The 72,089-nt window shown below is 32.3% G+C and overlaps 2 long non-coding RNA genes across 2 annotated transcripts; both read right to left on the bottom strand.

The window, feature by feature from the left end:
* Window positions 1-49,092: 49,092 nt before the first annotated feature.
* LOC140441292 (uncharacterized) lies at window positions 49,093-51,979 on the bottom strand. Its single transcript, XR_011950979.1, has 2 exons — window positions 51,843-51,979; window positions 49,093-49,256 (listed from the first exon to the last, which is right to left on the bottom strand). It is a non-coding gene; the product is annotated as an uncharacterized lncRNA (long non-coding RNA).
* Window positions 51,980-61,812: 9,833 nt separating this feature from the next.
* On the bottom strand, window positions 61,813-69,381 carry LOC140441290 (uncharacterized). The gene is made up of 2 exons (XR_011950977.1): window positions 69,211-69,381; window positions 61,813-62,018 (listed from the first exon to the last, which is right to left on the bottom strand). It is a non-coding gene; the product is annotated as an uncharacterized lncRNA (long non-coding RNA).
* Between the last annotated feature and the right edge of the window lie 2,708 nt (window positions 69,382-72,089).

Genomic DNA, 72,089 nt, shown 5'->3' with positions numbered 1-72,089 from the left:
AGTAATGTTAAAGAAAACCGTTGTAAGAAATTACAACCAATGTTTGAAGGTCCATATACAATTGAAAATCAGAATGGACTAAATAGTTATGTGTTAATAGATGCAGAGAACAGACTAAGAGGCATATTTCATATCAACGACATTTTTCAATATCATGAAGAGATTGAATAATGATTTCTATACCTTTAACACAAATATAATAACACTAATAACTTACTGATAGATCCATTTCATAGATAGATGGTAGATTTCTTTGTTGTGAATAAATTTGACATCATACTTGTTGAATTTTGTACATATGGAAATTGTTTGGTACCCTAAAAATCATAATTTGGGGTTAGATACTATAATTGCTATAAAAATGTCTTTCTAATATAATAAAGTGAAAAAACTTACCAATTTATATTGATGAAAGTTATTTTGAATGGAAATAATTCCTAGATTTTGTCTATAAATAAACAGAACACAATATCCATTATATTTTTAATTAAGGTTATATTTTATTCTCTCCATTTGACATGACAGTTTGACCATAGAATAGCCGAACTGTGCTCCGTTGTTCTCTGTTTTGACATAGACAGCGAACAGGGATGTATTTAACACATTTTAAATAAAAAAAAAATTGATTTATTAAATTTAATAAGGTATGAGAAAATTAATATTTAAAAAAATAATAAGTAAATTATTTATTTTAAATATTATTTTGGGGTATTGATACGATTAGGGTTTATAGAAAATAATTTATAAGTTATATACTACATAATATTAGATATAAAAAAGTATTTGATTATTTTAAATAAGTTATATACTAGAGAATTTAATAAAAATATATTTATGTGAGGGCATTTTTAATAAATTAGCATATAATAATTGTAAAAAGTTGTATTTTAGTAGTTTTAATGTTGTAAATAGATTTGAGTGAGCCATGTGCTTAGGCAACCAACTATACAGTGGATTGACAGATAGAAATTAATCATAATACGAATATAAGTGAGGTTATAATAATAATGTTGGTTTGAGGTGTTTAATTTATATATATTTGATGATTTAAATGTTTATTCTGATCTGAAAAGCCTAAATGTCAACAAAATTATCAATGGAACATTAACGAATTCTTCAGAGTGCAGAGTGTGACCATTGTTTACAGTCGAACATTCTCGAAATAATGATTATGGCGGTGGATCGAACAGATATTTTTTTCGAGAACATCTATATAGAAGTGATAGAACAAATTGGAACATGATTTCTTACCAGATGGTTCTGGAAGATTGAAAAGATATAAATACCCGTGATTTGGATTCAAGATGGCAGTTTTTAGTTAGAAGTCAAGCAGTTTATTATGAAAGTTAGTAGAAGATAGACACAATTAATTAGTGAAGTCAATTGTTCACAGTTTTAGTAAATCAGTCAAGCAGTTTTATAAGAAATATGAAAGTTAGTTGGAGATAGTCCAATTGTTTAATATAGTGAGTTAAATGAAGATTAAAAATTATGCATATAATTTAATGCACATTTATAATTATACACAAATAATTATTGAAGATTAAAAAAAGTATATTGGAAGAAATTAAATTATATTATGGTTGGAGATTAGTATAAATCAACTTATAATAAGTGGATATTGGTATATTGAAAAGAAGAATAAATATAAATGCTGTTTGCTGGTTTGGTTGGTGGTGTATAAATGCTGGTGAAGAAAACTATATCTTAAATTGGTAGAAGCTGATAATTGGAAAAAGTAATTTCACAAAAAAACAAGGATAACTGAAGTACAAAGACATTCAGTGGTGATTAGAATCTATATAGTGGAAAACAGTTCATTTAGGCATTCAGTGAAAGAAAGGTACAAAATTTTGTTAATATAATTTAGTTAGTGTTATAACCATTTCAATTTTGAAGATAGTTTGTTTAAATTTAACATTGTCTATAGAATTTAATTAGTTTTATAAGAACATCAATTTAAAGATAGTTTATTTTAAATTTACATTGGCTAGGTTAGATATATATGTGTGTTTCATAATAGTTATAATAAAGATAATTTAAAAAAGTACTTACAAGCTAATTCTTTGAGAACCGCGATAAAAACCCTATATTATTAAAAATACTTATTGCTCATCATTCAAACAAAAAACACATCATAACAATATATATATATATATATATATATATATATATATATATATATATATATATATATATATATATATATATATATATATATATATATATATAAATATATATATATACTTAAGAAAAGTGATCTAACTAATAAGCTTTTTTATAATTAGATTCTAGTTATTGTTTTAGTACGACTAGTCACAAATAAAATCACAGTTACCGATTAAGTACCTTTCTCCCCCATTGGTTGTATTGATCTAATAATTAACAGGTTGATTACACTGTGCAGCAGCATTTTCTGGTCGAACGACCACCCCCTGATAGCCGCATCTGTTGATACCATATAAATAAGATACGTTCATTTCGCCCATAACCATTATGAATTTGATATACGTGTGTCTCTGCATAGCATGGTTTCGTTTCGGTCCGTCGATCGGGATGATAAAGTGATTTTAGGGAATGAGTTTTATATAGGTTTATAATTGTGTTTGAGCTTTATTTTTTTTTGCCAATTTGTTATATATGAAATATTGGTTATTTTTATAGATTGCTAGAATTTCTAAAAATAGTTGCCATAGAACAACAGGCTGGAACTATGGATTGAATTAAAATTATTTATTTAATTAATTACACAGAACTAGTTGAATAACGAATGAAATCTTCTTTTCTTCTTTTTATGTCGACATGACTCTGTCTGTTTTTCAATGTGCCTCCAGTAAGTTGTCGTTCCATCGTTTTCGTGGTCTTCCTACTGATCTTCTTGATATTGGGGAACCGTCTCTTGCCGTCTTTACTACTGTATTTGTTGTCATTCGGCTTATATGATCGCTCCATTCTACTCTTCTATTTCTTACCCAGTCCTTGATCTTCTCCACTTTGCATCTACGTCGTATATCTGTACTTCTAGTTCTGTCCCATAGTGTTTTATCATCAATTTTTCTAAGTGTTTTCATCTCTGCTGTTTCTTACATCCTTTTTGCCCTCTCTGTGTCAGGGGTCCTCTTTCATTTCTTTCCCGATATTTTTATTTTTCCATATTGTTTCATTCAGATAACCTGCGGCTCTGTTTGCTCTATTTACTTGATCTTTCACTTCAGTTTTGAGCTTTTCGTTTGCTTTGATGCAGCATACGTTGTTAATCATCTTCACTTTAAGAGGGTAGTATTGCGTCGCCTGCATAGCAGATTATTTTAAGTTGTTTTTTCAACATATGGTATCCTATTTGAGTTCTTACTTTTTTTATTACTTTATCCATAATCAGATTGAACAATAGAGGACTCAGGTAATCTCTCTGTCTTATCTTATTGCCAGCTTCAATTGGATTAGTTAGTTCTTCTACTACTTTTACTTTTATTGTGTTGTTTTGGTAGATAATTTCGATCGTTTTGAATATTCCTAAAGGTATCTCCCTTGCGTACAATAAGTATATAACCTCCTTTAATTTGACCCAATGAAATGCCTTTTTAATGTCGACGAAACATAGATATACCGGTTTTTGTATTCTAATGATTTATCTTGCACTTGCCTCATTATAAATATAGCGTCGGTACATGATCTTGTTGTTCTTCTGCTAGTATTATAATTTCATTCAGTTTATTTGTTACCACTTTGGTTGTTAATTTTAGTGTTGTGTTTAATAAATTAATTCCTCTGTAATTTTCCGGGTCCGATTTGTCCGATGTTGAAGAAAAGTGTTAAGATGCTTGATCTCCATTCTTGAGGAATTCTGTTTTATTCTATTATTTTTTTGGATTAGTTTTAATAGTTCTTTAGTCCGATCTGGTTGTTCGTAGTTTATGAGTTCGTACGGGATTATGTCCTCTCATGGTGATTTTCTGTTTTTCAATTTCCTTAATGCTTCCTTTCTCTCTTCCTTCTAAATATTTATTTCTTGGTTTGCCGTCACCTCTGGTGTTGGTGGTTTATTTAGCAAATAGGGTTCGAAAGTAGTCTGCCATTGTTTTCTTCTAAATGTGTTTTGTTTTAATTTATTTGTTCATCTCTGTTCTTTGTCCTCTGATCATTCTCCTTATTTCTTTCTGTGTTCCGTAGAAGTTGTTCTTTATCTATTTTAAAAGCTCTGCCAGAGTTCCTTTTTTATTTGTCTAACGAAACGAGTGAAATGAAATGGAAAATATGCACAAAAAATGATAAAAAGTGAATGAAGAAAAGTAAATAAATTACAGAAAATATCTTGAAATTGACGGAAAAACGTCGATTAATTAAATCAAATTAAACGGAATATAGATATCTACAGCGGAGAATTAAAAGAGAGACAAAATTAGCCAAATAAAAATTGGAAAAAGAAGGTGCGACCAAATGAAGGATGTGATATCTAAGTACAAAATGTTTAATGAACATAAAAATGTAAAACAAAACTGCATACCTGTTTAAAAAACAACTTCCCTCTGTACTAGTTGACAATAACAACAAAATCATTGTTAATGAGAATGAAATAAGAAGAGAATGACAACTGTATATATCAGAGTTGTTTTCAAGATGACAGGCAAAAGAGTATTGAATTCTACCAAAATTGTACTGACGGAGGGTCTAGAAATTATGAAATAACCGTTAGAACACACTATAAAAAATGCTAAAATTTGGAAAGCTTGTTGTCCAGATGATACTCCAACTGAGTTGCTCAAGCTAATACATGAAGATAACCTAAAGTAATAATAAAACTTTATATAATGCAATATGTAACCTTGGTGTGATTCACACAGACTAAGTTGGTAACACTTTTTTAACTGTTGGCCATTTTGACAGCTGTCAACCGATTTATGCTAAATTTGATTTGGCATTTCAGCATAAATAGACTTGACGTCTGAACAACTCTTCCAAATTGTACAAATTCATTTTGATAATTGTTGTTTTGTTCGAAATACGAATCGCACACTACGTCTATTTTATGGTCAACGTAATAATCCATCAGGGCAAGTAATTCTATTAACCCTGCAACGATTTTGCATCACGTTTACTCTAAATGATAATATGCATCCACAGACACGTCATATAGTAGGTACGTACAGAAGCAGTTATTGCTGCTGTAGAGCGTAGCATACAGGAAGACCCGAATCAGTCTATATGCCATAGTCACAGCGGTTGGATACGTGTCTGTTGACTTTATGTAAGATTTTGTGAAAAGATCTTGCTTTACGTGCTTACAAAATCCAACTCATGCAAGAATTGCAGGTACATCATCACCTAGCAAGGCGTAGATTCGTAGATTCGGTGAGTGGGTCCAAAACGAGATTGCCGTTGATTCCGATTTTCATAAGCGAATTTTGTTTAGCGATGAAACTCACTTTTGGTTAAATGGCTACGTCAACAAACAAAACTGCCCTATTTAACTGACTGTTTATTGTGCTTTATGGTCTGGTGAAATCATTGGACCGTGCTTTTTCAAAAACGATGCTGGCCAGAACGTTACAGTCAGTGGTGACCGCTATAAAGCCATAAATACTACCTTTTTTATTCCCCAATTAAACAACCATGATGTGCAGGACCTGACGTTTCAATAAGATGGCGCAACATGTCACACAGCTCGTGCCACAATTGAACCATTGAACCATTGAACACTGCTACACTATTGTATGTGGGGATAGGTGGAGGTGCTTGTCTACTCCGATAAGCATGAATCGATTTACCACTTGAAGGACAACATTCGCCGCGTTATTGCCGATATACGCGACAATACGCCGGAAAAAGTGATCGACAATTGGACCCCCACATTAGACTACGTCAAAGCCAGCCATGACGGTCATGTGCCAGAAATCATAATTAAATTATAATGCCAAAAGATTTTGTGTGTGTGTGTGTAGATAGTGGATGGCATTAGAACTTGTCTATTTGCCACAGAATATTTGTATTTTATTTTTTATTATTATTATTAAGGATAGGATAGGGATAAAAACATGGCCACTCGTTTCTTGTCTAGGGACCCATCAAGACATTTTTATTAAGACAAACTAGACTAGGTCACGGGCAGGAGGTATTAACAAATGGGGTAAAACAGAGGTTTGGATTCTAATTACATAATGTTTGTAAACACATATTTATATACACATATATACATATACACATATTTAACCATATATGAGCTAAATATCTATTTTTGCTTCTAAAACAAACTTGATTAAAAGGTTGTATATTTCTTTCTCTTGTTGTGCTAATAAAGTAGGAATGTTAGTTGGTAGACTTACAAACTTTTTCAGTTCTTGGTACAGCATATCTGTATGTGCAGTATATTTTTGACACTCTAAGAAAACGTGATTTATATCGGCTAAAGGTTTTTCTGGACAGTGAGGACAACACGGAGAATCTAAGATACCAATCCTAAACAAATGTGCTGGAAAGCGACCATGATTAAGTTTTAAACGTGATATAATTGATGACTTATATCTATTATAATCCCACGAGTTGATGTAAGGAATGTTCGTCGGTAAAACCGGTTGAAGTTTAAAATAGAGGTTCTCTGATGTAGTTGAAAATTTACTGTACTGAGTTTCCCATCTAACCCTTACATCAGCCTTATATAAATTAATAAGATCTAATGGGTTGCACATGTTTACTTTCAATTCTGAATCAAGTGCTTTTTTAGCTGCGATATCAACTGCCTCATTCCCAGTTATCCCTGAATGACCTCTAACCCAGACTAGTGTAACTCGTACTCCATACTCCTGCAGTTTATATAGACTATTTTTTATAGTTAGAAGAATATTTTTATTATAATGATTAAAAGGAGGGCTTTTAATGGCGTTCAAAACTGAGAGAGAGTCTGTTACAATTACCACAGATAAAGGTAAATTCATCTCGCACCAATCTAAAGCTTTGCTAATAGCTATAGCCTCTGCACTGAAAATCGATAAATAATAAGGGACTTGATATTGCTCAACATGGTTAATATTAGAAACTAAAAATGCACAGCCTGTTTTAAATCTTTTTTTTGATCCATCCGTATAGATGATGATTTTATTCTCTCCTAAATTACAGAGTATAGATTTGAAAATTAATTTTGATAGAAATATATTATCTGGATAGTTTGGAATTATAATGGTTGGTTTAAATATTAAGGCTGCAAAATTGATTTCGTAAATAGGATATTTTTTTTGACTATGTATTAGTTCTTTATGTCTCTCAGTGTCAATAAAAGCATCAGCAAGAGGGGGAGACGTTTTAATTCTCCAATATTTGTTTGTAAGATTCTGGACCACTATATTTGATATTTTTTTGACCATAAATGTACTAAACGTCCTATACTTTATTAGCTGTTTATTAGCTAAGTACTCTCTTCGAAGGCACAAAGGCGGTTCTTGTGCTTCAGCGAGAACTGCAAAATTCGGTGACGACATCATAATTCCTAGACTTATTTTAATTGCCTTATATTGAATTCTGTCTAAGATTAATAAGTTTGATTTGCTAGTTGAGGCATAAATAGTACATCCATAATCTATTATTGAGCGGATGTATGACTTGTAAAAAGTAAGAGATATTTTAACATCTGCACCCCATTTATATTTAGAAACTACACGCAGAAGATTGAGCCCTTTCTCACATTTTTGCTTCACGTGTTTTATGTGGCTGGTCCATAGGAGTTTATTATCTATATGGATGCCAAGATATTTATATTCTTTCACTACGGGTATAGTAAAATCACCTATGGTATACAAATCGGGTGTTTTTAGTCTGTGCCTAGTAAGACACATAACCGCTGTCTTTTGCTGTGAAACACTAAAACCCATAGTATGTAACCAATCACGCATGCAGCAAAAAATATACTCTAAATCTGTAATACATCGTTCATATGAACTATGGATAGTATAGAAACAAATATCATCCGCGTACTGTATAACTTTTATAGTGTCATTCATCAAACTATGCAGCTCTGCTGTGTATACATTAAATAAAAGTGGACTCAATATTGATCCCTGCGGCAAACCGTTATATACTGTTCTTGGCCCGTGGAGTACATTTCTGTGGTCACGAATATAAATTTTTCTGTTTAGAAACAAATTTATTAAGTTATTTGATACCTGTTTGCTGATACCCATTTTACACAATTTTGTTTTTAAAATACTCAAATCAACCACATCATATGCACCTTTTAGATCCACAAATAGGCATAACATGTATTTGTTATCAGATAAGCATATTTGTGCATCTGTAACCATATGGGTCAATGCATCTATCGTACTACGGCCTCTCCGAAATCCATACTGTGTAGTGGGTAGGAGAGAATTGCTTTCAATAAAATGTTCTAGGCGAAACTTAATCATGCGTTCAAAAGTCTTGGTCAGACAAGACATTAACGATATAGGTCGATATGATGAGGGTAATTTTGGATCTTTAGATGGTTTTTTAATTAAACATATAACAATATTTTTTAAATCCTCAGCATAATCTTGTTTTACCCACCAGTTGTTAAAAAATTTTAAAATTATTTGTTTAGCTGAAACTGGAAGATTGTGTAAAATTTTATATGTGAAACCATCCAAACCGGGAGCCGTGCTTCTGGTTTGGTTTAATGCCAAAATTAACTCTGAATAAGTAAAAGTTTTAGACATAGTATCTGAAGTAGAACAAAAATGAAAATTTTTTTGATTGTCTACATTGACATTAGAGACCGAAGGCGGGGCCAGCTGATTCAGAACATCCTCAATTAAATCTTCGTGCAATGGAGGTTTCTTTTGTTTATGATATTTGTTTCTTATAGCTTTTACACAATTCCAAATGTTTGAAAGGGGTGTAGATCTATTGAGTTGATTAAGAAAGGTTATCCAACTATTTTTTTGTTTTAACTTGAAAATGAGTTTAGCCTTTGCTGCGATATTTTGGTAATTCAGATAATTTGTAATATTTCCTTGTCTTCTGAACAATTTAAGTGCGTGGGAGCGACTTTCAGCTATATCAGAACATTCTTTGTCCCACCAATAGGGCCTTGGGACAGAAGGAATGAAAGGTTTTTTAACGGGCATGGATGCAGATGCTGCTGAAGATATAACTTCAAATAATTTTTTTGTTATTTGACAGTTATCTGAATCATTTAGAGAAAATTTGAACTGATTTCATTTTCAATAAATGCTTGAAAGGCTGACCAATCGGCACGACCGTCATTCCACTTGGTTGCCGGATTGATTTCGATAGATATGGGAGCAATTTGAAGCTGAATCTGAATAGGGTAGTGATCAGAACCTAAAGTGTCTTGATATACGGACCAATTTACCAAATCTGCCAAAAAAGGGGAGATAAGAGTTAAATCAACTGCAGAGTGATTACCATTGGGATTAACTCTAGTGGGCGATCCATCATTTAAAGTAATTAGTTCCAAAAAATCTAAAGCTTCTGTTAAATCCTTTCCCCCGCGATCTTCCGGAATAGGGCCCCACCTGTAATGGTGTACATTAAAATCGCCGCAAAAAATTGTACGAGAGATATCAAACTGTACCAATAAGTTTAACCAATCTTTTTTTGTGGCTGCTATGTCTGAAGGTTTGTATACTGAAACGAAAGAAATATTAATATCTGGAATAAATACTGCACATACTTCAATGCCCCTTGAAAAATTTTGAATTATTTCACTTTCTTGGTAGTTAATTGTTTGTAAGATAAATATACCAACTCCGCCATATCCGTCATCACGACACCTTTTAATGAAGTTATATCCCTTAATATTAAAATTACTATTAGACCTAAGCCAAGTTTCGGAAAGTATGATAATATCAACATGGTTTTTATTAAGGTAATTTAACAAATTATTTTTATTAGATGTTATTGATCTACTATTCCACTGCAAAATTACTAATTGGTTTTTAATTGTTTGTTTATTACATTTTTAAAGTTTAATCAGTAAAATAGTTTTTCACTTGAATCTGATTCACTATATGTTTCCATGGCATCATTTGGATCACTTGGAACAAACGCACTTTCTACAAAGTCCCGGATATTAGATTCCATGAGAGTATTTGGTGGTAATTGAAAATTTTTTTGAAATTTATTTATGAAGGAGGTAATTAACATTATAGTTTTCTCTTTATAGTCCATAAATTCTTCTCTGTAGGGGTTAGGTATAATGGGTTTAGGTTTTTGACTAGGTTTAAAAGATTTTTTACAGGCATCGTATCTGGTGTAGGAGAGGTTGGGTGTGTTCGTTTAATTGTTTTAACAGTATTCACTTTAGAAGCTGGTTTTGGTTTTTTAAAAGTACTATTAGATGATGGACTGTCGCCAGAAGTATTCGGTAAAGTTGGAAAATTGTTATCGTTGTTTAAAATAGAGAAACGGTTATTCGTAGCCACCTTCGCATATGATGGATTATTGTATATATTTTCGGCTTCTTTAAAAGAAATGTTTTCAACTGACATAATTTGTTTTATCCCCTTTTGCTTTGCATATACAGGACAAATACGTGAAATTGAGGGGTGGTCGTTATTATTACAATAAATACACAAATTATTTTCTTTACAATCCTCTTTTGTATGACTTGTATCTGTACACTTTTGGCATCTCTCATTTTTTGATTTACATTGTCTAGCTGAGTGGCCATATCTCAGACATTTGAAACACTGTACAACGGGTTGTATGTAAGGTTCAACATGAAAATTGCATAAATTTATTTGTATACATTTTGGAATTTCATTTCCTAAAAATTCTACTATTATCATTTGTCTATTTACCAAAACTACGTTTCCATCAGAGTCTATAATTTTCCTTTTCATACGATTGACACTTGATACCTGTTTGTTTGATTTGATAGCCGTTAATAAATATTCTTCAGAAAAGAAAGTATCTACCATCCTGACAACTCCTTTTTTGTGAGTGTAGAATTTAGGTATAAATGCTATTAACTCATTTTTTAATATAACTTCGTGGTTAACTAAACTATTGGCTATTTCTAAGGTATTAAAAATAACCTTTACCCTATTAACTCCTACCGGTTTAATGTCTATTACATCTTTTTTTAAAATTTCATCTTTAAGTAGAAAGTGCCCTATTTTAATTGGAAAAAGTCTCCCTAAATTTTTATTTTTATGTTCCACAAACACATAAAATGGGCCATTATCTCCTGGTCTATAACTGTTATTCATATCTATTTGCTGAACATACCTGCTATTATCACTATCAGTGTTTTTTTCATCGGACGGCTTATCGCCGCCCGTTTTTTCTGACATCACTTACGCCTTAAAAAACTCTAATATGCTCTCCGTAAATATCAATACCAAAACTAACAACTAATTACACTTCTTATATTTTACAAGAAACAATCACCAGCTAATTCACAAAACTCGAATACGTCCACCCACCTTGACTAACGAATTCGAACTGGAAAAGATTTTCTTTCTAATATAGTGAATTTCATGTCAATTTATAAAAATCATCTTTGTTTTATCGCATTTTAAAGTTCTATACCTCTAAAAACACCCTTTACAATAGGTTCCATTCTGTTACTATTTTTTTTGCTTTTTACTATTTTTAAAGGTTTCGACCCTGGTCTAGTATTTTCTTCTTCTTTTTCCTGAGCTTGTCTTTTTTCATTGATCGCTATTCTTTACTCTTCGTCGCCACTTATTTCGGACTAACGGGTCTTCTTTAACTAAACTTTTCTCTCTCTTAAGTCCTCTGTCACACAGTATCTCCATTTTCTCCTCGATTTTCCTCGCACCCAAAATCAGTTCAATTTTGTTCAAATGCCTTTAAAAATCCATGCGCACTCGTTGGCCGTTTGATTGCAACTGTTTTAAGAAATAATCAAAAGTAGGAAAAAGCAGAGGTTACTACGTAGCACTTTTTAACAAGAATCAACATGGTGATGGGTCCGCAAGTTCCGAGGGTAGCAGCTATGAGTTAAATAAAATGTCCAAATCTCAATTTTGATTTTATTATTTGTACAAGGTCGTAGAAAAAATGTTTTATGCAACACATGCATAAAGTGTTTTTTTCAATCAATCAATATTTCCATTCATTCGTAAAAAAAGTATCACTTTATGCAGTTGTTGCATAAATTATTATAATGAAATCAGTTAAACCAAAAATCAAATCATCCTGATAATAATTTTACGGATTTAATGTTAAACATAGCGATATTATACCTACGTTTTCTATTAAATCTATGTGTATTAGCAATTATATGTTTAAATAGCTTTTTTATCTTCTTCTTTAAATAGGTCATAATTCGTAATACCAACCGTAACATTTTTTATTATTAATAAACATGTAAGCATCAGATGGTAGAAGCAGTTTAACATTTACAATCTGACACGTAATGTCTACATATGTAACTTTTTACAACGATAATTATAGTCAATATGTGCAGAATATAATTAAATCCACAAGAAGCATATGACAAGGAAATCGAATTATTATTAGGTTTAATTAAAAACTGCAGGTAACGATATACATATAACAGATTATATGTACGTACTGATAGTACAGGAACAGATGATTTTAAACGATATAAAAATGTTTTGACATTATTTTAAAAAATAGTGAATAGAAATTACTCAATGTGAATGCATTTCAAGAAAAAACAATGTTGAATACTTGCAAAAATATATTAAATATAAAATGTTTTGACAGGAAGATGTTCGGTTACCTAAAGTAGAATTTCACTATTTGGGAGAGTGATTCATCGCTGCAATAAGCAAAGTGAAGATAGCTGTGATGATCGCCAACGTCCGGAACGGATAGGCACTTTAAGAAGAAGAAGATTCATCGTTTAAACGCTCAATATCCTTAAATTTAAATGTACACAGCGGCCCTTGAAAACTACCCGTTTTCTCAATTGCAATTTGCGTTTTCTCATAAGAAATTACACTATATATAAGTAGGGAGTTGTCGTACAGTGTAGTTAATTCTTGTTCACAAGTAGTAATTATGGTCATACAAAACCTGTATTTATCCACGCAGCGATTATTACCGTCATAAAAATACCAAAAAACATGATTTTTTCAATAGTAAAAATTAAGCACAAAATTGTAATTAAATAAATTTTATTTATATGTTCCGTTTCGTTACATTTTTAAATTAATAAAATAAAAATCGATATTTTAAAACAATATTTTTCAATCGTTTGGCAACTTTGGAATTAGCGACGAAACTCCGTTTCAATTCCGACCCACAGAAAACCGTAAAACTAGTTTTTGTCGATCAAGTGCCCATCAACAATAGTTCATTTACATTGGCGTTTCTGAGGGTAGGGCATGTGTTGCATTATGTGAATATATTTTATGCGATAAGTTTGTGTTATTGATAAAACGTGTTATTGATAACACGAGTGTTATAGTTTGTCGTTTTATAGTAAATTTTTAGTTATATTCTATGATTATTTGGTTTGAGTTTGCTACGCAAAATTCGCAGCACTGGACGCAAAATATGTTATTTGGATGAAACCTGGATTAACGAAGGTCATACAGTTGAAAAGGTTTGGCAAGATTTAAATGTCAAAAGTAAACGCGAAGCATTTATAGAAGGCTGATCTACAGGATTAAAAGCTCCATCAGGAAAGAGACGGCGTTTAATCATCACCCATATAGGAAGTGATACAGGGTTTCTTGATGATGGTTTTCTTAATTTGAGTCGAAAAAAACAGGTAATTATGAAAGAAATTGAAGGGGAGGATTCAAGAATGGCTTACAGAAAAGGGGATTGCATACGAAGAATCAATGCTCAAAATTTAGCTACTTGACATTGCACGGTTAAGGAAAAGTGAATATCTTAAATATGCTGTAGATGAAACTGCAAAAGATTATGGTGTCAAAGCTCTGCGTCTATCACCGTATCATTGCGAACTTAATCCCATTGAACTTATCTGGGCGCAAGTGAAAGGAGAAGTAGCAGACAATAACAAAACGTTCAAATTAAACGAAGTTAAGAAACTTTTGATTCAAGCAATCCTCCATGTAACTCCAGAGAAATGGGCTAAATGTATAGGCCACATAATTTAAAAAGAACATCGTATGTGGGAACTTGACACTCATATCGAAGTTTTACTAGAGCCAATTGTAATTACACCAGGAGGTGAAGATAATGACAGCGATAGCAGCACTGCATCTTCAGATTTAGACAGCGAATAATATTTTCTAATAGTTTAATAAGAACATCAGCATAAAAAATCAAAAACAAAAAAAAAACGAGAAGGACATAGTAAGTGTGTATAGTGTTTGTGTCATTGTATGTCATTATTTACTTGTTTAAAATTCTGTGTATTTGAAAAATCAAAGGATGGATATTGACGAAGAGTTTAATTTAACTCCACCAGAATTTAACTTCTATCACAGAATTTACAGAGGTCCAAGAAGACTTAAATATAAATTTGTCAAAATGCTATACAGCAGATAATCATTTTATCAATATCTTGTTTTAATTTCAGTAATTGCACCATTTCGAATATTAATGTTTACTATAATAAAACTACCACTAAGGAAACTTTGAATAAAGTCAATGAAAGCTGAAAAAATTGTTGTTTATCGTTAAGTAAATAAATATTTAAACTAAGATATCTTTATTTCTAAAAAGTACGGTCGATGGAAAAGTCTTGTAACGAACTCGTGAATTAAAATTGGGATTAACAATCTCGAATATTAACGCGCTCGCTTCGCTCACGCGTTAAAATATCTCAATTGTTAATCGCCCTTATTAATACACTTGTTGGTTAAATAACTATTAAATAATTATTATATCTGCTAAGTTTAAGGATTCCGAAAAACAATGAATTTCTGAAGAAAGTCTTTCCGGGTCAGCTTCATTTTTAACATGAGCATCGCGTTGCGTTTGTTCAGCGAGGTATTTAAAAACTCTTTTATCAAAAAATAGTTCAAATCATTTAATCGGCGACATATCTTTATACATAGAAAAACTGGTCGTTGGAAATTATCGAGACATTGCTTGAATATCGCCTGAAATCCACTTGGCTGATAATTTTTTAAAGAGACGATCGGAAATCCAATCCTTTTCTTCTAGACAAATCGAAATAATATTTTTGTACATTGGACTAATGTTTTCCAAAGTAATCTGAAAGTAAAATAAAAACATATCTCACTTAACTAAAATATTAAAATTTGAACGAATACAAAAAATTAAAATAATTTGAAATGCCATTCAGATTTTGAAGCACCCCCCTTCATCTTTATCTTCCGAATCCCTGTCAGTTTCCACGTTAGAGTCAGGCAGCTCCACAATAATTTGTTACACTGTACACTTTCTGCTGTACCTCATCATCACCCCATATAATATCTAATGCTTCAGAAAGCGAAAAACCTTTTCTAAAACGTTAAAAGTTTGTTATACAATAACGTACCAATAAAACACTAAGCAGTCTCAAAACGCCTACGGATAAAAAATGTAATCACCAACTTTTGGGTTTACTTACTGCACTAGTGTCAAGCCTAGTTAGTTTTATTTTTTTTTAATGTTATGTCTTCCATGACCAATTCATTACTACATCACTATCGTTTTAAAAACAAATAAAAACATAAAAAAAGAGTACTTACGCCTATTGAGTTTCCATTTTTGCATCTAGCGCAATGTAATCTGATAGAAAAATGTCTACCTGACCACCAAACACAAGTGAAACAACCTGCAACCTGCATCAACTGAAAGCCGACTAACTAATTTGCGATACCAAATGGTATCCGTAGGCGCTAATGAGTTAAAAGAATTATAAAATTAATTCCAAAATATTCGAAATAAAAATTTCATTAATAACTGATGTATTCCCATGATGATAAAAGTCCCATTATTTATCTCAGAATAATCCTCACTGGATGCAGGAATATCGTACGCAAAGATAAGAATAAATCAACTGATATTGAGCTGGTATTAAATGAAATACAATTATATCGGTTATTGAGCTAATGAAGAATGTACATATATGTTAATTTATAAAAAAAACGGATAATTGAAAACCTAATTTTAGATACCATAATTATTGAGCACTTTTAAATTGCCCTATTATCACACATATATAATTTCAGTGATTTTTTAGATATAGCTTGTCCGTATTTTCAATAAGGCATTTCCTTCAATTACAATTAAGTCAAAACATCACAAACCCTGGCCTACCAAAGGTATCCGCATATCAACCAAGAATGTGCGTTTACTACTCTACATCAAGAAATGTATTACCAACGTCTTCGTCACTGAATATGTCTCCAAGTACAGTGGCACCTATCTAAAACTTATCAAAACAGCTAAAAAATGTACTATAAAAATCGTCTGGTAAGCTCTAAAAATGTTGCAATAAAAACTTGATGTATAATAAACTATCTTCAAAATAAAACTCAGCTCAAACATTTTCTCTTCTAAACCCTGAAAATTTGAATGAATACTTCATTAATGTTAGTAAAAATATAACAACTATTTTGAAACAAGATCCTATTTCCTATCTCCCCAATTCAAAAAAGGTCTTGAATTCATTATTTATAAGACCAGGTAATAAATCTGAACTGATTCAAACAATCAGTAATATCAAAAGCAAATCTTATTGTAGTACTGATGGACTATCCATAAAAATTTTCTGAAATCTCCCAAAAAATGTGTTGGAATTCCTGGACTCACTAATTAATGATTCCTTTGAAAAAGGTATATTTCCAGAGTGCCTAAAGACAAAAATTATTAGTCCTCTTCAAAAGGGTGGTGAAAAATCGAATGTGTGCAACTATAGACCTATTGCCTTACTACCGGTCCTATCCAAAATTATTGAGAGACTTATAAAAGTCTCTAAAACTTATGTCCTTTCTCGTTGAAAACAACATTTTATCACAAAGTCAGTTGGGCTTTTTATCTAGTAAATATACCAGTAATGCTATGTTTTCTGTACTTCATTAGATCTATAAAGCACTAAACGATAATCTTTATACTGCCACTGTCTTTTTTTTAACTATGCCAAAGCTTTTGATTGTGTAAATCACGATATTTAAATAAAAAAGTTAATTTTTTACGGAATTCGAGGTATTTTTAAATTAGTTCCAATCTTAGTTGATGAATACGAAACAACTAGTTAGAGCAAATAATACTGACTCTAGTTACAAAAGCATTGTATGTGTAGTACCTCAAGGTTCAGTATTGGCTCCTCTATGTTTCCTTATCTTTATAAATGATATCAATAACTTAAAAATCGATGAAAAATTTTTTCTTTCTGCTGATGATATCAGTGTCACCTGGAGGAACTCTAATATTGCAACTGTTCAAGCAACTATAACTTCTGATCTAATTACTCTCATTTTATGTGGATAAGACAGTAGCATTATCCTATAAAGGACCTCTTCAACCATTGCTTCTTAATAACAGCCAGATCAGTATCGTTGATTCTGTAAAATTTCTTGGTATTTTTATAGACAACAATTCTAAATGGTTCCTTCATATCGATTTGTTAAGTAAGAAACTAGCCACAACCTGCTATGCAATAAGATCTGCTTCGAAGGAAATTAATTTAGAACATAATGACAGTATTGAATTTTTATTTCGATGCAGGGCACCCTCAAGCCGCTTATACGTATTTCATTCTCTTTAAGTCTCATCAGAACGACATATGCAAATCAATTTAGAATCTTCCAAAACAACATACTTTTCTTTATTCGAGTCTCATCTTCGATATGGCTTTCCTTTTTGGGGTTCCAGTACAGCTGTCCAATTTAATGTTATTGTTCAATTACAAAAAAGAGCAATACGATATCTTTTTGGTCGCAGTAGAATAACACATTTCAGAAACTACTTTATATATTTTAGAAACTGGTTACTTAATTCGTAAACACCAACATATTTTTTCCAGCAAGACCTAATCATGACTACTCCACCAGAAATTCAACCTTTGATGTGTATTTACCGATCCCGTCCACTGAGTTAGTAAAGAAATCTATATTACATTTGGCAAAAAAATTATAAAACCATCTCCCTTTGCAAGTTAATACTCCAGTCGTCAGAGACGAAAATACCACTGAACCTCTAATAATCATACGAACAAGCTGAATTTTGTCGAAAATGTCAATTTTAGGACGCTAAAAAAGATGTTGAATAATGCAATTTGCAATTTATTTAAACTTTTCAATGGATTGTGTACACATAACCAAACTTATATGGAATCACCCAGTATTTCTTACTAATGTAATTTGTAACATTTTTTGATTGTTTTTTTTTTGATAGTAATTAAGCTGGTTTAGTATAAAACGTAGTTCATTTTCCATTAAAAAAAATTTAGTAATATTTTACAAAATCGGAAATACTGGGTAATTCCATATAAGTTTGGTTGTATGTATTTTATTATCTTTTATTTTGTGATATTGACGATTGATGTAATTTTGGTTAATTTTTTAATTGTTATTGTTATTTTTCTGACATTTTGTAAGTTTTGTCCATAAAATTGTACAATTTTTACTGACAATAAAGCGTATTTCTATTCTATAAACACCTAAAAAAAATTTTTAGTTTTATTAAGTTTTTATGACTTTTTATTTACTATCTACCTGTTATTCTTAATAAAACCAGCTGGCACCAAACCACAAATGCGAACCATATGTGAATTCACAGGTCCATGTGAAGTATACTAACTGCGTATCCATAATGGGTAATGGGGTAGCAAGTATTTGAAATCGGTGGTGTATGACAGCGTTAACAGTTTGAGGTCTCGCTACAATGAACACTCTATACTCCCGAACGTGTCAACACCTCGCCCGACACTCTATTTACCAGATATGAGTAACGGCGCTCTTGGGTTTTCTGCTGAAAATAAATCTCGAAGGAGCTTAAATATTGTAGTCCTTAAAAAAATAATGTAAAAGATGGATATTTCAGTATTAAATAATGTGTAGCAAAAATAAAAATAAAATAAATAAATAATAAAAGAAGGTATTATTAAAACAAACAAAATGTTTGAGTTAGTAGAACTAGTTCAAGTACAAAAAGATTACTATCGTGCACTATGCTATTGACTTTTTATCATAGACTTTTCCTTATCGCTTCACTAGTCATCCAGTGTTGTTTTTATTCATGTTGTTCACCCAAGGCTCTTAAGATCTCCGTTTCTTTTCACTTGAGATCTTCGTCTAATGTTGAGCAAAACATTGTCTGTTTATTTTATCTCTCATCATTTATTGTAAGGTATGGCTGCAAGATTTCCGTTAAGTTTTGTTATTGTCTTTTACTTTGTTTGATTCTATAATTCATTCGAGTATATTTAGAGCTCTAAATTTTTTGAACAGCATTTATTTTTCAATTTAGCGACAAGAGAGAGTACAGATTGGTGTAATATTGGTATAAAAAAATATAAACTAGTGGCCAAAATTCTGAAAACTTTACAAAAATAATTGTTTTTCCAGTAACACTCGTCTCATGATCGACTGGTTCAAAAAGAAAAAATCATTTAACTTGCGACATGGAATGTACAAACACTGTATCAGGCAGGCAATTTGAGAAATGCAGTCGAAGAAATGAAAAGACTTAAGATTAATGTCTTAGTCATGAGTGAAATTAGATGGCCTCGAAACGGAATAACCACATGAGGAACAGGAACAATGATGTATTACTCGGGAAGTATGTCACAGGAACCAAATCATCGTCATAGTATTGCTATTATTATAGACGTATCGATAAACAAATATGTGAGTAATTTCGTCCACATTCCGCAAGATAACTAAGTTGTCATCACCTAAACGTTAACCATATACAAGTTTAAGCACCAACACAAGAATTAGAGGAAATAATGCATAATATAAAAACAAAGACATAAATGTAGTAATAGGGGATTTCAACGCCAAAATAGGGAAAGGCAAATTTTAAAACATAGTAGAAGAATATAGGCTGGGAGAAACATATCCAAGGTAGTTCCTGCAAATAAAAATGGCAAAAAGTTCTCTTTAACAATAAAGGTATCACAATCGTAAGTATCTTTGCTCAAACATTTACAATAATTATAACATAAACTGTATTGTGCCCTATTTAAACACAAATAATATTATCACTAATAGATAATATGGTTCTTGGATATGACATTCTTGTGAGACTGCTACTGCCAAAATTTTTTACAACCTATTAATGACAAAGTGTCTTATATACTTATCGTCTCTTCATTGATGTGTCTCACACTTGCAATTATTTAAAACCAAAATTCCAATGTAAAAAGCTGGAGGCAGTTTGTATCAGGGATCCAGTTAATTAGTGGATCATTTTATATGTTTTAAATCGTTCTTTTTTTGTTGCGACAAATTAAGGATGAATGCTGAATCCGTTACTTACTTTTTTGTATCTGAACGGCTTGCCAGAATGTTTCCAGGTCGAAGACCAGAAAGAACTACTCAAGTATGGTGATGACACCAGCATGATTGTGTTTGCGAGAACGTTGGATTAAGTGATTTGTACAATAACAGGTTTTTAAAAAAATACAAACAGGTTATTCAAAAATTAGTGCGAAATTAATCGTTAATTTGGAAAAGAAGTTTCTTACCTGAACTTCAAATTACACATAGATTTCACATGCTATATCTGCAATAAAGAATGACATACATATTTCATTACTGCACAGATCATTATTCTTTGGAGTTAAGCACCTAAAAGTTTTAGCTGTTTTAACATAAAACTAATTTTAAGTCGTAAACATTCCAATACGTTGATCTTAACAGAAATACTAGGCGTGTTGTGTTTCCTGCGTCCTGCCTGTGATTTGCGATAAGCCAAAGGAAATATCTACAAAAAAAATACACACATCTGCAAAGTTTGCTCACCTGGGTGCCAAATGAATTTCATAATTTTTATAAAAATTTATCCCACTCCGATTAAGTAGATGAGGATTTATAAATTTTTTCCAAAAGAATTTTAGGTGAACAACACTCATGATCCTTTGAGTTTCGTTTTTCGTTAATTTTGTTTACTCATTTTGTTTTACAGGTATGACTTGTTTATTTCATTTAATTAAATAAAAAGAAGTGTTCTTAACTAAATTTTGTTTCATTTATCGTATTATCTTCAGATTATTTATTCACGTGTGTTAATTTACCATTATATTATATCCCGAATATGTTTTCATGCTAAACAGTATCAACTCCATGTTTTTCAAAAAATTAAAGAGCTATAAAAATAACAAATACAGTAGTATATAGTATCATTTATACCTCTTAAATGCTGTTTATCACATATTTGAAGAAAAAGAAATAAAAATTCTATTTAAAATTTACTCTTTATATTTCTTTTAATCTGCTCTCCTGTAAAATTTCAATTTTGTGAGTTAATACAGTTTAGCTCTGAGGTACAGATATGCAATATAACATCACCAAAATATGCGCATTTATATGCATTACTTTTACTGAAAATATGCAGCTATTTTTTCTAAATTTGCCTAAATATGCAAATCCATAATAAAAATGCTATATGCGCATTTATCTGCATTACTTTTACTAAAAATATGCAGCTATTTTTTCTAAATTTGCCTAAATATGCAAATCCGTAATAAAAATACTTAAAAATACATAAATAGTGTGTTCTACATTTACTAACGTTATAGATGAATATTTTAATTTAGGCATTTAACTAATTTGCCAAGTCGTAAGATCTTCAGAAAAGTTGACTTCAAAAATAGATACGTACTACTTTACTACTTAAGAACCCCTTATTTTTTCTAATACATTTCCTAATTTATTTCTAATTTTATTCACTGTATTTCTGGAAATTGTTTGACAAGAAGTTCTTATAACTTATTAGATCTGGTAAACAATTTAAATTAACTTTTATGAATATAAGTTCTTTAGCAATTTGTACTTTGTTACTTACAAGTTTTTGACCTCAGTTACACACTGTGAGTCATTTTAAATATCTAACACAACTTCTTTTATGCCATCAAAATTATTTTCGTACAAAAATGCTGCTTTAATCCGTGTTCCTTATTTTGTAATTAGGACCTCTGGAGGCAAGTGTACACCTGGTAATTTTTTATTATACATTTACACACGTAAAAGTGCTTTCAAAAATACTTTTTTAACGTTTGAAATTCATTTATTAGCTAAATCAAATCGATTTCCAGGAACTTCTGCTACTCTGTTAATGCCATTGTAGAAGACAACTGACATGTACCATATTTGGATAAAATATTTTTAAATTTTGTCCTAACTTTGCCATATATGTTGCGGCATCTGATAAATATAATAAAACTTTTTACTTATTATTATTATATTATTTTTTTTTTGGCAAAAAGAAAGCAGAGTGTTTGATGAATGAAACGGCTTACAGTCATATTGTTTGTTTTCTCCAGTTGTTTTGCAGCTATTAAATACAGTTTTAATGGTTCATCCATACTGACATATCCTGGCATATCGACCACATGTATCTGTACTTTCATCGACGATTACATAAAAGTTGTTATCGCTTAAAAAACTTTTATTTCCTCAATTGCTCCGTCATACAATGCATTCACATTGCCCTTTCTTGGTGGTGACTCTTTAGGAATATTAAAGTATTGAAACGTATATTTTTATTTTTTTTATGTTTTCCGCCAATCGAGCTTTACTGGTCTTTATTAAACAAACATTTTTCTTTTTTTTTATTCATGTTGATCTTGAACATTTTGAAGAAAGATATAAATCGACTGCTGAACTGGTCTTAATGCAATATTTTTTAGCTTCAACTTATGAGGTAGGTATGAGGTTTTTAAATATTACTCGTCTTGAAATGTCTTCTCACGGAAAATCTACAGAAGAAAAAATAAAAGCGAATTTATCAAAAAAAAAAGTATTATTTCCTGAAAAATTTCTTTTGTTAAACAGGATGCTCTTGTTTGTCAGTTCCTCATTTAAGAAATGAAATGTGAAAATAAACCTAACTTACGATTTTGGAATACTTTGCAAAATGCTTTGTCTCTACTTAGCTTTAGAAAACACTTTATCGAAGCACATTTTTAAATGGTAGACCTCTTTAAATTAAATATATACCAAACACTTCAAAAACACTAAACACGATACAACGTTTACTTTTACAATTTTTTGCGGAAAACTGAGAAAATAATTAAACCCTTAAAAGCAGGTAGGTACCTACGACTTGCTACGCTAGTAAAATATTTTTTTCTTGGAAAACTCATAATTATTAATTTCAGGTAGTAACAAGAAAGTTCAGATGTATAATGAGGGTCAGATAATGAGCTCGTTCATATCTAAGTTATAAAATTCTAGAAAAGAGAGGAAAATTTTAAACTTTTATGCAATTTATTTTTATAATATATAAAATAAGTCAGGTTTAGCTTAAATATGCAATGTTGTTTGCAATGAGCAAAAATATTAAATATGCGCATGTATACGCACTTTGCATAATATATATTTCGTTCCTTATATAAGATCGTGTTAGCTTTAAAACGCTGGTCCCTTTGTTTACAATAATCTACCGTCGTCAAAAATTAATAATCAAAAACAATTTATATTAGGAGTGTTATTTTTATTATTAAAAAAAGTGGTAATGTAGGCGGTACTGTAGACTAGCGCCAAGCTTCGTACTATGTTTTCGATATTTTTAAAATTTAAATAATATTTTTAATATTAAATTAAATATTTTTAGTATTTATTTAATATTATTTTATAGATTTTTAATAAAATTGAAAAAGTATACATTCTACATAACTGACTCCCCTCGTCCCATAATTAGACTCTCCCATCTATTTACTGTAACCGTATCTATTTACTGTTTTGTGACGCTACTTCCGTAACACTCGGCTCAGCATTTTAGTATAAAGAAAAACTGCTGCAACGTCAGTATAGAAGCTTCTCTTTAAAAAATTTAATCAAAATTCTGGTTTATTGCTATTAAATATAGTACGTAATATAAACATGCCAGCAGAGAGTAGAAAATAGTTTCATGATGTTTGAGATTATAATATTGCTTGATTCCGTTATAGTGCACATTTTAAATAATATCTGCAATATATAAATTAATAATCACGTACTATAACATGTATACCTCCACCTATTCGGTACTGTTTATTTTGGAAGTTATGAATTAATAGTGTCACTCCAGTTTATTAATAAATATCGTAACAGTACTTTTATTACATCTTTAATTTAAGTTCTACTGTATAATTTATTTGCTACTGAAGCTCTCGTTTCTGACACATCCAACCCATTATTATACTCGGCAGATAGTACTAATTTGCTAAAAAAAACTGCACAAATTGGCTTTTTTCTTTGCATAATGTTTTTACGTAACGATCTTGCTTACACAGATCATTGTGATGTTCACCTACAAATATAATTGTAGATAATAAAAAGGAAATTAGTACAGATGCATATTAATTAAAGAGAACGATGGAAAAAGTCAAGAATTTAAAGTTTAAATGATGATTACAAGAGTATATCTGAGTTCGTACATCAAAATGCAATAAACTACGATTTCGTCGAGCTGATTTAAAATAAATGAAAGAATATACAGCAAATTAGGTTGCTAATAATACATTAGCATCATCATTCTCTTTGTGCTAATTAATATACTACCGTACAAAAGTCGAGCAACATAGTTATTTTTGTTCAAATGAGATTATTTCTGTTTGATTGTATTTATATAATAATAATTTAATATATAATGATAATTTGTTGTGCGCATGTTCCGCGCTTAGCTACTCATTTGTTATTGTTAAGTGGACAAAAAAGGATATAGAAAATCTTCAGCTCTTCATCTTCAGAAAAGTACGAACACAACTCACAAAGACAGAAAAATATCATTCTTGAAATGCAATAGAGAGAACGACACTGCCGTGGTATTTAGGAGGTCGAGGACTTATGGATATAAGTGAGCAATTAGAAAAACAGATTACTAATTTAAGAACTTATTTTCAGGTGCAGGCTAAGACATCTTCTTTACATCGCGCGATTTGTGCAGTAGATGACACAACACCGATCAAACTGAGGAAACTAGAAAGGAGCATATATCTTACTAAGCACGAAAAATAAGCACCTGAATGGGTAAACCTCTGCATGGGCGACATCCCAATGAAATCAGTCAAGACTATGTCGACAGTATAGCGTCGAACTATTGGCTAACATCAGGAAAGATGTTCCCTGAAACAGACGCTTCATTACTTGCCATTCAGGATCAGGTTATACCAACAAAAAATTACCGTAAATATATCATCAAAGACCCTTAAGTCCAAAATGATAAATGCCAATATGGATGTCAAACATAAAAAAACCATCCAACATCTTACGGGAGGCTGCCACTCATTTACTGCAACTGAATACAAGTAACGGCATGATTCAGTAGGGAAAATCTTTCATCAAGAATCAGCTATCAAACTAGGACTTCTATAAGCAAACCATCTCCCATATTATCGATATGTCCCAGAAAGTATGCTTGAAAATGACAATTTCAAGCTATATTGAGACCGCACTGTGCTCACAGACCAAATATGAGCACACAATAGACCAGATCTCGTACTAGTTAATAAACAAATAACACTAATCGACGTGGCGATACCTAACAAGAATATTCTGCTTGTTAAATACAACGAAAAGATCGCCAAGTACAAAGATCTGGAAATACATATAAGGAGACAATGAAGAATGAAAAGTACCCAGACGATACCTTCAATTCTTTGTACTTCTTAAGACATTCCGAAGAACCTCCTAGAAAACATAAAAAAGCTGGGTCTGAATGAATATCTGTATAAGACCATTCAGAAAGCTGTACTACTCTTCGACGACCAGATGTGTACATAAATTTTTGAGTTATACTCCAGCATACCAAGTCACCTACGAAAAGAGTCTTACCAGAGCTCAATCCTTTTTCCCCTTAGAGGTAGTGTGAGCCGTATGACTAAATCTGGATAATAATTTATTCATCCTGAAAGATCATTTACATGATGTAGGATAAGTCGAGTAAAGGATACAAATATTTATAAAAGATCACAATTTCAGAATTAAAGGATAAAAATTGGATCAATTATTTAAATCACCCAGATATTCACTTATGCTGTAGAAACAATTTTGCTATAGAAAAGATTTTAATTTACCTAGAAATTTATTTAAATTTGTTTCAGATTTATTACTGATGGGAAGATGATTTTAATTTTCTTCTGGGCATTTTACTAAAATTATAATTGTTGCGCTTTTAAACAATTTAAAAAATAAATAAATAAAATCAAGATAAATATGTATAAAAATAAAATAAGTAAAACCCACCTACATTTTTTTATTTTATTCTAACATTTTATAGAATTTTATGACAATAAACGTAACCTAAAAATTATTACGAAAAATAAACTGAAGTAACAGTGTAAATAAAAAGTGTAATACACAAAACTTACATTAAATTGATTAATTAAAATGATAATTTTTCGACTGTTCTAACAACCATTCAAATTTCGTCATTTTGTGTCATGTGGAACAATTTCACCCAATCATGTCAACATTAGACTGATAATTGCATTCAGTGCAATTTTCAATCCCTATGACAACACGATCGAGTTTGACAACTTCATCCAAATAAATTTCAAAATGTCACGTTTCGGCAATGAGAATGTTCAAAGTATAAATATTATAAATTTTAATAATTGTACTTTTACTAACTGTACTTTTATTAAATAAATGTTTCGTTATGATTTTTTTTTCGAAAAATTATCCGCCGAATATCCCTCGGACATTGATGAATGCCTCATAATTTCATGACAAATTTCTCAAGCTCGTTGCTCAGTTTTGTTACTCAGCCTTCGGCTTCGTGCTGTTACCAAGGAACGAGCTTTCGATTGTCATGAAATTATCTCGTCTGTTATCAATGTCCTAGGGATATTACTACTGATAATAAAATCAAAATAGTATGTATACTCGGTTCACTAATCCCAGTCTAACTCTTGTAAATTTAGCAGTTATTTTTTTTGTGAAGTTAGTTATATTTTGACAGACTAGAAGTGACGGGAAATTCATAAACAGCCAAGCAAACGTACTCGTAGACAATATTTTTAGGTCTAGGGTTTAAAGTTTTGAAATTATTTTGAAATTGTATAATCGTCTATAGATTTGTATTTAAAAATAGAAAGATTACTATTAAATACAATAGAAAGAAAATAATAAAGAAAATAAAACTCTCAAAATAATTATCGCCAATAAAAATTTATTTATTTACACGATATAATGTATTGATCAAATGAATAAATAATAAAATCATAAAGCAATGTTGGTCTATTTTCAATAAATAATGAATTTAATTTAGAATCATTATTTTGAATTTGAGATATTAATATTGAATAATGTTAAATTTTATTCATTACTTTAAGTGAAATAATTTATCTCAAAATTGCTTACAACAACTTTAAGTTGCCTATATTTGGCGCAACTCAACGACTGTAAATTATCATAACTCTTTTTTATAAAATTTACGTTTTTACAGATAGTAGAAGCTTACTTTCATCATACATACGATAAAGATATATATATATATATATATATATATATATATATATATATATATATATATGGAAAACTTTATGGATTTATTGTAATCTATTAGATTTAAACATTTTTTCACCAATATGGACAACCAATAGAGAGAGTAGAAACATACACCTACCTTGGTACGAACATCAATGAACATTGGGACCATTCCCTAGAAATAAAATATAGAATAGATAAAGCAAGATCTGCATTTCAAAAAATGGCTAAGCTATTCATATGCCACGATTAATCATTATCCATAAGAATCAGGTTACTAAGATGTTATATCTTTCCTATACTGTTGTATGGAGTTGAGTTGTGGACTTTCACAGACGCTACCTGCAAGAAAATTGATTCTTCTGGAATGTGGCTTTATCGTCGAATCCTGAAGCTACCCTATACCGACCACGTTACTAACCAGGACGTTATATTAAGAACGCAAAATGAAAAAGAGTGGTTAACCACAATAAAAAAAGCAAAAATCGAATACCTCGGTCACATCATGAGGAATAGCGAAATATATAGGTTGCTGTAATTAATTCTACAAGGAAAAGTGGAAGGAAAAAGAGGATCAGGAAGGCGAAGGATTTCCTGGCTGAAAAATCTACGTACACTAGCAACACAACAACCACAAATCTTTTCAGAGCAGCAGTTTTTAAAATACAGATTGCCATGATGATCGCCAACATCCGAAACGGATAGGCACTACAAGAAGAAGAAGACGATTTTTTAACATTCTCATTAGATTTTAATATTTTTAATTTTCGATTTTAATATTAAATTATTGCACAAACTTAAATTTTCAAACTTTATTGCAGAGAAAATGTTAACAAATAGTTTTTTTTATTGTAGGGTAGGGGTGGGCACATTTGGACGTGGGGTACATTTGGACAACTTAATTTTACCGCTTTAAAGCATCGTCGTTACCGCGTCAGTGTAGAAATTCAAGTCAAACGTGATATTAATTGGTGAAAAAATTCTGAAAAATTACTGAAGGATTAATGTAAGTATTCACGCTTTGTGTTCATAAGAGTGTAAATATTTTTCTCTTGTAAATAGCCCAGTTTGTTTATTCTTGACTGAAAGAGTATAGTGTATTGGTAACCATAACCTTAAAGTTAATGTATCTTGACAATCCGTTAGACTTTATAAAAATTGATGTAGAAATACAAGGCCTGTGGGGCACATTTGGACAAATCAGGTGGGGCAGATTTGGACTAGTCCAATCATGCCCCATTTCAAGAAAATATATTGTTTGTTAAATATTATTATAAATTTAATAGATTTAAACCAAAACTCCATTGTTAGAATGGAGCGTTAATATAAATGAGCATCATAGATTAAAAAAACTACTCAGTTATGCGCCAAACTTATATTTTTTGTTTTTTACAGAATGGTGCGTAATTATAAACGCAAAACAGATCGAGCCAATATTTCAACAGAAAATTTTGCTATAAATGTGCCATAAATGAAGTAATCGTCCTTGAAAATATTCCCTACTGAAAAATGGTCCCTAATGTCCAAGTTTTCCCCACCCTCCCCTAAATAAATAATGTTGAATATTTTATAATTATTTTTAATTCTAAACATAGGTAAATCTGTCAAAAATAAAAATATTTTACTCTCGAATAAAAATCATATTTTTTAAAACACTTCATATACAACTAATAAAAGTTATATAATATATAACTGTTTATATGGAAAAATAAAACTGCTTTTACTATTTTTCTTACAATTTCATCATATTTTCTCGAATTAAGGCGAAACGAAAAAACTAAATTAGATGTGAAGTGTGAAGTTTGGTAAACGTTACTTTATGTTTAAATGAACTAACACTGTAGAGGTAGAGTCGTATAAAATATTTTGTATAAGAGTATTATGTAACTGTTTTTACTTTTAACGTATAAGTTTGTTAAAATGACGTTTGTTAAACGTCGTTATATGATATTTTATAATAGCATGGATCAAATGAACTAAAACTGTAGAGGTGAAGTCGTATAAAACATTTTGAATTTACAATTTAAAAAAATAATGGTCATTATCGGTTCATAATCCGTTAAGTGGTTTTTGAATATTAGTTTGGACAAACACCGTGACACGAGATTTTTGTATAGATTTACAAGATATATTGACTAGTTTCAAATTTATGTGTATAAGCATGTTTTGTTGTGTTGTTTTATATTTCAAGAGCCAGTTATAAAAAAAATGTTGTGTTTATTTTTATATTATTTATTATTAGTCAATATTATAGTTTTCATCTATAACGCATATTCTAAGGGACGTGGAACATCTTAATCCTCGCCTACATGCTGGTCTAAAATCAGGTCTACAAGCAGCTCCTTCGTCTAAAATAAAAAATACAAGAGTTAGGAGAGGGATTATATAAATATGTAAAGTTTAATAGGCTGAGGAAACGAAGATGAAAAATAATAATAAAGGAAATAAGACAAATAGGTAAGATCATAATTTATATAAAAATAGAGGCTAAACCAAATAGCTTAAGAATAATAAATGCTTATTCTCCCCCATTAATAGCCGGGAACGATGTGAAGAAAAACTTTTATGAACAATTAAAAAGTAAAACCATAAAAATGTTAAAATAAAGTTTAATGTTCCTTGGTGGAATTAATAATGTTAAGCATGGATAGAAGTTTCCAAAAAAGTCTTTAAAAAATACTTAAAAAAAAATTGTGGTCACCATTTGTATCCAGTATAAATAACACAGGATCCGTACGAAACGCCGAGAGGCAGCCGTAAAGCCAGATGCCGTAGCATCACATATAGTAAAAACATCTAGGGCACCAAAGGATAAAGCACACACCATCTTTGTAAAGAGAGAACTTAAAACTTTAAAACATGTAGCCACAGAAACGGAGCATTCCCTTCCCTTCACCAGCGAAGACATATCAAAGGCTCTTAAAGACGTTAAGCCAGCAAAAGCACCAGGATTTGATAATATTCACCCTGAATTTCTAATAAATTGTGGCAAGTATACAAAAGTGTGGCTGGCTCGATTTTTCACAGACATCATGGTAACTGGAAATATTCCACAAGAACTAAAGCGCTCTAAGATAATAGCCATACTAAAGCCAGGCAAACCTGCCGACAACCTAAAAAACTATAGACCAATTGCGCTTCTCTCTGCCATCTACAAACTATTAGAGAGGCTTATATATAATAGAATCCGTACAGAACTGTTCCAGGCGATCCCAGTCGAACAAGCGGGTTTTCGACCAGAACGAAGCTGTGCAGACCAGGTAATGTCACTCACCACCTACATCGAAGCGGGTTTCCAAAGAAGACTTAAAACTTCAGCGGCATTTATTGATCTCTCGGTAGCTTACGATACAGTATAGAGAGAGGGTCTTATATACAAAATTCTCCGTGCAATCCCCTGTAAACCAATAGCACGCCTAATAGATAGCATGCTCAACGACCGAATGTTTCAAGTAGTGATGGGCACAGATATCAGCCTACCAAAGAAACTTAAGAATGACCTACCACAGGGGTCAGTGCTCTCTCCACTACTATTTAGCTTATACCTAGCAGATATGCCGGAAACACAGTCAAGAAAGTTCGGATACGCCGATGACTGGGCCCTCGCTACACGATGCAGAATACTAGAAACGTCTGAAGAAGTTCTGACGGCAGACTTATATATATTGGGCAAATATTCTCGCACGTAGCGACTTCAACCAAATGCATCCAAAACAGAAGTTAGTTGCTTTCACCTGAACAATAAACTTGCTGGAAAGGAACTCAACATACGGTTTGAAAATACCACACTTACCCACAACAAAACACCGAAGTACCTGGGCGTAACACTAGACAGAACGCCATCATTTAAAGAGCATTTAACAAAAACTGCCCAAAAGTTGAGTACAAGAAATAAAATTATACAGAAACTCTGCGGTACCACCTGGGGAGCATCTGTTTCCACTCTCCGCTCTACTGCCTTAGCCCTTGTTTTCTCGAATATTGTGCTCCAGTCTGGCTACACAGTCCGCACGTAAAAAAGGTCGACAATCAGCTGCACAGCACTATGAGGATGATAACTGGTACAATTAAATCAACTCCCACCCAATGGCTTCCAGTATTAAGTCACATCCCACCTCCACATTTACGACGAGTCGACGCACTTACACGTGAATACAAAAAGATCATGAACAATATAAACCTGCCGATCCACCAAGATACCGAGGATGCACGAAATACCCGTCTCCTTTCTAGAAAACCACCAATGAAAACGGCAAGAATGATACATGAGGAGTTCAACATCACGAATGCATGGTCCCAAGAATGGAACGAATGGCAAAATAACATGCCCTGCATTACCCACAAGCCACCAGGTTTTGATCTTCCACGCAAAACATGGTCCACTCTAAATAGGATCCGAACCAGACATGGCAGATGTGCATACATGCTACATAAATGGGGAAAGAACCCGTCTCCTCAATGTGACTGTGGGGAGAACCAAACCATCGACCACATTATTCAAGAGTGTTCCTCAAGATCCTACAATGGTAGCCCTGAAGACTTCCTGTTTGCAACTTCAGAGTCAATTGATTATATAAATACACTTGATGCTTGTTTGTAACTATTTAAAGTTTGTCAAATACCTATATTACTAGTGTTTGTGTATTTGTTCTAAATGTGTTGTAATTGCCATACGATAATTAAATAAATAAACACAGGATCTATATGTCTGAAATGTGGAACAATGTCAAAACAATATCTGGAATACCGGCTTTTAACAAAATTACTCAACTAAAGAAAAATGATACAGTAGTCACAGATAACCTAGAAATAACAGAAGAATTTGCAAATACGCATAAAAATAGATTTAATATAAGTAATTATAACTATAATTTTATCAATTTTAAACAGAACAAAGAACGAAATGTAATTATACCCTTTGTAGATGACACAGATGCTTTAAACTGTAAATTTAATATAATATATGAACACAAAGATGCATTAAACACATTTAAAGAGGCTAGTAAGGGTCCAGATAATATCCCAGTGGTCTTTTTTAAGCATTTACCTGAGAATGCAGACAATCATCTACTTAATATATTTAATATTATTTGGACAGAACAGAAATTTCCGTGGAGAGAATCTATTATAATACCAATATTAAAACCAAAATATTGCAAAAAAGATAAATAAAAAGTAAAATATAATGTACAGACCAATTGCATTAACATGTACTGCATGCAAACTATTAGAAAAAGTTGTCAATCGTCGTCTTCTTGGTCACTTAAAGATCGAAATATTATTATTCCAGAACAAAGTGGTTTCCGACAAAAGAGACCAACTCTAGACAATATTATAGACTTAAAAAGCAGTATACATGAAGCCCTCTCCCCTAATCAAAAATGTGTTGCAATGTTCTTCGATATTGAAAGAGCCTTTAATACAGCCTGGCGCCACTGTATCATCAGATTACTGTAAGACTTAGAAATTAAAGGACACTGCCTTGCATTTGTAAAAATATTCTTACATAAAAGATATATATGCAAGTTCAAGTAAATGGTAACTTGTCAAAAGTGGAATTAGAAAATAGGATTCCTCAGAGATCTGTTATAAGTCCTACGCTATTTATATATGTCAGAAATGATATTCTACGAAATATAAAACTCCCTCATAAGGGCCGATTATATGCTGACGATCTCGTAATATTTGGCCAAAGCAAAAACCAACCTCTCACAAATTGCAGAGAATTTCTTGGTAAATATTGAAAAAATGGTCACAGGAAACTAGATTCATTCTTTGAACAACTAAAACCAAATATATAGTATTCTCTAAAAACAAAGTTAGTGCACCAATTTCATTACATCTATACAAGCAAATGATTATAAGTAGAAATGATTACCCCAACGCAAAGATATTTGTCTCTGGAGAAGAAATCGAACAGGTCAGGAAATTTAAATACTTAAGTTGTTTGCTGAACGAGGGTTGGGACCCCGAGAATGAAATAAAGAGTTGAACAAGCCAGAAATGCTTTTTTGAGGTTTAGTAAGTTTCTGACTGATCGCAAATTGGACTTCAACCTCCGATACAAGATGCTTAAGTGTTACGTGTGGCTTGTTCTCTTGTACGGAATGGAAGCATGGACGTTAAAGGCCAGTTCCATTAACAAACTTGAAGTGTTTGAAATGTGGTGCCTGAGTCGAATGCTTAGAATATCATGGACGGACAGGGTGAGAAATGAGGAAGTACTCAGAAGAGCGGGTTTACAGGATAGGGAACTTTTTAGTTATGTAAAAAGTAAGAAGACTGTATACTTGGGACACATATTACGAGGAAAAAGATATACTTTTCAGCAACTGATACTCGAAGGGAAAATAGAGGGTAGGAGAGGTCTGGGACGTAAAAAAATGTCATGGCTGCGCAATATTCGAGAATGGACAGGAATCCACAGCTATGAAATGCTTCGCAACTAAAAACAGAATTATTTAATCCTGACTATTTAACATCTCACCTGACGCCTACGGTGGACGCCTACGCAGAAATGCACGGCACCTTGAGAAGAATACGAGCAAACACTACAACAACAAGATTAACTGAAATTGTTTGGAGTCACTTTTGACAGAAAGTTTAATTGGAAAGAACAAATCAATAATATAACTTGTAAGTGTTAGACTAAATTTACTAAAAATTTTAGCACACAAAAATTGGAGTTCAGACAGGAGTATACTCGTATTATTAATAATATAGAGAACTATTATAAAATGACAGCTAGACTACTCAGCTATAGCTTATAATTTAGCATCGAAATCAGTACTTAAAAAACTCGACACTATTCACAATACAGCACTCAGAATATGTTTGGGAGCCTTTTGTACAACAGCGATTGAAATTTTACTTTGCGAAGTTAATGAATTCTCGTTAAATGATAGAGCTTTCCTTAGTCTAACGTATGCAACAAAAATTAAGGATAATCCAATAAATCCTGTCTATAGAAATACTTTTACTGATAAATTCCCAAACCTCACAGCAAATCGCCGTTCTGCTAAACCTTTCTATAAAAGAATAAAAGACAATTTGCATCGATTTGAGTTTGCCATAGCTCAATGTATTCCTTACACACCTGATCATAATCCACCTTGGATTCAACGCATACCAGTATATAAGTTTGAACTTACGTCATTTGACAAAAACTCCACTAATAATACCATACCCAGATATACACTGATGGCTCAAAAACAACTGAATGTGTGGAAACATCATATACAGCATCTGACAATGATAACAACATGATATACAGCAACTGTTTCCAAAAAACCTGTTATTAAAAAAAATTAAAACTGTCCTTTATCAGGTTCATCTCAATCATAATGAGATAAATTTCATCAAGACCAATCCTAACATATATGCAGCGGAGACAAGTACCGATACAAGAAACACGAAACAACAAATCAACAATATCGAAATGAAAGTATTACGATCAATAGCGGGCATTTCATTAAGAGACAGACAAACCAACAGAAGTATACGTGAACAATGCAAAATTCAAAGTATTAACAGGTGGATAAAAACAAGAAAATAACTGAAACGAACATGTAAACCGAATGGGACCAGATAGATTTGCGAACATCTGTAAAAACAACAAGCCGTATAGCAGAAGACCCGTTGGAAGGCCGCCAAAAAGGTGGAAAGATAATGTACAGTCAACAACGACTGAAACAGAATAAGAGGCAGACAAACAGGAGTAATCCTAGTCGCGCGAAGAAGAAGAAGAAGACGATTTTATCCCAAATAGGAATAAAAGGTAATGAAATTGCTGATTAAAGTGCTAAAGATGCGATTGTGAGTGATGTTTCCGAAATTGTAAATACATCGGTTTCAAGGGACATAAATCTTATATGGAGTGTGTCAAATTCAAAGTTAAAACCCCGCATAGAGACATGAAATGTGTTACCTACCTCGAAGGGCAAATAATTAATAATAACGTGTCTCAGACTTCGGTCATACTAGGTTAACGCATGATTACTTAATTAAAAAGAGCAAATGGCCGCGGTGTGAAACTTGTAATACCACACTAACAATAAAACACATACTATGTGTATGTCCCCTCTATAATAATCAACAAACAACAAGATGCCAACAACACTTCTAGAAGCCTTAGGTGCAGACTATATTTTCAAAGTACCTCAAAATTTAATAAACCTATGTAATCTATTAATTTGTCGCTAATGGCCATTTGGTCGATGCAATTATGTAAATAAAAAAAATAAATAAATAAAGTATTTACTTATTGATATTTATTTTATGATAATCTACTTACCCAATTGTGCATTAACTGAAGTCAAAGCTGCAAGGGCGAAAAAAATGAAAGTGATAAAGAAAAAGATCTTCATGTTGATGTTTTGCTGTAACTTTCCAAAAGTATATAGTTTAAAAAGACCGTTTGATGTTATTTTATACTCATTGTTTTCTGTTATTTTTTATGGGAAAAACCATAGGTATAGAAAAAGTATGCGGTTATCATATTTACTACAGAAACACTTTGTTGAATAAAGCATTTTGACCTTAATTGGTTTATGCATTAGTATTAATTTTATTACACCGTTTTGCTTATAGTGGGAATATTGGAAATCGATTTATTAACAGGAGCGTATTAAAGTCTAGCTTACAGATATTTATTTGTTTATAATCTACCAGAATTTTTAAAATTTTGTAAGCAAAAAATCAATTCATTAATATAAAAATCAAGAATTTAGTTGATCCAGCTGATAGTAATCTATGACGGCACCTTCTCTGTCACCCGTGTCGGGTTACATATTAAAACATTCGAAAATAAAGACCTTTTAGGAGAGAAGTAGAAATATATTATGCGTCTTTTCCAGAATGGGCGGATGCAAATAGCGTCTGTCATCAGGTTAGGTGCGACTAAACCTAAAACAGTGAAGGCAACCGGAAATCACACTGTTAACTATTTTCCAGAATATTGCGATGGCGAAGAAAATAAAAAATACTAGTCCCGGCAGCCCTTTGGTGGGCAAATTGTGCTTAAAAATTCCCTGGTTTAAAATAGTAACATCCACCGTTTACATAGACACATGGGACGGTAGAAGTGTTTATGCTATGCTTCCGGTAAATTTCAAAATCTTGTTTAGGAGACCAAACGCTTAAAATTGTCAATTATTAATACATACATCAAAATAATCTAGGGGGCACCTATATTAATAGCTTTAAATTAATGTTAGCTGCGAATACAAAATAAATTTATATTATTTTTTTGTTGTCTTTTCGATTATTGTACCAACTTGAACTGTAATGATAAGAATGGCTATGAAAAATTAAACAAAACTTTAATATGTGTTTTTTGTCTATAAGATAAAAAGTAATATTTCTGTATTGGTACTTGATTTTCGATGTCTATGTGGATTTTTATTTACTTTTGTAATTGCCAATAATGGAGAGACATAATTTAAATCGCGAAACGTAGTGGCGTGATGTCGGGATGTTTCAAGCTGGCAGAAGTAAAAGAGGCGTTGCTAAGATAGCTCCTCCACACGAACATATTTGTCATTAATCGTTTGTGGTTAAGATGTAAAGAAACTAGTGATGTTGCTGAATATCATACACACCATTGTAGTATTTGTAAATTTATTGGAATCCCCTCGTATATGTGATAAATTGAAATCCCCATATCATCATCATCATCATCATCATCAGTAGCTCGACAACCCTTTCTGGGTCCTGGCTTGTTCTAGGATTTTCCGCCATTCTGTTCTGTTCCTTGCTTTGTTTTTCCAGTTGGTAATCTTAAGTGTTTTCAGATCTTGTTCCACTTGTTCCATCTATCTAAGTTTGGGTCTTCCCTTTGACCTTCTTCCTACTGGTGTTTCTCTCATAACATGTTTTGGTGTTTCAGTCTCCAACATTCGTTCAACATGGCCCATCCAGCGCAGACGTCCGATCTTTATGGATGTTATGATCTCGGGTTCGTTGTATGCTGTGTACAGTTCAAAGTTATATCTTCTGCGCCATATGTCATTTTCCTTTACCCCCTTATATATGTGTCTAAGAATTTTTCGTTCAAATGTGCCTAATAGGTTTTCATCGCTTTTCGATAGTGTCCATGTCTCTGATTCATATACAAGGACCGGTTTTATCAGGGTTTTGTATATTTTGCATTTGGTGTTTCTTGTGATGTTGTTAGATCTTAGATGTTTAATTAGTCCATTATATGTTTTATTAGCGATATGTATTCTTCTCTTAACTTCTTCACTGACATTGTTATCTGCGGTAACTAGTGAACCTAGGTATGTAAAATTTTTCACGCTTTCGATGTTATAGTCTCCTATTGTCAGATTCTGTAGGTTTCTTTGGCCTGTCGATTTACTGACCTTCATGTATTTGGTTTTTATTTCATTAATGTTTAGGCCACTGTTTTGTGCCGCTCTTTCTATCGCATTAAATGCTTCTATCATCTCTCTTTCGCTTCTGGCTATGATATCAACATCATCTGCAAATGCCAATATTTGTACACTTTTTGTTATTATTGTTCCTCTGGTGTTGACTTTTGACTCCCTAATTATTTTCTCTAATGTGATGTTGAATAGAATACAGGATAGGGCATCTCCCTGTCGTAGGCCCGTTCTCACATGAATTGTATCTGTTAGTTCGTTTTGAATTCGAATTTTGCTTTGTACTTTAAGTGTTTCTTTTATGATATCAATGAGTTGAGTTGGAATATTAAACTCTTTCAGTGCATGAATCAGAAATTATCGATGGATGCTATCATAGGCACTCTCAAAGTCAATGAAAAGATGATGTGTGTCTATATTAAATTCACTAGTCTTTTCCAAGATTTGCCTCAAGACGAAGATCTGATCTATTGTGGACTTCTGCCTGCGGAAACCACATTGATATCACCATATACATGTTTGAAAAATCGAAGAATATTTTTAATGTTTCTCAGTTCCTATCTTACAAGTTAAAATACGCAAAAAGTATTTTTAATTCCTTCTTAGGTCGGCTCGAGTTAATATAAACCACTTTAGAGTTGTTTATTATTTAACAGATGTGTACTTCCTCGGTATTTCTTTTAATGTTTTATTTGAACTGCTTGATATTACGTTTTCTAATAAATGATTTGCGTTTCAACAATCGTTTGTTTATTCTAACTTATGCGATCAATTTTTAAAGATAGTTTCGTCACTTTCGTTGGAGCCGCGGTGAAGAGCGCTGGTCTTCAGCGTTATGACCAAATTTTACGTCAAATTTGAAATGTTCCTCGTTGTTCGTCTTTTTTATGAAGAATATGTAAAATATAGTAGCAGTTTAATGGTTCAGTTACAGTTTTAAGTGAGTTTTGAAATGTTGCCATTGTATCCAGTTGTACCTATTCCTGTTTTTAAGAAGCCAAGTCCAGTTTAGTTTCCAAGGTTTGTGTTCCAGTGACCCAATTTCCTTTTTGTTCAAAGATTCCCAGCCATTGTTGAGTTTTTAAGAAGTCCAGTTTACAGCTCAAGTGTAATTTTTGTGAAACTCAGGTAACTTTTTAGTGCTTGTTTATTTTTTTAAGTCAAGACAAACATTTTTTTATAACAATAATTGCTTTCGTAGCAATTTAAATTTTTGTTTTGTTTTTCAAATTGTAAATTTTAGGTTTTAACTTTAGCTGTCATTTTAACTGTTGTTTTAAATTTATTGTTAATTTATGACAGCTCGCTTTTGTATTTTTGATATTGATTTGTTTTATTTAAAAAAAAAGGTTAACCTCCATGCAATTTTGTAAGTTTTGTAGCAACAGAATTTGTAAACAGATGACACATGTAAGTTTTTTTTGTATTTTTGTATTTTGCGGCTATTTTTATTATATTTTTGTATTGTCTTATTTTTATAACTGTTTGTGGTGACACAAAAATAAATGTTAAATTTTGTTTCTTAACATTTGTTTATTTTTTTTAAACTAACCTTTTTTGAGTCTCATTTGAAAAAGATATGTTTTGCATTTCTGATAATTATTTCCCTAGTTACAACTAAATGTTGTAATGGTTATAATTAGGCAGCTCGAAGTGGCGCCCTTTTTAAAATTACTAGAGGTGTTTCCTGTTTCTTTTTGTTTTGTTTGTCCCAGAGATTCATGACCTTTTGTTTCATATTTTTGTAGTTGCCCCAATCCGACCCCTTTGTCATTTACGTACCCACGACCCCAGCTCTCCTAACAAACCCTGAGTGCCGTTCGCACAAGTAACGATTATTTTGCTTGTCCTATCTCCACCCCCAGTAATTTCTATCCCCAATCTTCTACCCCTTATAGTAATACCCCATGTAGTAGGCATAAATACTATCGTTACACCATACAAGAATAACCAAGCAGATTGAATACCGTTTTATTAGGTAGCAGGCTTTGTAAGATCGCACTGTAACGTCATAAGAATTAGAAATGAGGCAATGATGTAAGAGACCCATCAGGTGTTTATAATTGGTCAAACTATTAAAAATAGACTGCATGAAGTAGGGTTAAATGCTCGAGGACCTGCTAGAGTGAGTGCCTGTGTTATCCAGAGGAAATCGCGCTCATCGAGTTCAGTGGACACAAGAACACGCAAATTGAGTTAGACGTGAGTGGACCGCTACTTTGTTTACAGATGAGTCGATTTGGATCTGCACCAGATATAAGACGAACGAGAATTTGGAGACGACCTAATAATGCCGAACAATTTGGCCACCGTGCAGAAAGTTCATAGATAGCAAGGCGGCAGTATAATGGTATGGGGTGGCATCACTATTGGTGGAAGAACCAATCTCGTTTATCTGGAAAGGATTCTTAATGCAACAGACTACCGCGATATTATTCTCGAGAATATTGTTGTACCCTTTGCATAACAAGCTGGTCCCCAATTTCAATAAATGCACAACAATGCGCGTCCGCATACTACCAGGGTTGTGTGAACACTCCTTGAAGATAATAAAATTGAGGTTTTACCATGGCCTGTACAATCACCAGATTAAAACTTAATTGAGCATGTATGGGACATATTGAGCAAACGCCTTTTACAACAAAATATTGCATTCAATATAAAACAGCTTGGGGACCTTTCAATGGACTGGAACAGCATACCGCAAGAAGACATTGACCATCTGATCATGAGTTTGCATTGCAGATGTAAGACCGTAATCAACAATCGTAAAGGTTATACATTATACAAAGCAAAAGACTACTTTGTTGGGAGTTGATGGGAAACAAATTAGTTTTTTATCTTTTTTTGTTACCATCTTTTGATGTATGAAGTTAGTTCTCTTTTAATTTTATTGAGAGCTATTGCGATAATTATAGGAAAAATGTTTATTTTATATTCGGGACACTTGTATATAACTTTTTATTAATAATTATTTAGCTCAGAAACATCCAGACACAAAAATAGTATATCATATTATGGTAGGAATGATATCGGCGACTCACAGCATAAGAACTTAACTTTGTCCTAATAAACGACAGAATAATGCTCTTTCAGCTACGCACCACTCTGTTTAAAATTAACCAATACAGGTATATGCATGCGGTTATACATTGATACGTGATTGGTATTAATGCAGATCTATTGATGTTTAGAGTAGCAAGTTCAAAAATAAAAATAACCGTTGTAAAACACCAAAAAAGATTCTTAATCTTTTTACCTCTCTCAGATTGATAATCTAAACATTTTGGAGTCTGTTTAAAATAACCAATTTGCTCTGTCGTTTTATCTTGGTACCGCCTAGATATTTGAGCAAGAAACAAATATGAACATTTTCACTTAAATTGGTTAAAAATGAATGCTGAAAAGAAAATGATTTTGGAAGACTCATGTCACATGCTAAATAAAACAAAAAGAGATAAAAAAAGAATAGAATGGATCAGACAGAAAACCAAGGTCACAGATGCAATCTACAGAATTAAATATTTAAAATGGCAGAGAGCTGGACATTTAGTTAGAAGAACTGACAATAGATGGTCGACTAGAATTACACTGTGGTATCCAAGAGGCGTCAAGAGACCAAGAAGACGTCCAAATTTAAGATGGGACTTGGCATAAGGAAACAAGCTCGCACAGAAAATTTGACACAGAAAAGCGAATATTAAATAATCGTAGACAGAAATGAACGACTACTATAGAATGATAATACATTATATATATATACAATATATATATATATATATATATATATATATATATATATTGTATATACTGTATTTTAATATTTACATTTGTATTCCTTATACACCTTTGATTGCTTTAGTTAAGTGTTTTTGATAGTATTTACACTTTAAATAAAAAATCTGTGGCTTTTCATATTTATTTATTTATTTAAACATTTTTTTCGTGTTTTTTTGATGGTTTCAAAGTCAGAATAATATGGGCTTATTTTAACTTTTCATCTTTAACACATTCTTTAAGGAATCCGCAACATCTTAATCCAGGGTTACATGTGGGTCTCAATCCAGGTGTGCAGGGAGCTCCTTCCTCTAAAATAAAAAATACAAGATTAAGTCAAGGAATATTATAAGTAATTACAATTTAATTTACTCAATAAATGTAGAACAAGGTCAGAATTAATGTAATGGAAATAAGACAAATAAGTGGTAGAATAATTTATATAAAAATACAGACCAAACCAAACACAATAAAAATAGTAAATGCTTATACTACATAGAAGCAGAGGTTGAAAACGTAAACAAAAACTTTCCTAAACAATCTAAAAGTAAAATTATGAAAATGTCAAAAGAAGGTATATATTTAAGTATATGAACCCAAAGGAAAGGAAGATAATTATATCTTTAGTGTAGCTGCAAAAATACATTCTACGGAAGAACCAGGAACCGACCCACAGTAGAAAAGCCATAGTTAAGCTGACACACCTAATATATGCTGCTTTTTGATTGAGATATATTCCCAGACTCTGGAAAGTAGCCTAAGTCATTATGATCGCCAAACCAGGTAAACCTCCTAATGAAGTGACATCCTATCGACCAATATCACTCCTTCCTCTGATACCAAAACTATTTGAAAAACTTTAATTGAAAAGATTAAAAGAATAAAATTATAAGAAAAAAAAATAGAAAGAAAAAATCTTATATCAAATCATCAATTTGATTTCAGAAATACACATTCCACTATAGATCAAGTTCACAGAATAACGAATATAATAAAAAAAACATTAGAAGCAAAGAAAGTCTGTTTTGCAATCTTTTTGGACGTAGCACAGTTGTTTGATAAAGTCTGGCATTAGGATTTAAACTATAAACTAAGAACGCTCATGCCTAAACAGTATTCAGAAATCTTAGAATCATACATTTCGAATATATTTTTCGGAGTAAAAAAAATAGAAGTGTACACCGATTTAAGGGAGATCAAAACTGGCGTGCCACAAGGGAATGTATTAGGTCCGGTCCTGTATCTATTGTATACGTGTGACATTCCAGAACTAGAACAACACACTATTGCTACCTTTGCGGATAATACAGCCATACTAGCGATTGGAGATACTAGTGAAGAAGCGACTGATAAGTTGCAACTATCAGTAAATACAATACATACCTGGACCAGAAAATGGCGAATAAAATTAAATGAGACTAAATCTGTACGCAATAACTTTAAAAATAAAAAAATAGAACATTTTTCAGTTAAAATAAATGATACCCAAGTTCCTTATGCAACATCAGCAAAATACTTGGACATCACCCTAGACGCGAGGCTGCGCTGGAAAGTCCATATCAAAAAGAAGAGAGGGGAGCTTGATATTAGATATAAGAAATTGTATTGGCTGATTGAAAAAAATTTAACATTATCCATTCATAATAAAGTATCCATTTAAAAGCAAGTACTGAGGTCAGTATGGGTATAAGGGTGCCAACTCTGGGGCTGTACCAAAGCTAGTAATCTACATATTATTCAGAGATTTCAAAACAAATTACTGAGGAACATTGTTGATGCTCCTTAGTATATCCGTAACAGCAACCTCTACAAGGACCTAGGTATGGAAACTGTGATCGAAGAAATCAAAAGAACAGCAGCAAGTCACGAGCAGAGGCTGCATAGTCATGTGAATGTCGATGCAATCAAGCTTCTTGACAACACTGAACTAAAGAGGAGATTCATAAGGAAAAAACCATTTGAGTTAGTGTAAATGTAAAAGAGTTTAGTATAAAAAGCAGAGTATAGTGCTGTGATGTTATCGCATATTAGTTATAGTGCATTAGTTGATATATAAAATAAGAGTAATCCATAGGTTAAGCCTTTAGATTTAAGTATTTGATGTTTATTAAAGTAGGTCAGAAAATAACTGATAATTGGTCATTTGTGACCAGATGGCAGTATTCAAACACTGTACAGGTGTAATAAATGATGTAAAAAAATCTATGTAGTATACAAAAAATACTCAAAGATACGATATACATATTAAAGCAAATAGTAAGAAAAACCATTTAATTCGATAAAAACGTTTTGTTAAAATCACTCAAATAACAAAGGAGCAAAATAGGGAGCTGCACTATTTACAACACTATTTAATATAGCACTACAATATGAACAAGAAAAATTAATAAAGGAACAATAAGGTCGTGAACCAGACAAGTAGTGATCTGGTTATAATAACGAAAATAAGAGATATAATGACACCAATGCTGCAAGAAATATGTACTGAAGGAGCAAACATTAGATTTAAAATTAATGGACAGTAAATTAGTAGACCTTCTAAACCAATAATGATATATTGTTCTGAAGCTATTTTCTTGTGGCTTATTCCCAGTTAAATAGTAATTAACAATAATGATATGGTGCTGAAACTACTACAAAAACAAAAAAGGCAGACGAACGGTAAATGGGAGCTGTTAAAATAGAACAGAATACATTTGGAAGTAGAAGGAATCAAGAAATAATGGACGCCCTTGACAGCAATGACGTAGTAACCAAGATAAAGCAGGAACAAGCGAGGTGATTCGATTACGTAATCAGTATCTGTAATAAAGAAATAAAAAATAGATATGAATTGGATACTGGCAGAAAAAAAAAACGAAGGAATCGAGATAGATACAAAAAGTTAAAACGATAGATTAAGATGAAAGGAAATATAAAACAATAAAATGAACATGATAATTGACCTACCCCCATAAAAAAGATCTAAAAAATCCTTTAGTGACGTTACTACACATGAAGGGTCAAGTCACATAAATACAATTTATTTTATTTTTGTTTTATATAATTTGTTTTACGATGATCTACTTACCCAATTGTGCATTAACTGAAGTCAAAGCTGCAAGAGCGAAAAAGATGAAAGTGACAAAGAAAAAGATCTTCATGTTGATGTTTTTGCTGTAACGTTTCAAAGTTTATAGCACAAAAAGACTGTTTGATGTTCTTTCATACTTAAATTTTGTTGTTATTTTTTTATGGGAAAAAACCATTCATGTAAATAAAGTATGCGTTTGTCATATTTAATAACAGAGACATGTTATTGAGCATTTTAACCTCTGTTGCACTTATGCGTTAATACTAATGTTATTGCACCTGTTTGACTTATTGTGCGAATATTAGATATCGATTTACTAACAGGATCGTATTTAACCCGGCGACTGTGTGGTGAAATTTTCTGACAACAGCTGTGTGTTGGGGTAATTATCATCTCATTTTTTTATTTATAAAATTGAGAAAATACACAGAATAAAAAAAAAATTATAAAAAGTAATAATGAACTTTTATTTAAATAGCATAATTATTAACAATTTGTTGCACATTCAGAATAAAAATATACACAATGTTCAAGACAAAGAAAAATGTCACATTTCACACATTTCCTTTGGCACTTTCTGTCCTTTCCACGGGGAGACACTCCACATGTAGCTGTTGTTCATTGTTTCTTGTTGAGAGGTCCTTCCTTGAGTGTCCTTTCCGCTGTCATTTCTTGTTAGTTTTGCTCTTATGTCTGATGGTATTCTTTGATTGTTACTTCGTTTTTCAATATCTGGTTTAATCGGTGTCAAAAGAAGTTCTTTTAAAAAAATCTGCGTTTTAGTTTTTCAGTTGGCTTGTTATGTTGATAAGTAACATAACTATCTATTTCTACATTATTAAGTAGTGAAAAAAAAATTGTTAAAGGACATCGCTTGCTATTACGAGACACATTATATAACGCAGACATTTTTTCGTCAACCATATCCACGCCACCTTTTTTGTGATTATAAAATACTATAATCTCAGGTTTATTTGATTTGTGGTCAAACTCTGTATCATGATGAAGTGAAGAAGCTACTAACACTTTTTTTATTGATTTTTTTTTGGTAGAAAGGACACTAAAGAAATTTTTTTTTAATCCAAAAATTGCGTGGTTTTCAGCTTTGGTTTTGGAATTCAAAAATGTCGGTATTTCCCTCTTGATTTTACGAATAGTTCCAACAGGTGTTAACCGATGTTCACTAAGTAACTGTTCTATTAGCGGTATACTGGTAAACCAGTTGTCGAATGTAATGTTGCGGTTAGTACCACGTACTGGATTTACAAGCATGTTTACCACATCAAACGGTCGATTACTGAATAGAAAAGGTCCTTCATACTGTGAGCCAGGAATTCCAGTTCTAAAAGTAGAAACATCAAAAGGGACACATCTTTTCGTGGAAATCTCTAATAGCCATAGATATACCTCTAAATTTAAAATGTAAAATGATTTGGCACCCATCTAGGCAAATATTTTAATGCCATATTTGGACCGCTTATTGGGGATATATTGTCGAAAGAAACAACGTCCCCGAAAAGATTCTAATTTTTCGTCGATCGTCAAGTATCGACTAGGAATAAAATATTCTGGACAATTGGATACAAATCGATCAAAAAAGCTCGTATAGCTACCAGTTTATCTACTCTTTTTCGTTCTTCTCTATTTTCGATATTATCAAATCGTAGAAACTTTAAAAGTAATATAAATCTTTGCAGGTACATTGTTAGCCTAAAAAATGTCAGTTCCTATGTAACGTTATAAACGTCACATTTTTAATAATTTATATTTAAATAATTATTTTATTTTTATTTTTTGACTAATTTATTAATTCCTTTATCTCCAGGTTAGTTTTTACTGTTTTTTATTTAAAAAGTAGTTGGCGCCCTCTGTCTTTCTTTTCTCTCTCTTTCTGTCCGGTAGAATAAATATTCGCCCTCTCTCTTTTTGTCCGGTAGACTAAATATTCTGTTCTATGTTGACAGAAGTCCTAATTCCATCATAGGCATACGTTCTATGTCATCTGTGCAAACTTCAGTTTAGTCTCCCTACTTTCTGTCAATCAACTTTTCTAACGTAGTGGGAATATAATTTTTTGCCTGTTTCTAAAATTTATAAAAAAAGGCAAAAATTATTATAAGCTTCATTTTATGGTCTGCAGAATTCTCTTGGGGTGAGAACTTTCATTGTTATCTATATTCTATTGGAGATTTTATGGGAAATTTCAGAATATAATATGGAACAACTGTAATATTGTACAACATACTCTGGAATACCTAACCGTCTAATTGGGAGGGCACACAAGCAGCCCATTGATGTCATCGATGCCATAAGTATCATACACATTGTATTCATTCTAAAACATTGTCAGGATTGATTGTTTCCTATTTTTAATAAATATGATTAGTTAAAAATTGTTTTATTTGCTATCAGTTAAGGGTTCATAGTTTGATTTCTAGTTTAAGACAAGACAAACTCACACTTGAGATACTGAGCTAGGCGAAGCATAGACGATAAGCTCCCATGGTTGATTGAGGTATTATTTTTATAATAGTATTTTAATTCTCTTTGGTAGTCTTATCGTTACACCTATTCCATCTGTAGCCCAAAGATCCTCCAGATTTAACATATTTGCTTCATAAACATCTGATAGATATAATAATCCAAAAACTTTACGAATTTCTTCTGCATTCGAAGGCTTGGTGATATACTTATGTTGTTCATTATAATTCTGAGCGGCTAAACTGATTTTTTTATTAATGCATTGGACAATATCTTCTACAATAATATTATCCATGAATAATTCCACACAGTTGCAGGGTTAAGCCAAGATTGCAGATATTCATTTGTGTAAATCTACTAGACCATATACAAAACCCTTATACAACCAGTGTTGACATATGGGTCGGAGACATGGACCATTTCCAAGGCAGATGAAAATCTCCTGCTTATATTTGAACGAAGGATCCTGAGAAGAATATTCGGTGGCATCTGTGAAAATGGTGTTTGGAGAAGGAGGTACAACTACGAGATATATCACAGATATAAACATATGTTTGGTGGTAACGACGTAGTATCCTTTATAAAAATAGGAAGACTAAGATGGGCAGGACATCTGGCAAGATCACAGCAGAACAACCATCCTAGAAGAATTCTTATGTCACAACCTGTGGGAAGTAGAAGTAGGGGTAGGCCAAAACTCAGATGGGGGGATGGTGTAGATGAGGATGGTAGACAAATAGGAGCAGCAAACTGGCAACAGTTGGCAATGGATAGAACTGACTGGCGTAATAGACTTGGGAAGGTCGAGGCTCTTTTATAGGGCTGTAGCACCAATGATGATGATGAAATCTACTAGAATTGTTATCATTTTGTAAGCTAAAATAATAAAATCCAATTCATTCCAAAATAAATCATATAATTTTTTCTTTGTTAGAATATTATACTTAGGTATAGAATGAGAATAAATGTCAACCAATTACGTGACTTCAGTAAATTATTTTATTGCATTATATATTTTTAGAACTAGTTAAGTATAATTTCATTCATTAGCACCATCATTTCATTTCGAATTTTTCGCTATATAAATCAACTTATTTAGATTATTTAGATCTTTATTTTTTAGAATATGCCACCACACTATTACGTGTTCTCTCTTTTTTTTTCAGTCATATACATGCTTATACAGTTCTATTTCCTACAAGATAGTGGCTAAGTATGTCAATTTTAAAAGGACATAACCTAATAACAAATAACATGTTATTAGTAGTTTCTCGTGGCTTTTTGGCAGTGTAAATGTTTCTGATTGCTATGTTAGGATTTGTCTGATCAGCGTCTTGTTAATTTTACATTTTGTTCTTTTTATGTTATCAGCTTTTTATTGTTTAATAATTCTGTTACACGTTTTACTTGTGATGTGTATTCACCTTTTGATCTTTTACTTAATATTATTTTCTGAATAGACTACAAGCCCATGGAGAATTTTTAAGGGGTCATTTGAATCAGCATAAATCACATATAAATCAATACTACAATATGTAATAACAACTTAAGAAACTATGCCGTCAATTCTTCTCGGTACAGGTAAGTCACAGTTAAGATAAACTTACCACTCAAGGAGGGAGACATTTTGGCCAAACATATTTGTACCGCATTTGTAACTTTTTCGGATCGATATATAGATTAAGTTTTTTGCAAAAGCTTTCAGAATCAGAAATCAAATTTAGGTAAATCGAATAATAACATCTATCAAATCATAATTATATTAATACTATGTTGTGGAACGTGACTTTTATATTTATCGCGAAACAGATCAAAAAAGTTTTTAACCCTTCACTTGGTAAATGTTTTTTACACATATATCTATTACCTTCAATAAAAAATTAACTACTTTTGTTTTGATTTATTTAGATGTACTAGTGCCCGTTATAAAAATACATCATTGAGTTTGATTTTATTTCTAATTTTTAACACATTTTCTGAATCTTCCACAGCATCTTAATCCTGGTCCACATTTAGGGTCGGAGCCAGGTACACAAGCATCTCCTTCGTCTAAAATTAAAAAATCACATCTTTAGTATAACGGTATAACGGATAATGAAACATAATATATTATGTTATATTAAAACCTGTTGTGTAACTAGGTTCAGAGGACTGCCGATGGTGACATGGTTTGGGTGGAGGTTGGCGTGTGGGTTAGGGAGAAGATTGGTGCTGGGTTTAGCATGGAGGTTAGCGTAAACATTTCTGACAGTAGGATTTTGATTAGCGAATAGAGCAGACGATATTTTCTTTATGAGAGATCTCCATGTCGAAGGTAACCGTATGCCGTTATCTCTTTTATTAAGACAATTTGGCCTATTTTCAATTTCTATGTCTTTTTGGATAATTTTTGGTTTATACATAGAAGGGAATGGGGGCTATGGTTCTGGAGTTTTCAAAATAAATTTTGTGACCATTATGAAGATGGTGTTGACCTAGAGCTGAAATTGAATCAGAATTGCGAACAGAAATGGAATGTTCATGAATCTTATTTTGGATTCTACGATTTGTTTGGCCTGTATAGGATCGGGGCAGTCTGCACAAGGAATTTTATAAACTCCATGTTGTTCATTTTTAATGTTGTCTTTGATTGATCGGACAAGGATTTCGTTTTAAAATTTCTCTCTGTGAGATGTTATGGTAAACAATAAAGTACGTATTAGAAGCCATTACAGTTTGGTTTGTTAAGGTTTGTATCTGAGAACACTATGATCTCACTGACTACAGGCTTATTAAGCCGGAACAGGGTATAATGGCCTTAAATACCACAAGGTTTTCTTACAACAAAAAACATATTAAATTAGTAATACATCTTCTACTCAAGCATGCCCTCGAATGTATCGCCCCAATAAAATTAGAAAATCAGCAATAACTGCAGCTTGTAGAAAGATGAAAAAGAAACGAAGAAATATATACTATTTATATGTACAACTGATAAGCATTATACTACAAACTATGTAAGTCCACAAAAGGGGTTACTCTCTCATTTACAAGAGTATTGTGAGTCTAGAATTCAAATAGATTAATTGGTATTATGCACAAAAAATCTTGTCGACGACGTGCGGATATGGCATATACTACCTTACTACAACCTAGAATCCACGTAGTTCAATAGCGTAAATAAAGTACATAACCAACAATATTTAAAAATAAAATTTACGCTGAGTATTTTCAGATAAGAGGTTCAAATGGGGTAGTGATGAACAAAATATGACGCTGTATCCTGTTAGCGGCACTAGCCTCTCCTACTTAATTCCGACTTTTACTTCCACGTACCCCAGTGGGAAGCGGAGTCAGGGCAAACGAGAGCGGGAGAAATGGTCCTTCGAAGATTAGGGGGTTGAGCAAAAGGTTAACGACCTCTTCCGTTATACAAAATTTATTGTTATAAATGCAAAAACAAGAAAAGCCGGACTACATGGAACGCACGAACCCTTTATGCACCAAGCGCTTTTAAATTGCTAACAGATGAACTGGATAATAGGAAAGCCGATGTAATAGCGATTTATAGTGATTCAAGGGATAAGATAGACTGGTTCAGGAATTATCGAAAGAAAGGAATACAATATATACTATACCGAACATAGCACCTGACATAAATTTGGCAGTGGTTATCTAGTCAGTAAAAAAGCAAAAAAAAAATAAATTCTCTACTTCTTAAAGAAAAATTCTTTAAATATCGCTTACTTAGTATACACGCACTTACAGAAGAAAGGGAAAATGATGAAAAAGATAAATTCTACGACAACTAGATAAAGAATATGATCGATTTCCACGGCATGACGTGAAAATAATTTCTGGGGACCTTAATGCAAAAACTGGCAAAGGACAATTTTTCCAGCCAACTGGAAGATATGAGTGCTTATATGAAGAGTCAAATGATAACGGGTTGAAACTAATAAACTTTGCAATCACCAAAAACATGATAGTAGAAAGAACAAGTTTTTCCCATAAAATGATACACAAAGGAACATGAAAACAACGAAATTGGTAACCAGATACATTATATTCTGATAGATGCAAGGAATTCTTCCGACCTCATTGACGTCAGAAGCTACCAAGGTTCAAGCATAGATAGTGACCACTTTCTTGCAATAGTAAAAATCAAGGGAAGAATATCCAACATAAACATATGAAACAAGACAGAATTATGATGATAATCTGTGCATTGAAACTGTTGCAAGAGAATATAGGCGACAAATGGCACGGGAAAAAGCTTTTGGAAGTCATATCTTTGAACGTGTAGACAGCTTCACATACCTTGACTCGCTAGTGATAAATAAAATGGAGAACGATGTAGAATAGAAACATTATAAATTAATAAACATTTTAAATCAGAACACATAAACTGTAAATAAAAATTTAAAAAAATAAACAAGCACAAAAATCAATGAAGAATACAGGATAAAATTTGTTTTGTAAAGTACTGCTAAAGATTTTTATTTAAAAAAGATAGACGTTGGTTTCATAAATAAATACATAGAAATTAAAAAATTTTAAGGTTTCTAATATCAAGCGTTTTAAAACTATAAAGTGTACATTATATTTTTATTTCATAAAAAATTACAATAATTATTAAAACGATAATCTACTTACTCAACTGCGCATTTACTGATGTCAGAGCTGCAAGAGCGAAGAAGATAAAAGTGACAAAGAAAAAGATCTTCATGTTGATGTTTGTGCTAAAACTTTTTAAAAGCCTATAGTTCGAAAAGACGATTGTATGTTCTTTTATACCCACCTTTTGTCATTAGTTTATGGGAAAAAACTATAAATATAAATAAGTTACAATACTTAACATATTTAATGACAGAAACAAGTTATTGGACTGAAAGCATTCTCATCTTAAATGCAACAATGCATTATAGTACAAATTGCATTGCACTTATTTTTCTTTTATCTTTGCTTATAGTGATAGTGCGAATATTGAAAGTGGAGTTTTTTTTTAAACATAGTTACATAGCAAGAGTAGTACAATTAAACACCAAATTTACAAATATCGTAAACCCAAAAAAATAAAAACAAAACTATAATGACTAAGATAATAAGATTTACAAAACAGAATAAAGTACCTATACCATTCATTAATTATAAAATCCCTGAGTTTAAGTAAATTCTAGGTAAAATTAAAAATTGTTTTAGCGGAATCAGATGTTGAATGCAGATTCTTACAAGAAAAAATGCAGGAACAGATACTGAACTTCTAGTCTATAGAAGAATTCTAGAAAAACATACAACCAACCTGTCAATTCTTCATATAAAAGACAGATGATTAAAAAAGTAAACCGAGCATACCTAATTTACTTTGGCCATATAGTTAGAAGAACGGCGACCATGGAACTATTGGTAGTAGAAGGAAAGGTAGAAGGCCGAAGGCCAAGAGGAAGATCTCCAACGTGATTGGCAAATGAAGACTCTGGTGGGAAAATCCCTACATGAAGCCGTCCATATGGCTAATATGGCGGAACCTAATAATATTTAAAGTGTCACCACGACATCAGGGGTTTAAGGAATGAGGAGGAGGAAAGAGTGATACTTTATCAAATGCGCATTTAAAGTCAACGAATATGGCAAAAGCATTACGTTTTCGAAGCCGGAGCTGTATTTGTATAACGAAGAAGAATGTGTATGCTATAGTTTACGTATGTATGTAAGTATTACCTATACGAGATTTTTTTATTTAACTAACTAAGGCAGCATCAACCCGAGGGTCATTAGCGACATTCCTATGACATTTATAACAACTAACAATTACATTTCGTATAACATGTTTTTCATTTTAAGTAACCTATTAAATTGCCCGAAACAAAATTTTCATAAAGTAATGCTTTCACGTTATTTGAGAAACCATAAAAATGTCTTTTATTTATATATTTAGGTTAGTCTATTAGCAAGTGCTGTCTGCTCTCTACTGCATTGCAAGTTGTGCATTTTTAGGAATGGTTATTTAAGAAGAGATGTAACAGACGTAAGTATACGTAGTGTCACAAGTCTCAGACGTGTGATGATAATTTAATATCTTCTATGTCTGGCAGTAGATTTCCACGAAAAGATGTATGTCACTTTTGGTGTTTCTAAATTTAGAACTGGACCTTCCACTCTTAACACATTACATTAAACAAAACTTTTATATTACTAGCGACACTCTGAAATTCTGTTCCAGGTATTCATTATTGGTGATAGCTTTACGCGCACTAGTATCTGCTGATGTATTCCGTTTAATGTCTAGTTTTTACTCTACGTTTTATTGTACGTTTGCCCAACACCGAAAGGTACAAATGGGTATACTGATTAAGTAAAGTAAGTTTATTGTACATTTTCTTGGGCATCAAAGACATGCGACAAAATATACCTTTTATTCAGTGTATATACACTACGTATTTTCTCTTCCTCTTTCAACCTCAGTTCCAATCTACAGTCTTGAGTTGTGTGAAGTTGGTTTAGTAAACATTTTTTTATTATGGAGGAAATAGAGCTGCTTTTTTATTTTTATCAACTATAACGATACAACGACTGACAGGCAAAGAAATGAAAAAATAAAGGGAAGATGATCAAGGGACTGGCTTCTGAAAAGAAGCGAGGATTTCTTTTGTGTTTACTGAAAAATCTGAGAGGCAAACCTGATTATTGGCGCAATTATTTGCGAATGGACACCTCAGTCTATTATCAATTACTAGAGTTGGTAACACCATACATAATAAAACAAGACACCTGCATGAGAAAAGAAATTACATTTCATGAAAGACTCACAGCTACTCTCAGATATCTTCTGAGACTCCTCGTCATCCTTTATAGATTTCTATAGATCCTAGGTACATCTTCTTCTTCATGTACCATATTATTTCAGAACTTAAATTAACTTTTTCGTCTTGCATTCGAGTTATATAAATAGTTTTTCAATACTTCTTTTTGATCACTTTTTTTAATTAATTTTAATTACGTTACAGCTACCATGAGATTGTTATTAGACCTAATGTCAACATCTAAATAAATTTTAGCTCATTTGATGCAGTTTCTAAATCCATTTTTTATTAGAATGTAGTCGATTTGGTTCCTAATCATTTTATTTTCTTATTCTGTATTTGACTTCCAGGTGTAGAGTCTTCCCGGTGGTATTTTATAGTTATATTTAATATAATGAAATCGTGTTCTTCGCAGAACTGGATAAGTCGATCTCCGCGTTTATTTCTGTCTCCCAGACCATAATCTTCACAATATTCAAACAACGTCCCTTGCCGACGTTGGTGTTAAATGCTTCGAGGACTATGGTATTTTCTGCTGCTTTAACAAGATCTACAGCATCAGTAATATCTTTGTAAAAGGATTCTAAATTATCTTCATCACTGGATAATGTTAAGACATAGATCTGAATTATATTGGTAATGAACGGCTTTGAACTAATTTCACATCTTGATCAATTAAGAATTACAACAGGTCGAAGTACCACAAAGATGGTTTGTATATTTCTTTTCCAATTCCAGAGATAACTCATGGCACTTTTTGAACTCTTTCTTAGAAATCGGTCTCAACGAGTTAATTTTTTTTTTTTTTGTAACTGATTTGTAATTTTCTGAAAAAATCGTGGGTGCATTTTTTGAGGAAAAGAAAGCGAACCGGAGTGGGGCTACTACTACTTACCGTTACTATGATATACACGCAGATGATCAAGTAATAGTGGTTGAAGATTATGATGACAAACTTTATGGCCCAATATATGAGGAAGAATATGGATATATTATGGGGTCTAGAAGTCAATAAAAATAAAATTAAATACTTGTGCATTGGAGGACAAAAAAAGACCTCATATTAAACGACAGAACCACGATAAAGCATTGATATAACTACAAATATGTAGTAGTAGGTATCAATATTTTGTACAAAGGAACATTGGACAAAGCAGTAAGAGACAGAAATATAACAGCTAAAAAACCCATTAGAATGTTAAACAGTATTTTATTGGACCAATCCATCGACAAAAAAAATAAAAAGGGGATGTATGAGATTATAGTAATGTCGCTTTTTGCACACACGATATATAACACCTATATAACATGACCTCTATATAACATATGAGATCACCAGAAAGCAGATATAATGTCCTTGTTCAATTTGGAACCTTCTGATTGCTCCCTTTCGCATTGGTTATTACGATATACAAAAAAATAAGCAAGAAGACTGTAACTAAGCTATATTTAAAGCAAGTGACATAAAATAGAAGATTGTATATACATTTAATTCTAATAAATCATTAATATCTACAAATTAGTGGCATTTTAAAGTTAATATGTAACTATCTTAATGGGAATAAGCCACAATTGAAGGTTAAAATAAGTTAATTGACGTTTCATTCTTGAGATTCTATTAATATAGTAAAAGATACAAAAACAAGAGCTTATTTACAACTGTAATGATGCCTTACAAAAGGCGAATGAATTAACGTATAAAAATGCTATAGGTAACCAAATATTCACAGCGGATTGCCACATAATAAACGATGTAAAGCAATAGGATAATTTTGACTATAAGGCAAATTAATATAAAAAATATATATAGATATACATATCGATTAATGGTAAAAAAATATACATCTACACAATACAGTAAATACTCTAAAATGAACGTTTATAAACGTAAAATGTTCTTTTAAAAGTTAAAATCACGACAGAATATAAAATGGTTCAGCCCACAAGATAAATTTGCAATAAAATGTATATAACAGTAAACAGTACTCGATATATATCAGTAACGTAATTTTTTTAACAAATAGTATAAGTTGTACGTTACCCCATGAAGTGGTAGCAGCAGCTACCACAAATGACGTCTTCTTCGACATATAAGAACATAAGTATTGACGATAGCGTAGCGGGCCGCTACCCCGTAAGACACGACGTGCCGGTTGGCAGATGGAACTAATCTGTGCTGGAGAGGGTGGTTAGTTAACGAATTGTTTTTTACAAATGCGCGACGCGTTTGCGATAATAATTACTCAAGCTATCTGCAATCTTAACGAAAGACACTCATTGTTCTGTGGTTCTTTGTTCACAACACTGTATCAATCAACACTATCGTTTGAAACATTGTTTAACAACCGTTTATTGTTCGATAGTGTCTAGGTTTTTGTAAGCGAAATTTTGGTTAACTATACGAGGGATAACAAAACAAACAGAAAGTATGATGATATTTCCATAATATTTATATAAAGTTGTGAAACTGCAATAACTAAAAAGTATTACTCTATACAGCTGTGAAATAGGGCCACTAAAAGAAAGAACATTAGCAACGCTGAGAGCATGGAAAATATATTTTTTATATGAGAATGGCATAAAGATCTAACAGAGAAAGGATTAACAATGAGTGCATTAGAGAAATATTGAGAATTAAACAAATAATCACAGATAACTTATAAACAAAACAATTTATCTGGTTCGGAGATATACAAAGAATGAATGAACAAGGAATACCAACAGAAATACTAAAATGGCAACCAAAAGGAAAGAGAAAACGGGGTAGACCGAAAATAAGTTGGAGAGAGGGAAAACACAAAGAACTGAGAGAAGAAAGAAACCGAAGAGGACCTATAAAACGACCGGACAAAGTAGCGATTGGAAGTCGGAAAATGGCGGAGAACATTATCAACCGACATGTCTTAATGGAAAAAACAAGACCATCCTCTGTCATCCAGCGATCTGGAAGCCGAATGGCCGCTGTAAGGCCGGCATCACTTCTGAAGCACTACCTTTATTCATTCATTCTCCATTCATGAACATCCACACTCTATTCATCAGCAAGGAGGCTCCCTGTCTCATTCCAGGTAGCGCGTAGAAGACACTCATCGCTCCTAGTTCGGCATCATTCCCAGTTGGGTATTTCCTTCATTAGTAGGCTAACCTAACCCAACCTAATCTACCCTAACTAGTTGTTTGTATTTTGTCAAATTTATTTTTTTATTTTTATTTTTAATTTTAGCATATACTTTTTCTCTTTCCATAATATGAATATTTAAGTAGAGATATTAAAAGAAAATCTAAATTAAGACTGTAGAAGCCAATTATTTGCCCAGTTATTACATATGGAACTGAAACATGGGCTCTACATCAACGGGAAATAAATAACCTGCTAGTGTTTGAAAGGAAGGTTCTTAGAATGATATTTGGACTCCAAAGAGATGGATTTACAGAATAGTGGAAAAGGCTATGCTGAATTGGTGATTCTTTATGGTACTGAAAATATCGTCAGAAATATAACAGCTAACCGGATAAGATGGGCAGGTCATGTGGTAAGATCAGAGGAAGACAGAGTGTTAAAGACAGTGTTTTTTGAGAGACCTGACGGTAGAAGATCAGTAGGCCATCCCAAAAAAGATGGAAGGATGATGCTGAAGCTGATTTATCTAGGATTGGGGTAAAACAATGGGAAATGGAATCGCGAGATCGTAGAAGGTGAAGGGCTATAGTGGATGCGGCGAAGACTCACCGCAAGTTGTAAAGCCAGTCAAGAAGAAGTATTTTAATTGAGTAATAACTGTGTAATTGTACCTGTATAGAATTTTCTTTAATTGCGTTACTGAATATACGCACATTAGCAGCAAACATTGGGAATTGCGGTAAACTGGGCGACAGCACAGCAGTTTCAACAGCATTCAAACTCTCCAAAAATTTTTATTAAATTTAATATGTATGCACCATTCAATATCCAGTTTCTGCTGGATACAGGCTCACAACAAATATACAATATCATTATCGATTTCTTTTCAGACACATATACAGTTCTATTCGCTTCTAAGATTAGTATGCGAGCATGAAACTTTTCATGATCGTCTGGATTTCAAGTTTAGATTTGTATCCTTCGTTTATCCTAAATATTTTAATACTTTATTCATTGTCCAGTTTTGTTTGTTGTTTGTCTACTAAAAATGTATTAATGGGGGCCCCTAGACGAGAAGCTGGTGATCCCGTATGTTTCCTGATCGTATTTTCTTGTATTAATTATCCGTTAATTTTGTATTAGGAATATGATTGTATATTTTTTTAATTAGAAAATCTATTGCAACTGGCTGAATTACTAATGTCTGCGCCATTAAAAAATCATTGGGAATCCCTTTGCAATAATATCTCATACAAATATACAAAATATTCCAATCCAATTTGCAGAAACTTTTAAATTATTCAAAGGTTATTCGAAATGCTTACAAATCAAAACTGAAAGTAATTTTTCAGACTGGGTAATTTCCTATAATTACTGAATGATCTAAAATAACTTATGTATAAATGAAACACAAAGTTTGATTTCAAAAAGAATAACATAAAAAATCGATTAGTTTCTGTAATAAAAACGATTAACGTCAAATTCTTTTAATTTGAGACATCGAAGCTGGAGAATTAGGCCAGCAAATATTTAGATTTATTTAATTATACAGTGACATTAAATTACACTTTAGTGACAGTAAAATTTCTTTACTGTTTTAATTTTTTACCACATAATTTGTACCCTTATAAAAACCCCCCTTGCGAAGATCTTTAAATAGTTGTATAAAATAGGATGAACCTAAATCCAAATTTTCACGCAAATCGGTCGTGCCGAGGAAATTTACATTTCAAATCGGTCATTTACTGGAGTAAATAAACGTATATAGTGAGAATGAGAAAAATTAGTTCTTCACAAAATCAGTATTATACGTCTTTATAAAGTTGAATGAAGTATAACAATAAAGTTTCTGAAAGTAAGAACTTAGTTTTTTACTTGTCTATTTTATTTTATATCTTTTAAGGCAAAATTTGTAAAGTTAGGACTTTGAGCACTGGAATTTGAGCACTCCAATCTTGTACTTTCAATAATTTCAGAATCAATTCGTTTTTAGTCATCATTTATTTACTCTAAGCAGGTTTAAATTAATAACTGCTTGAAGAAATACTAACAAAATTATACATTAAATGGGAACTAAAAAATTAAAAGAATATCTGTCACAAAAAGAATCGATTCGTACCGATTGTTAAAATTTAATAAAGGTCAAATGTCATCCTCTAACTTTTATATTACAAACAATATAAAACGTTTAAAACTGCTTCTTTTTGATTACACAAGTACCTTCTTCAAAATAACACAACTTCAGCTAAAAATTCTATGTGATACTACCTTTGTGGAGTCCTTTGATTAAATTCCAGGACCTTTAAAGTCCACAAAGTTTAAATTCTGCGTTGTTTAGGAATATTTCGAAACCTTCATATTTATTGCCGAAACCCAAAATCAAAATTTCATGTTATAGGTGTTGAAGGTTAGGCACTAACAAAAAAAATTTCACTATGACTGCTCAATAAACGTGACACATTTCATTGATCTGAAGAAAATCGTAAAAAATGGCAAAAATCGCGCATCATTTATTTAAATTTACAAAAACTATATTTTTGCGACAAAATACAAAAATTACATACGAAAGTTGCACTCTTCACCAATTAAGAGTTTGGGTCTGTGACGATAGGACACTCTGATCAAAACATATTGAATTTTTACCGTCAATAAAAATTAATACCGTGATACAAATTTTATTTAAAATTAGATTAGTTAGATTCAAGTGTTGTTTCTAAAAGAACGGTTTATTCTACGCAAAAACTGCTAATAAACATTTTTGTTTAAAATTATCTCAGCTACATTTTTTATTTAAAATATTTTTTCTACTGCGTAAAGATTTTTAATAAATCGATTTTTTTCGTTTCCCACCCCCCTACGATATGACGTTTTAGGGGAAAGCCGGGGGGTTAAAGTAGTTAATTTTTTTCGATCTTTTTTGGGGTCCCAAAATTGGCATTCTCAGCGAGATTCAGCTTGTTCGTATGATTTTTATAGGTCAAATCTCTGAGACTCTGAAACAATATACCAAAACCAAATATGGATCACAGGCAAGTATGTATCATATTGCCTATGATATTCAAAATATTTGAACGGCTTTTTCTGAGAATAAGCCGACGAATATGTTATAAATAAAATTATTAGTGTAGGTGTAAAAATACCACATCTAAGTAAAATTTATAAAGCTATTTTGGCTTAGAGACATATACCAGTGGCATGGCAAAAGGGTGTAGGTTATCTATATAAGTACTAAAACTCAGTAGAGTAATTGATGCGTAGAGTAGAGTAAACGTCAAAGGCAAAGGATATTTTTTTTTCTAGTAGAAACGTTAGAAAGGCTTTTAGATAGGTACATCAGATATGAAGTTCTGAAGGATACACCACTCATTGATAGTATGCATACCAGCCAAAAAATTTAATAGGTTTTGCGCTGGAGGATCTCAGTAGATTGTTCTTGAAGACAATGGAGGACAAAGAGATAGTGGTAGTGACTTTTTTAGACGTGTAAGAAGCGTCTAATAATGTCTTATTCGAATCTCTGACGGAAGCGCTAAAAGAAATAAGTGTCCCTACGTTTATATACCAGTTGACAAAGATCTTAAGAAATGAGTCCACCGTGTCCACGCTAAGTGGAGCCATTGTCGAGGCGTGGCGAGAAGGAGTATTATCTTCACTTTTCTAAGCAACACTAGCAGACGATTCCTTAACAAACCTGTCCAACGATGGTTTTTACTGTCTGGGTTATGTTGATAATCTAGCACCACTATTGAAAAGGAGTTTTGTCAATACAGTCTTAAAACAAATGCAAAAGGTAAATAACTGGTATAAGGCTAACGACCTAAGGGTTCACCTGCAAAAAATGGGAGTTCTTACCATTACCAAAAGAAAACCAACTACAAGGACTACATCCATCGGTACTTAGGAAAGTGCATATTTAATTTATAAGTCAGCTTAAGTAGTGAGGTGTAATATTTTACTAGAAACTAACGTGGAATCCACATATCAAAATGTCACACAGAAGGCTAAAACGACCCTTGGCAGATGTAGACAATTATGTGAGCAGAAGTAGATGCTTTTCTAGGAAAAAGTATAAACATTTTGTTATATCTAAGAGTTATAGCTCATGATATAGTGGACCAAGATGTAGCAGTTTGGATCAATTCGGCTTCTTAGTGCATGTAAAGGTTTGGATGCTTGATTGTCGTGGGAGCTATGTGAACCGCCCCTCCGAATGCGTTAATGGAATAGGCTAATGCTATAAGCATAATACAAGAAGCCGATCAAACACGGCTACGTCAGGAGATAAAAGTGGAACCATGGTCCAAGAATTTGATTTATTTCTATTTTGGATTCTTTTCTGAAATAAATTTTTGGTTGATGTTTGCCATAAATATTCAATGTTTAATCCAAACTCTTTACTAATTATATAGATGTCTTTTTATTTTCATTCCTATTTTACCAAGAACCGACATGTGATCAGTTTTATAGTTCGTTGAGTTAACAATTTACTGTAATTTCTACGGTTTCTAGTAAAACATAATTATGTGGCAATATTATGCCGTGTTACTATTTACAAATAAGTGGTTCCCTGATTAAAATTAAGATAGTTGTTTAAGTGGAAACTTTTTTGTTGGTATACAGTTAGTTTACTTTAGAGGAAAAGAGGAAAATACATATATTTTTCACCCTTAGAATATTTTTCATATCAGTGAAAACGACAAACTATTTTTGCTTATGTTTATTTATGACTTATGTAACGTTACAAACCAATCTAGAATTATACAGCACATTTAATTAGATATTATTTAGAACCTGCTGTGGTAGTTTCATCTATTTTGACACATTTTTTAAGATATCCACAACATCTCAATCCTGGTCCGCATTGCTCTACAGGAGGTTTGCTGTGAGGTACACATGGGTCCCCTAAACCTGTAATAAAAAAACATAGTAAGATTTCGTGTTTTTAAAACCAAACTAAGTATAAAGTAATAAATAAATAGATGCCCATTTTTTATTGGCTAAAAAATTTTCTAGTTCTGTTAGCAAAATAAAAGGTATAGTACTGTACTAAAGTTTTTAAGTATTATCTACGGAACCGTTCATGAGCAAGTTGTTTGGCATTTAACAAGTAACAAAGTATAAGAAGTGGCTATGATGCATGAAGAACCTGATCAATAGTATTGTAAATCAAAGTAGGTAAGCTAAGAATATCATAAATGCAATTTTGAGAAACTCAGGCCTCTGAGGAAGACCTCTTTTTCTGGTACGGAAAATATTAAACTCGCCAGCTTATATATAATTTCGGTTTACAAAGTTCTTCGACGTCTTCCGATTTCCAATCTCCATCTCATTCTATCGTTCCATAGATCGTCTTCCAGTTCTCTTTCTCTGATTTCTTTATCAACTCCTTCTCTCCAACTTCTTCTAGGCCTTCCTGGTCTTCGCCTACCTCTTGGTTGCCATTCAAGAATTTGTCTTGGTATTCTATTCTCCGGCATTCTCCTTACGTGTCCGTACCATCTGAGTTGTGTCGTTTTGATGTCATCAACAATATTATGTGTAACCCCCATGATTTCTCGGACTCTCTCGTTTGTTATTCTGTCGCGTCTGGAGATTCCCGCCGAGCGGCGCCAGAAGTCCATTTCTGTTGCTCTAAGCATTTTCTCTGATCTGTCTTTTAGGGGCCACACTTCGCATCCATATGTTGTGATACTTTTTATTATGGTGTTGTATATTCTTCTTTTGTTGTCTTTAGAGATGTTTTTATCCCACAGTATGCTGTTTAGTAAGGCTATGCCTTTCCTTCCCTGTGTATTTCGTTCCTTAATGGCTGCATCTAATTTTCCGTCTTGAGTGATTTTTACTCCTAGGTATTTGTAGTTATCACATAGTTTGATCTCTTGATTTTTCTCTACGAGAAGGTTATGTTGATCTCCTCCGATACTCATGTACTCAGTTTTTTCCATATTCACTTCCAAACCCCACTCTGTAAACTCTTCTAATAGTTTTCGCATCATGTAACTAAGGTCTTCAGAGTCCTGTGCGATGATGACCTGGTCATCTGCAAAGCACAGAGTGTACAAAGTTAAGTCTATTAGTGGTATGCCCATATTCGTACATTTTTTCTTCCATTTGTTGAGTGCTGCTTCGAGGTATATTTTGAATAATGTTGGGGATATACAGCATCCTTGTCTTAGTCCTTTAGTCACTTTGAATCCCGGTGTTATCAGATTTCCTGTTTTAATTCTTGTTGTTTGTTGGTAGTACAACGTTTTTACTGCTTCAATCAATTCTATATTTATATTTGTTTTCCCCAGTGCCTCCCATAATTTATCAAGCGGGATACTATCATATGCTTTCTTAAGGTCTACGAACGTCAGATGGACTTCTTGGCCACGAGCAACTTTCTTTTCAATTATCTGAGCAATAGAGAAGACATGGTCTATTGTAGATCAACCTGCACGAAAACCAGCCTGTTCTTCGGCTTCCATATCTTGGTATTCTTCTTCTATTCGATTTTTTATTATTTTCCCATATATTCTGCTAATACTACTAGTAACTGCAATTCCTCTATAGTTTTCAGGTTTCGATTTATCTCCCTTTTTATGGATGGTGCTCATATGCGATTCTTTCCATTCCTCAGGTATTTCATGTTTATTTATGCATTCCTGGAAAAGTTGTCGTAGTCGTTGAATTAGTATTTTGGGTCCATGTTTAATGCGTTCCGGAGCTACATTTCCGGGGCCAGGTGATTTGCCATTCTTTAGATGTCTACATACGGTTTCGACTTCTCTCTCATTTATTCTAATTGGTGACCCTATCAGCCTGACGCCTTGTAAACCATAGTTCTCTATCTGTTTGAAGGGCTCTCTTGTCTCTGTTAGTAAATCTTTAAAGTATTCTTCCCAAGTTTGCGGTGATATGGACTGGATAATATCTCTTTTTTTGTTGTTTCTTAAATTTTTTAACAGTTTCCAGCTTTCTGAACTTTGGATTCCACCAATGTATGTATTTATCATGGTGCACTTTTTTTCCCAGGATTCATTCATTCATTCCCGACTCGCCAGCTTTTCAGGCGAAACTGTTCCTTAAAAGAAATAAAATACTTTAGGCTACGTCTTGATAGCGAACTAGAATAGCAGGAACATATTAAAAAGAAAATTATAGAAATAAGACTACCATATTAGCTAAATACTCAAACCAGTATGATCTTATGGCCTACAAATGTAAGCTTGAACTAGTAAGAGTAACATGGCTTGCATCCAAAGAGCCCAAAATCGAATACTTAGCGATATAATCAAAGCTCAGTGGTATACTCCTAACAAAGACCTACTTTGAGAACATCAAATAGCAACAGTTAAAGAAAAAGTGCCAAATGCCCATGCCAAGGGTCAAATAATAGAACAGGTAAATTCCATAAAATATTTGGGAGCAAGTATTAATAGTCAGTGTAATCTAAAAAAAATCCTATTAAGAATCGAACAAACAAGGAAAACATTCATGAGCATGAAAACATTTTTTACAAGATCAGACCTTAGTCTACAGCTTAGAATCCGAATGATCAGATATTACGTTTTTTTCTGTCTTACTGTATGGCTGTGAAAGTTCGACAATGGACTCTGAAATAGAAAAAAGAATAGATGCCTTTGAGATGTATATATTCAGACGGATGCTGAGAATTCCATGGGTACAAAGAGTTACTAATGTTGACGTACTTCGTCGCATGTGTAAACAAAAAGAATTACTAAGAATAATCAAAGAGAGGAAAATGCAATACTTGGGTCATGTGTTGAGAGGCGAAAGATATGAATTACTTTAAGTTATACTGGAAGGAAAAGTACAGGGCAAAAGATCAGTAGGAAGACGCCAGAACTCGTGTCTGAAAGACCTAGGGAGATGGTTCGACCGCTCATCCGCAGAAATCTGTCGCGCAGCACTTTCCAAAACTACAATTGCCATTTGGATCGCCAACCTTCGAAAGGAGACGGCGACATGAGAAGAAGAAGAAAGAAAAAGTAAAAATTGCTAAGCGTCTCGAATCACGAGTCCATAACCATATAAACCATATAAAATGTTAGAATTGCGAGATAATCAAGATCTATTCTGCAGATCAAACCTTTAAAAGTTGTATGAAAAGTATCAATTTATAATCAGATAGGGAACCCACATCAGTGAAATGGGAAAATTCAATTAATAGTTTCTAAGGTAAATCGAATCACGAGTCCATAACCATATAAACCATATAAAATGTTAGAATTGCGAGATAATCAAGATCTATTCTGCAGATCAAACCTTTAAAAGTTGTATGAAAAGTATCAGTTTATAATCAGATAGGGAACCCACATCAGTGAAATGGGAAAATTCAATTAATAGTTTCTAAGGTAAATGATTGCGAATCCATAGGAGACAAATATAGCAGATTAGGTTAAATATAAAAATGTTGTTGAATACTATGAGTTGGTGCATTCGTTTCATTTAATAAAAAATATCATTCGATCTTTAAACCAAAGTTATTAGAGTTAAATAAAAATGTAATTTTACTTTTTCGGTGACACTTAAAATCTAACATGTCTCTCATGTATTTATATGTGTTTTTTTATAATTTTTTCTTTTCATTTTTATTGTATATTTACAAATAGCTCCTTTTGTTATTAAAGTTCTACATAATTTATACTCCCTGGTAATTTCATATAGGTATATTAGTAATGGAGTCGTAATAAATTGTAATGAATGAAAATATAAAAATTACGCTATTTAATAAATAATAGTGACATTTGACAATGCATTTAAAATTCCTTTCAAGGGCGCGTATCAAGACAACTTATTAAGCTCATTTTTTATTGTCATTAGTTCTATCATATACTATGTTTTTCAAAGTTTATCTATAAGTGTTTCAATGATACAAAATGATAAAAAATCAACAATTTATTTATAGGCGGGCATCAACTGTGCTGAATAGACGGATCGACATTAATCAAACAAAAATATTGTTTATCGAATTGATATAAATGCAAAAAATCATCATAAAGATGGATTCCTAGTAAATACTATTCGTCAATATCAGTCATAACTCCACCTGCAGTTTTTTGGGTGGATCGAGTAACTCGACAGAACTGTTGCCGGTCCCTATTGCCAATAAAGGAGGTGGAGGTCTACAGCATACACCTTATAAAAACAGGATTATGCCTCCGAACAGAAATGGTTTTATTACGACGACTAACGCGAAAAGAGGACAACGAATTTTCGGAAAACGAGAAATATACTTCGCATCGGTACTTGGAACGGTGAGTCTCTAAACACAAAAGAGTAGGAAATTGCAAAAGAGTTTGTAAAAAAAATATAGACGTATGCGTACTACAAGAGACGAAAAAAAAGGAAAGGGTCAAATTATGCTAGACGAATATCTGATGATTTATAGTGGTGTTGCGAAAGAAACCAGAGCCAAAGAAGGAGTCGCCCTGTTCGTGCACAGAAAATTTTTACACCAAATACCAGAATGTAAATATACCTCTGAAAAAATAGTAAGTGTAAAAGTTAAACTAGATGTTAAACCTCTGAATGTGATAGAAATGGATGCACCAGAGAATAACAGAAATACCACCACAAGGGAAAACTTCTACAAACACCTTCAGACTGTAATAAAAGAGACCCCAAATGAGGAATACATAATCATTATGGGTGATTTTAACGCCTGTGTTAGCAATGATATAGTTCCAGGAATAAAAGAGCGATATAATAAAAATATCAGAAATAAAAACGGAGACCTTCTGACGCACCTCTGCAGCATAAACGAAATAAGTCTTGATAATACATATTTCCCTCACAAAGAACAATACAAATACACTTTTGAGACCAATAGAGAACAAAGATCTATAATAGACTATATTCTGTCGATAGAGAGTTACACCTATCTCAAATCTTGGATATAAGAGCATTAACATCAGCAGAAATATGAAGCGATCCTAAATTGGTATTGTGCAAAATCCGACTGAAAACACATATATGCGATAACAAAGCATCAGAATACACCACAAAGATAAAAGTCGAATGCTTAGAAGAACTCCATGGTTTTGTACAGAAGTAAAAGAAAAATGTAAAGAAAAGAAAAAAACTTACCTGAAATACATGTCAACAAAAATACAAGAGACATATTATAATTACAAGACAATTAGAAACGAAACACATGTACTTGTAAGAAAAATAAAAAATGATCACTGAGAACGCTTTTCGAAAGAAATGGAACATGATTTTTACGGTCTGCAAAAGGAACTATGGAGCTTCATAAAAGGTCAAAGAACGTAGGTAAAGCAACTAATAAAACCAAATCACATAGAAAAGGATACGTGGATTGACTACATAAAAAAGCTCTATGCAGAGGAAGAACAAACGACGCTAGAACCGGAAATACCAGAAATTACCACAAATGAAGAATTTAATATAATTCTATTTATTTGAATTATTGAAATATTGTGGAGCAGGAATGACAGAACAATTAACAAGATTAATTAATAAAATTATAAAACAATAAAATACTGGAAGAATGGAGAAAGAGCGAACTAATTCTACTATTCAAAAAAGGGGATAAAAAACAGCCAAAAAACTACAGAGGAATAAACTTGTTAAATACTAACCTTAAGCTTACAACTAAAATTTGAGTTGTGCTTAAAAAGTGCTAATAAATCAAAGGATAAGTTTAGGAGATGAACAACAGGGTTTTCCTAGTGGAAGATCGTGTACAGATGCAATATTCGTTATAAAGCAAATTACTGAGAAATCACTAGAGTATAATAGACCAGCATTTCTGTGTCTAATTGACCTAAAGAACGCGTTTGACAGAGTAAGACTCAAAGATGTAATCCATTTTCTGTATAATAGAGAAGTTCCCAGAAATATTATAAAAACTATCAAACACATCTACCAAAACAACAAAATGGAAGTCAGAATAGATGGTCAACTTACAGAACCTGTAGAAATAGGCAGCGGAATAAGACAAGAGGATTCATTGAGACCCATGCTCTTTTAATTTAATTATGGATGAAACCATCTAAAGCGTTAACAAAGGAAGAGGATACAGAATTAGAAACAAAGAAATAGAAATACTCTGTTACGTAGACGATGCAATATTGATAGATAGTCTGCAAAGACTGGTCCATAGAATTAACATAATAGCAAAAGAATTTAATATGACAATCTCATCTCAGAAAACTAAAACAATAGTAGTCAGCAAAGAACCAACCAGATGTAAAATAGAAAGTGATGGCATTAGTATTGAACAAGTAATGGAATTAAAATACTTGAGAATTACAGTGTCCAGCTATAAAGACCTGAACAAAAAAGTGAGAGATCAAGTACAAAAAGCAAATAGAGTGGCAGGATGCCTTAATAACACTATATGGCGAAACAGACACATTAACACTGAGATGAAGTCAAGAATTTATAAACCCAGTGTAAGACCAATAATGACATATGCCTCAGAAACAAGACCCAACACAGTCACAACACAAAGGCTACTGGAAACGGCAGAGATGAGAGCACCGAGAAGAATTACAGGAAATACGCTAAGAGATCGAAAGAGAAGTGAAGACATTAGAAGAGAATGTAACGTACAGTTTATAAATGAATGGACACAAAATAAAAAAAGGGGAAACCCGTGTCGTCAAAATAGCCAGAGAGAAGTCACCAATCGACAAAAGAAGTATCGGACGACCGCGCAAAATATGGAGTGACAACCTTCCATAGAGGTATTAATCCGCAAATGAACAAGCCGAATTGCTTATACAGAGGAAGAATAAGAAGAAGACTATCACTAATGATTTAATAATAAAAAATGACAACGCAAGGAATATAAAATGAAGGGAGGAGCTCATTATCTAATATACATGATAAATTCCTCAAAAGTTAAAAGAAAAATGAATAATTAGTACCTAAAAGGACCAGACATTTTAACTATGTTGATGGAAAATAATAACATATGTACCAGAAATTTAAAAATAAGTATTAAAAACAAAACAAATCTCATGTTTATAATAGAAAGGAACAATCTAATATTTATAATAGAAACCATAAATGTCTGCATAAAAACAAAGAAAAAAACTATATTTCACCGCGTTTGTTTACTTACCAAGATCTGCTTCAACGCTGGAAAGAGCAAAAACAGCTAACAAAAAGTATGTAAAAAATACGAAATACCTCATGGTTGTAAGACTCTTTAAAAAATACTATACTTAAAGTATGAGCCAGTTGTGTTTATATATGTAGCTGTTATCGTTACATTGTAATTCAGGTATTTATTAGCAGGTACTTATTGGTCACTGCATAATATAACTTAAAACATAAAATTACATGCAAATTATAAATAAATAAATAAATACAGGTTTTTTGTTCTTATCTATATTCATTTCCTATTAGACTCGTGCCTCTTTATGGCTTTTTTTTACCGCATCAACCCCTAGGGTTATTAGCGGGGTGGTATATCTTTATTTTAGAAAAGTTACCCTTAGTATATTATTAAAATTTACATAACAGTTTTGGAAAATACAAACATTTCATGTTATGTTACAGTTTGTTATACAGTTTACAATTTTTGATAAAATTTATTGTATTGCTGATGTCTTCTTTTAGATTTTCTTTCAAATTGTGTTTTATTTTTGCTGTCGATCTTGCTGTTGAGTACACTGGACAGTCTATCATTATATGTTGCACTGAAAATGGTATTTGACAGGTATGGCAAATCGGCTGAGGGTCCTTGGAGATGATGTATCCATGTGTAAATTTTGTATGACCTAGCCGCAGTCTGTTAATAACTACTTGGTCATGTCTTTTAGCTGGGAGCGGTAGTAAAGCAGAAGTAACATCTGGTTTGATACTTTTTAATTTTGCTTCTGTTTGGTTCCATTTTACTTGCCAGGTTTTGTTAATGTAAGTTTTTATTAATGTTTTTTGGTCTGTAATTGGTATGTTTTGCATAATAGGAATTGTCATGTTATTGATAGTTTCTGTTGCTGCTTTATCAGCTGCTTCATTACCTTTTATCCCAACATGGGATGGTACCCATAAAAATATTATGTTTTTACCACATGTTTGGGCATTGTATAGCATGTCTTTTATTAATGCTAAATTGGCATGAGTAGGATACATCTGCTTGACACCATTTAAGGCACTTAGAGAATCTGATATAATAAGAAAGTTTGTATCAATGCTGGTACATTGGTTCAGTGCGTTGAAGATTGCCTGCAGTTCTCCAGTATATATGCTACACTTCTTGGCTAGGCGAGTGACAGAGGTGTTGTCTTCAAAAATAGCTGCAGCAGCTACACCATTACTGCTTTTAGAGGCATCAGTAAAAATTAGTTTGAAATCAGGGTATCTGGAGATGGTAGACCGGAATTGTTGTTGTATTTCAGAAGGATTGTGTGAATGTTTGGGATAGTTAAGTAAGGTAAAATCTACTTTTGGTATTTGAACTTTCCAGGGAGGAGACTGGCATCTGTTTGTAGAAGTGGCTCTCAATTGATGTATATCGAATTCAAATCGATTTATTCGTTCATTGAAAGGTAAGTTTCTAGGGCAATAATTTGAGTACAGATTTGAAGGGTTGCTCCTTATTAGGCTTGTTATAAACGGGTTTTCCTTTGCACTGAGATATTTAGTCTTTATGGCTTTGTTTTTGTATTTTTTACTTTTCGAATCTATTCCTTATTATCGTATTTAGGATTTGTTGGGGGATTTGAAGTTTGTTTTTTAAGCGTAAGCCGGGAAAGGATACTTTTTTAAAACGATTGTTTCCCATTTTTGCTTTATATTTTTTTATTCTTCTTCTTCCTCTTTATAAACAATTCTGCTTGTTCATTGGCGGATTAATACCTCTATGGAAGGTTGTCATTCCATATTTTGCGCGGTTGTCCGATACTTCTTTTACCGATTAGTGACTTATCTCTTGCTATTTTGACGACACAGGTCTCCCCCATTCTGCTTACGTGGTTATTCCATTCCTTTTTCTATTTTATGTCCATTCATTTATACACTGTACGTTACATTTTATTATTAAGGCATCCTGCCAGTCTATATACTTTTTGTACTTGATCTCTCACTTCTTTGTCCAGATCTCCATAGTTGGACAGTGTAATTCTCATGTATTTTATTGCCATTGCTTTTTCAATAGTGATGCCATCAATTTCTATTTTACATGTGGTTGGTTCTTTGCTGACCACTATTATTTTGTTTTACTGTATGAACCTTACTGATGACAATTATTACATGTCTGAGAAACAATATCATGAAAATATGGTGGGTAATAAAAACACAAACATTCACCACGCTTGTCTGTCTGAACCATAAAGCTAATACAACAAAATTTTCTCCAAGATTCGCTTAAAATTTTCGGACTGGACGACGACAGCAGTTTTATCAAGATTAGATTTTTGTTATTGGAATAAAAAGAACATTGCCGATTGATTTTGGGAGTTTAGAGTACACTTAGGGTTTGAAATTTTTGGTATTGGATTTTTCTTAATATGGAACTGCTTATTAAAAAGCCAAAACCTTTCACTAATTATAAGAATATACGAAATGTGATGAATATCTTTAGAAGTAAAATTTAAGTTGACAGTACGAAGAATTTTACTTCATAGTCTGGTCATACCTGCCTCGAAAGATATTCTAAATTATTTACTACATTCTTCTCTATCCTATTCAATCTTTGCAATTACCCAGATCTCACCGCCATAGGTTACTAGGGGTCTAATTAATGTTAAGTACATAGTCATTTTGGTTCTTTTCTCTAATAATTTCAATATCATCAATCCTTTATTAGCATAGTATGTACGAGGCCCACTGGAAATACGTGCATTCATTTAGTAGCAGTACCGTAGTAAAGATCGCGAGAGACGGTTCCACAATAAGAAGACGATCAGAGGGAACCACGAAAATAATGGAATGACCAGTTACTGGTGGCACATTGGAAAAGAGCAACTGTCTACACAAGAAGAAGAAGAAGAAGAC

This window comes from Diabrotica undecimpunctata, chromosome 1, assembly GCF_040954645.1.
Source record: "Diabrotica undecimpunctata isolate CICGRU chromosome 1, icDiaUnde3, whole genome shotgun sequence".
Classification (NCBI taxonomy): domain Eukaryota; kingdom Metazoa; phylum Arthropoda; class Insecta; order Coleoptera; family Chrysomelidae; genus Diabrotica; species Diabrotica undecimpunctata.
This window is presented reverse-complemented; position numbering and strand designations above follow the sequence as displayed.